Here is a 52,596-nt window from a genome sequence, read left to right on the forward strand (position 1 = left end):
TTTGAATATATATTTAAAATCGTGTAAAATCACACAAAACGAAGGCTTAGGTCATATATCAGTATCTTAATAAATCACATATTATGGTGATGTGTCCATTCTTGAGGGCAACATGTTGACATCACATTGCCAAACTCACTTGTGTACACAAAAACTTATGTATAGAATGTCAAAAATTCAGTAGCAATGTCATTAATTTGAAACAAGGACTGCATTGAACCTCCTGAACGGTTTTTATTGCTTCCTCCTGTGCCATTGTAAATTGGCTCATAACCTGCCCAGTAACCACTATAGACAGTGACAGACAGGGAGCGAGTTATTCAAAACCTTGCTTATCATTCACAGACTCGGTAAAAGCAATTGCACAAAAACAAGAAAAGAGCGACATTTGAGGTGGCATCCCACCGAACTGAGTAGATATAGGGTTTAATTAATCTAATACTGGGGCATGGGCTCTTTTTTTAGTGAGGGAGTGGGAGATGAAAGACACTATGCTGAGCCTCAGTGGCCTAGCCTCAGTATAAAGACAACGACATGCAATGTCCCTGTATGTAGCACACACACATTGTGCCAGACACATTTGAAAACAACACATAAACAACCTCAACAAAGAGCTATATTTTTCAGAATAAAAGATTGGGGACATTTTACTGCACTTTATTGTGTTAACAGTTAACAGCTAAACATAGATGAGCTAAGATTTACATCAGAGTATTATAATATTTCCTTCTCTTTTAGTTCTTGTAGTGTGATTGTGGTGACATCTTTATGATGAACATAATTATATGTTTGATTTTGTTTGTGTCTGTCTGTTCATATATAGATTGTAAATTACCGATCATCACTTTTAGGAACACACACAACACACTCACAAACACAGACAAGAACATATGCCAGTGGGAGTTTAGGTCAGACGTGTCAGGAAGAAGATGTGTGCAGCAAGGGCCAGCTGTTACATGAAAAGTGAAAACACAAGGCCTGCACTATAGTCAGATATATTTATCCTTACAGATTGAGCCCAGATTTTCTGTCCCTTTACACAAGACATATTACGCAAGTAGGAAGCAATAAGTAAGAAGTGAGCAGGTTTCTGTCATTTTCAAAATTTTCTCAAATGTATTGATAACACACATCAAGACAATTTCATGATTTTTTAAACAGCTTCAGTCTGGAGAGTTTAACAGTGCGGTCAATAGATTTTGGCCATGCAGACTTATTTAAACTGGTGTATGGCAACCCGGTGCATTCTTTAAAACCATTCACTAACTGTGCTAAAAAATACCCAGAACCTCAAACTCGGTGTGGCATTGATTTGTCTTTTATCTATTTTAAAGAACAATCTGATGTTATTTTTATAGCATTTCCTTTCTTTTTGTCTTCCAAAACTGATGTAAAACTGACAATCTTCTGTGCACCTGTGACACCTTTGGAATCTAGAAGATCATGTGCTGGAAAACTGCATTGTTGCTCATTCAGTGTAGTTTCTGCATCTTATATACTTAAACGCACTACATGTTGGCTAAATTGACAAATTGTGAATCTAAAAATACATACTTTCTCAAAAGTTTGGGTCAGTAATTTCATTATTTGTTTTATATTTCAGAATATTACTGTTTGGTACTGTATTTTGATCTAATAAATACAGCCTTGGTGAATAAAGAGACCTTTGAAAACAGTAAAAAAAAACTTTCTGACTCCAAACTATTGAACGTTATAGACAATATATCATAAATTTAATTTAGTTAGCAAAGTAAACCTGTGTTTATGTGCATGTGTGTGTGTGTGTTTGTGTATGTGCATGTTGATGTTCATCATGTATCCCACATGACAGCGTGTGGCAGGATGGAGGATGCGAGTGTTAAAATGTGCCTCTTCCTGCAGTGGCCAGCACGAGCTCAGCACCTGTTTATTCCCTCAGGGGCTTCGGTTCCCAGACAGCTGGTTTAGGGTGTGTGGGGGTTTGTAGTTTGTGGGAGTAGGGGGCAGATGGGATCTAGAAGAGTGAAGAGGGGGATTTGGGGCTTTATGTGTTGTGTGTGTGTGTGTGTGTGTGTGTCTGTGTTCGCATGCATTCGTCTGAAGAATTGCTCACACAAAGGGCAAGGCTGCATGAATGAGTAATGGCCCTATACAATCTGATGGCTGATGAGGGTATTGTGCATATTTGGACTCAAGAGACCCTGGGGAGCTACAAGATGGTAAAGAGATTCAAGAGGGGCGAACTATGTCCCAGTGGAGGACATGTGTTAGAGTGATAAGATGAAACTTAGGTCTAATCAACAATGTTTAAAACAATATGTGTGTGTGTGTTGTGTGTGTGTGTGTGTGTGTGTGTGTGTGTGTGTGTGTGTGTGTTGTTTATGTGGTTAACGAGGACACAATTTGTATAATGACATAGGTATGACACAGGTATTACAATGAGGAGGTGGTTTATGAGGACATTTTTAGTGTCCCCGTAATTCAAAACGCTTATAAATCATACAGAATTAGTTATTTGAAAATCCAAAAATGCACAAAGTTTCCTGTGAGGGTTAGGTTTAGGTTTAGGGTTGGGGTAGGGCCATAGAAAATACAGTTTGTACAGAATAAAACCCATTACGCCTATGGAGAGTCCCCATAAACCACATATACCAAAATGTGTGTGTGTGTGTGTGTGTGTGTGTGTGTGTGTGTGTGTGTTTACGAGAGTACCTGAGAGGTTTGCAACTCCACAGGGTGTGATTAAGGCAGGTTTTATGGCAGACATAAGTAGGGTGTTACGTTGAGAGCCATCACACCATGACAGCATGAAGATTCCAGGCAGTAGAGCGCACAACAACCCAAGTTTTTTGCTATTTTAAATCCATCAATCTGTCCAGACTCACACAGATCCACACACAACAGGATACGCCTACACAACACACACACACACACACACATACACACACACACACACACACACACACACACACACACACACACACACACACACACACACACACACACACACACACACACACACTCTCCATAAACCCTTTAACTTTGGAGAAAAGCCACTCCTCAGTCACTGTCACATAGTCACATAGACTCATATTCTGAAGTTTCATATTGTACACAAAGAATGAAGGTCATACCTCTACAAACTCAGACTCATCGTGCTACATTCATTTTGATCTGAAAATTAAAGTGATGTTGTTATGCTTGATTTTTTTTAATTTCTCCAAAGCACAAAACAGCTAAAGTCATAAAGACCCAAACTATATATAATTATGGTACCTGTGTGTGTGCACGAAAAACTAAAATCCTACTGTATATCAACACTTCTTGCATCCATTAAAATACAGCACTTCCATCCCTTTTCATGTTAATAATTAGTAAATTAAAATTAAATTAAATTAAAATTCTTAAGCATTCAGTGTGACAAAAATTCACTGTTGCAATAAAAAGATAAACAAGAAAACCCAAACATATGATTGGCTGAGTTATTTTGCATGCTGTAGTCACTCTGATTGTCTGAAAAAATACACTGATAATCTCTGAGGGCTGTGATAAATCTGGTCACCACTGAGTCAACACCAGCCCACACTCCAGTGTCACGTAATATGACGCTCTAGATTTGTATTATTGAAGGAGTGTGCTGCGTTGCAAAACCACCAGTGACTCACCATGTGTATGTTTCAGTTTTATTTATCTGAATGAGTAACAGGGACTAAAAGAGTGCAGACCCAGCATGGAGGGCATATATTTTGTGGTTGATATGGGTCCAGAGATCTCCACACCCATGTGAGGATTACCATGATTCACGTGCTGATGCGTGCACAAGGCTGGAGATCTGACTCCTCTATTGTGCTGAGTGTGATGCATACTGGTCTTAGCACCAATGAGTCAAAGCGAATAGCCAACTGTGTGTTGGAAATACAGAGGGTGGAATGACATGGATCAGCAAGTGCTGACTAAGATCCAACAGAGACCATAAATGGTGTTGAAGAACCTAATTCATATAGATAACCCAGTTTTATCTTGGGGGTATGCAACCAGACAAATAAAGGTCTTTTTTTTTAGCTTGCCCCCTAACTATTTTAACAACAACTCAGCAGGTTTAAAAAAATCTATACTTAATTGCCCCCAAACTGCATTCAGCAGGGCCAGCTGGTTATTTGAGGATTCACTAGCAGACCAGCGGGCACCTGGTGGCCAAGATGTTATGAATACTAGGTAACAATATGTTTTGGAATGCATCGTGATTTCTTGGACCACCAACCTTCATGTGGCGCATATATATAGTGTATATCAGCCATTAATACGTTTATTTATTTTAGATTGGCCTATTAGAGTAAATCTGAGTGATGGACAAATCCAGCAACATTACATTCTGAGCAGTGTTGAGGCTGGGCTGGGCTGTGGGAGTGGATGCAGGACCCGGCTCAGGTCTGCTGCTGTTGGGGTGGGGTCTGAGAAGCAGGGGCTCCGGAGGGGCTTGAAGCAGCTTTACAAGCGCCCTTTAATCCACACTTAAATACTGTTGTGTGCACTGCAAATACTCTTAAGAGGAAATAACAGACTTTAAAAATATTACTTGAGCAAACATGGGGTCTGAACGGTCTTGTCTCTTTAGCTGTTGCCTCACACATGGAGAGGGATAACACAGCCCATTACAGAAGAGCTTGATCGTGGAATTCTCTTTAATTAGGCTCTCTATTTAGAGTAGCAAAAGCCAACATGCAATTCACTCCTAAAACTTTCCACTTGTTAGAATAATAATGTACACTTACTGTAATTTACTTACAAATGTATATAAAGAGAGACATGCATCTCATAACTCATAACAATCACATTTTATGTGTTTTATAAAGTGGACTAAAAACAGCTGATAAAAGCATCACAATAATGCAAGGAAGCAACATTATGGATAGAAGATTAATATTTCGCTAGAACCAATGATATGAAGCTAAAAACATCTTAATGATGAGTTTATTTCTTTCAAATACGCAGCCCATCACAAGATGTTAATTAATCAACTGGAGACATGTGGATTACTTGTGGATTATTGGGATGTTTTTATCAGCTGTTTTGACTCTCATTCTGACGGCACCCATTCACTGCAGAGGATTCACCAGTGATGTTATGCTAAATTTCTCCAAATCTTTTTCAATAAAGAAACCAACTCATCTACATATTGGATTGCCCGAGGGTGACTAAATTACAGCAACTTTGATTTTTTTGGGAGAGCTATTCCTTTAAACTGGTTTGATCAGTTGATGGCAGGTTTATTGGTGGTCCAAGACAGTCTGCTAGTTTGGACTAATGCTAATGACCAGCTAGAAGCCTAGCTAGCTACCTTCTTCTAAAACATTGGATTTTTCAGCAAGGAAGGCAAGACATGAAAATTGCTGACAGACTATTTGATTAGACTATTTTGAATAGTTCAGCTATCTTTCACACATCTTATGCAAAAAAATTCATCATGGTTAGGCAGCGTTTGAAACCATAGAAACATTTCCAGGGTCTGCTAGTATAATTTTGGCGATTAAACAATACAGCACAGTTATAAATCACTAACGGATCACACAGCTATTTGGGCTGAGTTCCAACCCCTCATGAATGGAAGCAGAAACAGCAAAGGAAAACATCTGAGGTTGCTTGGCTCCAGTGAGCATTCACATCTAATGTGTCTTCCAGGAAAATATTGACTAGCTGCATGGCCAGTAGCCAAAACATGATGCCAGAGGATTGTCCTGCTCCTTCCAAAATGTTCTTACCGACTTGTAGTTAGTTCAGAAGTCACTAGGTGGCAGCAAGTGCAGATAATTGATGACAGAATAAGTTTTTACACCCACCTCACCCCTTTTCCCCAAAAGACATATGTCTGAAAATAAGAAAATAATAATATATGCAAAATCTAAAATCTAAGATATGTCATGTAACTAACTATGAAAAATATATTACAATTAAAAATAACATGATAAGAACCTAATATGATGTTATATTTTTGAGGTGTTAAGACTTGAATAATCTGGAGACACTTATTTAGGTAGTTGTGATACTTTATCCCCGAGGGACTTTATGACAGGCCTGAAATACTGCTTCAATAACACCACAGGATGAGACAGAGGAAGAGAGAGCCATTTTAGGAAGGAATGCCCCCCGCTCTGGTTTCACTAAGCGAGAAAGTGTGAAAGAAAGAGAGAGATGATGATGATGATTTCTAAGAATGAACTTAAAAAAAAACTAAATTGGTTTGTTTACTTGCGTATGTACTTACGTTGAAACTTATTCAACGTAATAAAAAATAAAAAAAATAATTAAAATGCCTTGTGAATAAATGCCCTTTACTTGATGCGAACTCATACAACAGAAAGTGTATTATAATGTGTGATGTATATTAGTCTGTGTTTTACACATCCTGAAAAAAAATAGAAAATCTCAACTCCTGATAGCATGTGCTGGTCTGCTCGCCTATACATTACCTTTCCTATCATCATAAGTTTGGCATAGTGTGGATAGATGCTTGTGTCTGCCTAAATAATTGAATAACTGTCTGTCCTCATATGGCTGAATGTCATCTATACATATATATATATATATATATATATATATCCAGTATATGTGCTGGATTACATGAGCGAAAACTATTTTATATAAGTTAATAAATGCCATAAATGATTTTGAATGCAATCAATCCATGTGGTTTCTCATGTATTCATGTGTATATATGGTATATATATTAGTGTGGAGAATGTTTGCTAGCAACAAGCATGTTTAGCTGACGCAATTGAAAGTAAAACTGATGAGAAAATGTCTGACTGTGTACGGATGCCCAGTCTAGTGGAGCCAGTCCGTCTGCCGGCCGACTGCCCTCCTGGAGACTGGAGAACATCCGATCCTTCTGTGGAGAGAGAGAGAGAGAGAGAGAGAGAAAAGGTGAGAAAATATAGAGAAAGAGAATGGTGGTGGTGGGGGGGGGGGTTCTGGCTGTGAGTGTTTTACAATATCACATTTGCCACCTTATAATTTAAAGATATATTTATATTTGCAAGATATACAAATCTAATTAAACATCCTGAAATTATGATATGCATGACAGAAATTGGCAAATACAGTCAGGCACTTTCTAGCTGACAACCCATAGAAAATAATAGAATAGACTAGACTAGACTAGACTAGACTAGACTAGACTAGACTAAACTAGACTAGACTAGAATAGAATGGAATAGAATTGAAATTTAACACTTAACATTCACATATAAATATATATTAAACATTTTAGTTAATAAAATGAGAATGTGCACTGAAAAGAATTAGTATAGGATTTACATTGAAACAATTTTCCCTCAGAAATTGCTAGTGTAGATTTCACAAATAATTATAAACAAACAGCACACTGTACACAAAACTATCAAGGAAATAAACATAATATTTTGAAAGTCTGAAAAAGTATTTTATTTCTTTATTTGTTGTAAAATGTGCTCCTATAATCTTTTTAATTTGCATTTGTTTTTACAGTGTATTAGTGATTAAGGAAAAGCTGTCAACAAATTCTGAAATCTAATAGTCACTCACTGATACACACTCACACACACACACATAAACAAACACAAAGAAAAAGGCCACTATGTGCCCATCAGGAATGAAATGAAGAATGGATTATCTTCGTTATATATCAGTGTGGCCAGTCTGATAAACACTGGAGCTGAGCAGCAGAACTGTGTCTGGCTCCATGGGGACCGTATTGATTTCTCTGCTGCAGAGCTATTGACAGGAAATGCTGGACAGTCCACAGTGCCTCAGTCTTTCATAAAGTACACTATTTATTTATAAAAACCCTGCAAGCCTATAAAAATATAATAATTCAAAATAATATGATGAAGCAAAGACAAATATTTTTCCTAAGCAAGCAAAAAGACAACCACCTCTATAGACTTAACCAACAATTTGGGGTATTTCAAACTGCTTCTGAGATTCAAACGAGAGGAGGACATAGACGAAGAGAGAGAGGATTTTCAAAAGAAGTAAAAAGGTAGGAAAATGGTTTTGGCAGTGCTTCAGGATCTGGGTCTAGCAGTGTTGTGTCTGAAGGATGTTTAAGGAGCAGGCCGTCCTGAGCCAGCCTTCCAGTCTCACTATAATTACTACAGTGGCTGACAGACATAGTGCTTAAAGAAACCAAACAGAGACGGGATTAAGAATAAACAGCAATACGCCTACAAGCCAAACTCTACACACAGAAATGTATATATCACAGACACATCACATACGTTTATGGACTTTAAATAATCTAAGAGTTATAGGGACTGCTGAATGATTTAAACAAAGGAAAAGGGGTGAAAGAAAGTAAATTTAGATAATTTCCTGATGACAGAACGATTTATGATGCTGTCTACTTTTATTTCACCCACCATGCTACATATTTGAATAAAGAATAAGAAACAGAGACATCTGGGGAAAAAGAATCAGCTGATATGTAATTAAATGGTTTATGTGACATCATAATGGCGCCTCTGCATTTGCTGGTTTAATCTGCTTTAGTTCTTTTCCTCAAAGCTCTATTGTTCCATAGAGATTTCATTAAGTTGATCCTTTCAAGCCTTAGTCAGGAAGGCTTTTTGAATCCATGCATTCAATAAGCAATAACTTTACAAACTTTGCAATGGTGATTTGATAATCACGCATTCATTAATTTGAGTAGATTACCTTAAATTCACCCCAAAATGATTATATCTTTTCATAAAAGGTGGTGTTTGTCATGTACAAATGAAATCCAGAGTCGCTCAAACTGGTGGCTGCTGCACTCACTGTTAGTCTAACAACAGAAGTTTTGAAATTCATGAGATACAAAAGTTAATTATATTAGAATATTCTCAAAGAAAGGCAATTGTTTGATTTTACAGCGTGTCGTTGCTCAATCAGTGTATAGATCATTCTCTGGGAATATCAGTTCTGTTTACATATGCAAATGGCAAATATTAGAGTTAATTCTTTGCAGGTTGCACGTGTGATCTGGTGCGGTTGAAACCAAATCAGAGCAGCACTGGCTGAGCCAAAATCACCACACACTCAGAATCTAGTTCACCGTGAGGTCAGCCCACCATGGAGTTAAAAACACCATGGCCAGAAACCTCACGCAGAAACACAGCTGAGAGCCAGAGATCCTGCTTCGAGAATGTGACAAATGAGATCAATTAGAGATCCATGCATAAAGGAGAACAGACAATATTATTGCCATTTTATGCAGAATCACGTTAACTGTTGAGAAACCCTGAGAATGCAATGTTGATTTAAAAAGCTGAATCTATTCAAATCCTGACGGAAAGCAGACAAACAAGCTAAATGCAAATGCTTTTGGCTTTTTTACTTTTCCGTTTCCCTGCACAGACACAAATGTTCAAAGGTGCTTTTTTCCTCTTCTGTCTCCACAGTCATAATATGGTGTTCACAGAGCTGAAGAACGTGTCTGGAGCCGGGCGCCCATGGCAGTGTGGCGCAGGGATAATGTCTATGTTGCTTTCTGGGAGTCCTGGTTTAAAAAGGATGAGGTGGGGCCAGGCAGACTGCTGAGTAAGCTAGCCGCTACGCGGTCGCCCTCTAGAACAAACAACGGCACGAAAAGAAAGCCTCCCTGAACCCCAATCCATTGCAACAGTGGAAACAGAGAGCTGTGACACTTAATGTGATGTGTGAGCAAAGTAATGGTCACTTTGAACTTTCAAAAATGGAATAAAAACATTTCATTCTCCTTAAAAACTAGCAGAGGGTTTTTTTAGATGGTTTGAAGAATACATGGCCCGCTCTAATGACGATTTAAGTAGTTAAACTTTGGAGCCATTTGAAAATATCCTTGGATAACAACCTTGATTCATATTTCACAGAGGACTTTTTGATATGCCATAACATTTCTATAGTTTTATTCATGAAGTCGGTCAAACATCAAACTTCTGTCATCAAAGACAAAAGACTCATGACTGTAATCTTAGCATTGATAATAAAGATAAAATTAAAATAGAGGTCAAATTTTTGCTTGTTTCTTGATATTGTGAACAGCCATCAAAAACAGACATAAAACGTCAAATGATCAATGTTAACGACTCGTGAACAAAATGTGAACATGAATTAGTAAACAGATAATTTATAAATATGCCTTTAGTGAGTTTTGTCTCCATCTGTAGTTAACAGGAAAAATTAAGGGGGGGGGTTGTCATCTTACCTGTACATCTGGTATCTGAACCAGCGATGCAAGTCATTCATGATTTAATCGTTGTTCCGAGTCAGTTCTTTCAAACGCGATTGCTTTCAGTCTATTGGCATTTGTTTGGACCAAACATGTGCTCGATGGATGTCTTTGACTGTTGCTTTTTGCCATCTTTAGTCTTTAAAGCATTTTTAATGTGCATACAGTATATTGATTTTTGAATCTTTTTAGTGTTGTTTTTGAGGGGGAAAAACTTTATTTCTGTGCAAACCCTCAAATGAAATCCTGCAGGCACCCATACAGTATATAAAATCAATGTACGATAATACAAGAATCAACATAAATTAAAAAAATGGCACATTGTAACACACAGAACTCTGAAGAGCATTTCTGGTTTTTATTTACTCTGTCCATCCATAGACATTGCATCATACATAAATAATTATGTTGTAAAAATGACTCAGTATTTACAAGTATTTCCATATAATATGTTTATATAAAACTTTATATTAAATTTAGATAGATTACTTTTGGGATTGTGGCAGCGGGTGTCTGAACGTTTGTGCAGGGTATGGTAAGAGCGATATATATGTCTGCATTTGTTGATATGTATGCGTTATCTGTGATTGTTCAGTAAAATCTCTAACCAGCATGGGCATGATGTAATAAACTGTCTTGAGTAGCATGGTCCCCAGCCCTTGGCAAAACTGATCCTCACACTGTTCGGGTCATATGGCCCTTCCATGTGCATCAAATCACTGGGAGGTTGAATTTGGCACGATCTCTCATAGTCAAAAACTTTTATGGAGTAGCCTGGCATGACTCTCCTCACAGTCAAACTCAGGTGGGGGTGATGTTCCAGAGTGGGGGAATTCACAAATATAGGGTGCTGACTGCGGTTGTAGGCCCATACTCCATCGGGCTCTTTGCTGAGGAGGATGCCGTGTCCGATCTTGCCACGTGTGCGCTGGACGGAGGTGGAACGCAGAGAGGGGGGGAGCAGGCCCAAGCACAAGCCTGTACCCTGAGGTAGGTCATAGAAGATGCTAAGAGAGGCGTCATGAACTGGGTACAGACGGCCCACGCGTGTACGAAGCTCCCAGTATGCCACGTTACACCAGTGATTCTGACCCATGGAGGAGGAAGACATATTGACATCTGTGAAAGAAAAAAAAAAACAGTAAAACATAAGAAACTTGAATTTAAAAAATATGCACTAACCAAAGTATGCAAAACACATAAAACAAATATTTAGATAATTATACTTTTTCAAATAAAAGAGCTTCTACAGTAATTTTTCCATTTAGTTGGAAAAATGATTGAAATCTATTTGTTGTAAAATCATACAAATTGTTTCAGTAATTTATTTATCTTTAATAATGACTGATATAAAGACAAAAACATAATAATTATAAATTGTCATTGTTAATATTACTATAATACTGGATAGAAATCTTTTTAGCAATGTCGCTATAATCTGGCATGTTTATATTTTGATGATATACTAACGTGCATTGTCCTTATTAAATAAACGAATTAATCTAATAAATTAATAAACATTTTTCCAAATAAATACAATTAATATTAAAATGTTATTCATTTCAAAATGTTCTAAATATTTCATTTCTTTTCTTTTTTGAACTAGTTTGTGGATGATTAGTTTAAAAAAAAACTGGAAATATATAATTGTTATTATTGTGGTTGTTGTTGATATTACTATAAAGCTGGATAACAATGAATACAGCAATGTTCCTATAATCTGGGATATTTACCTTTTTTATGCAGATTTTCATTAATGTGCATTGTCCCTATTAAATTAAAGAATTAAATAACACTTATTTAATATAACTATTTTTTGTGTGTAAAGTGACATGAGGTTTGGTGTTTCTGAAAGCCACTTTCTACAGTAATGTGTTGTCATGACAAGTAAAGTCAATGTTTTGACCACTCTCACCTCTTCACTTCACCTCTCTTATTCTTTTTGATGGTACAGAGTACATATTATTCTTTAAATCTCCAATCCTATCAGGAGAGGATTCGAAACTGAAGAAGCAACGACCCCCACTAACAGGCCCAAATCTGTCATCTCTGACTCTAACACCCCCCGCTCCTGCCTCAGCATTCCTCTCTCCCTGCTCGGGGCCGACTGGGGCCCCCTCTCCCCCTCCGAGGGCCAGCATTCAGCTCTCTGACCACTCAGTGAAGGCTCGCGACCCCCTGACCCCCCAGCCGCCAGCCTATCCAGTCTGATTAACTCAAACACAGACTGATGGCATTATTTTGCTTCACAGGCTCTATTGAGGGAGAAGATCTAAAGTCCTGGGCCTGTGACCTCATTCTGCTCAGTCTCAACCCTCTGCAGTCCAAACAGACAGAAGAGGACACACTGTTGATGAAGTAAATTTTGTTACTGAAATACATGATCATTATCTCCGCTCACTCAGTATGTGCCCACAAACTTTCTTCCTGGATTTGAAATACATACAATGGAAAAACTGTACAAAATAGGAAAACAATGCAAAAGACCTATCAGAAGTCATCTTTTCATCTGCTTTTCATAGAGTGCCTCATTGTTTAATTTTCATATTTAACCTAATCCGATCGTATGCAAAGACAACCAAATCACATATCTGCAGCCTAGTTTAATCCTGTAAGAAATGCCAATGTTATGACAACGTTTAGGAACTTTCAACCTCTCCTTTAGTGAGTTGTTCTGTTTTGCATGCGCAGTTGTTAGTCCCTGCAATAGCATTCTTGGCGCTTGTGTGCCTAGCCTAAACCAACACCACAAAATGAGAGGGGGAAGGAGAGGAAGGAGTCTTGTCTGTCCTGCTGTGCCAAATATTATATCTCCCTCCACATATTAGACCCTTCCACAGGGCCAGTGAATGGTGGGGGGAGCTTAGAGGGGTGATAATGGAAATGCCACCATGAGAACTGCCAGAGAACACTGCTACAGTAGTATTTTCACAACTCAAGAACAATAGCAGCAGTCATTCTTTCTTTATTCTAAAATAACAGTTCACTATCATCATCATCATCATGAACAATAATTGTGTTTCTTTAAATCCATACAGGTGAATGTCAGTGGGGTCCAATGTTGTTTTGGATATTGGATATTGTACAGACACTGCAGTCAAAACATAACTCATTTGTGCTTTAAAAAAAGAAGACAGTAAGTCATACAGGGCTGGAATGACATGAAGGTGATTAAATGATGATAGAATTCTCATTTCGGATGAACAATCCCATATCCTTCATTTTTAGTGACATAATACATGGCAATTAGGCAAACATACACACTTCCTTATACTGAAGGACAAATCTTTTTGCCAGTCATTTGTTTGCTCATTCCTCTGGATGATGAATTTGTGGTTGACTGCATATTGATCCCTATCTAAGATGAAGCTAACAGCTTGTGCCAGAATGAAAAAGCAAAATGATTTCTCCCTGTCACAATACTGAGGAGAAACTGAGAGTAATATGCAGACAGACGCATGCAATCGTGTATAAATGCAATTACAATAAATCAGCCGAAAACCTAACAATCTAAAAAGCCTTAATATACATGTCCCTTAAAAAACAGGGGCAAAATAATTTTCCAACAACTTCTAGAGTCGGTTCTTTGTCAACATCTGTAAAGAATCTCTGCAGAGACAGGCAGGATTTCATTAGTTAAATTGCGTGTTGGCCTGCGCTCTGTCAGGAAGAGGGGAAGCCACAGTCAAGCCTGTAATTTAAACCTTATTTTAAAATGCAACTGGCTGCTGTGCCAGGGCTTGCATTGCAAAACTCAGCAGGAAGCGAAAACATGAAAATAATGGAGGAAAGAACATATGTGACACACCAAAAGAGGATCTCGTTCCTTGTCTTCAGAGCTCTATATTCTGGGTAATAATAACACGGCACAGTGCTGATAAGAGCTCAGGAGGCCCTGAGTCCCCCAGTGAGCATCCTGACAAAACTGCCCATTGTTGCCCATAATCTAATTTTGACTCAGCGCTGAAAAGTTGCTGGATGACGTCTAAGAAGTTTCAAGAACCATCAAATAAGCACTGCGAGTTTATGTTCAGATGTGAATGTCTGTATGTATGATAGAGAGAGGAATGCTTAGCTGAATAAATGCTAAAAAAATATAGCATGGCTAAGCTAACTATTTGAAAACATTCAGTTGCAACCACAAGTCTGAACCAAAGCATCACATTCAGTATACACACTAACATATAACATATGTTAGTATATATATAAACAGTATAAATATTAACATATATATATATATATATATATATATATATATATATATATATATATATAAACAAGAGACTGGAGTTGTTAAGATGTTTATTTATTTTTTTGAAAGAAGTTTCTTATGCCAACCAAGCCTTTTTTTTAATCAAAACTACAGTAAAAACATAACTACTGTGAAATATCATTACAACTGGAAACTGTTTTTATATACTTAAAATGATTTCTAAGCATTTAAAGTTTAATATATTTAAATGTATTCTTGTGATGGCAAAGTTTAATTTTCAGCAGTATTAAATTTAGTGCTTATTATTATTATTACTATTATTAATACTGAAAATGGTTGTGCTGGATAATATTTTTGTGGAAACTGATTTATTTTTCTTCGGATTCGAAGAAACAGCATTTATTTGAAAGAAATCTTATGCAACATTTTAAGTGTAGCTTAAGTATAAGCCATTTGATATTCAAGTTGAATAAAGGCAGGAGTTACTGAACACACTTTACCCCCTTTTAAATGCATTCATTTACTTAAGACTTGCACACCAACCTGAATAGTCCTGTGACATGCCACCAAGTGAACGTGTGGCTTCCATTTCTACGTAAGGCATCACTGGGAGGGAAGAATCTGCAAAATGACAAGATCAAAATATATGTATTTCTCCATTTTACTGCTGTTAAAATACATGATACACAGGGTTAAAACAACATACTTTATTTCAAGGAATATTTGGTTATTAAATGAACCAAAAAAGACAAAATGACTTACTCAGTGGCTTATGTTCTTGTAAGGGGGAGACATGGGAGTAGGGAGGAGGAGGTGTGTCTGAAAATAGAGAGAACTGAGTTAGATTTTTCTTTTAACTAAGCATCCCTCTAAAAGGGAGCACATCTCTGACTTTTCAAGGCTGTAAGACCAGACCTTAACCTAGAGATATAATACCGTGACAGCATTTGGCACAGCATTTCTACAGCAAATGAGAATGTTCCCGGCTGGAATTGAAATTACAGGTGAAGAAGAGCATCCATCAAAAAGACAAATGGATGTGTCGTTATGTGCCAAGAATGCATGGAATCCAATTAAAAGTGACCTGTTCTGAATCACATTATTACAGCTGGTGGAAACACTGCAATTTTGCTAATGCAGAGAATGAAATCTTCATGAAAAACACTTAATATATCAAAACGGTTAACCACTGAATATTAGTGTTGGTGCTAATGGACTGTATTGTCATTTTGTATCCATGTCAAGGGCTCTTGTAGGACTATAGTGCAATTCATACTGCTTTAGACATTTATTTTTGATGTTGTGCAGTCACTAAACCAGCATGTTGCATTTTTTAAAGTGTGTATTTTTTCTTGACCCTCTTCAATTTTTCAATAATTCAGTTCTTTATCTACAACAGTTCATTTAAACACAATGTTAGGGTAGTGTTTTTGTGAATAGGGAGGGAGCAGAGAAATTGAGAATCCCAGAGGGATTCTAGTTGGGAATTCCGCTTCCTGAACAGGAGTATCACTGTCCCAACTCCCCTCTCTATCCAAAACCCCTCTAGAAGCATCAAAAAGACCAACCTGGATTGGTTGGGAGACCAACTAAGACCAGCAAACAAGTTCTGCTTTTTTCAGCAGGGATGAAAACACACTTCAAACGAACAGCACAGTCATTAAACCCTTGACTAAAAACATTTAGAGGTTTCCTTACCATCCTTGACTGGTCCGCAGACACGGCTGTAGTGATGGGGGTTGCAGCAGAGGGTCTGGCTGTCCTCTGTCCTGAAGCTCTGACAGTGACAGAGCGGTTTGAGGACAGAGGAGAGCTGCAGGTCCGGCCAGCGGAAGAGTCGACACAGCAGGTACTGTGGAGACACCAGCTGACCTCCAATTCGCACTTCAGTCTGTGAAACCAGAACACATTCACTTGGCATCCCGCCTTGAGACTCCACAACTTCCAGTAAAACATCCAGAGACTTCTCCTTCAACTTTTTGAGAAACGCATAAGTGCACTTCTTGAGTTCTTGCTCGGTCGCGGCACCATTTGTTCGTTCCCTGCCACTCAGACTGCTGTAGTTGTTGTGGTCCCTATGTTCTAGGCGACAGGCAAGTCTGTTTTTGCCTCTGGGGAGGTTTCTAAACAAACAGCATGTTACCGTCCTGCACTCGCTCCCCTCGTTGAGGGGTCCATCATGATCAATAAGGATCCCCGGTTCCTCTACGCGTTTGCTGCACGAGCCCGCATAGTTTCCCTGTGCGTATTCCGTTCTGGGGATTTTCTCCGGGTTGCTGTCACTCCAGTTATCCGGACCACCATCGCAACTTTCGTTACCTGCTGTGACCAAACGGCTTCTCCAGAGTCGCCGAACCAGACCCGTGCGTCTCGTCCTGAACATACGACAACTTAAACAGTTTGCATCCGTTTTTCCAATGTTTGGTCAGAACCGCTGAGACTCCAAACGCTCGTGCGCTCGCTGTCCGACATCAATGATCTGTGCTCACATGCACAGCCAAGCAGAGCCTGAGCAAAGCCCAACATTAGACTCCACTGCTACAATATATCAGCACTGTAGCAAATGGATGGCTAGAATAATGATAGGGCACTACATGAGGAGCGGTGCATCCAGTCTGTAAACATTCCCCAACAATATGAGAAACTTCTTGTTGAACAACACGAAATGCACGACATGCAGAAAAATAACTTTGATAATCTCCGAAAAAGAACCTTTTTTTTTCAAGCAAACCTTCTTCAGCAGTTTAATGACGCTGAACACATGAATGGATTTCACTATAATCCTTATTCAGGTTCCACGCGCTCCTCGCGGAAGAAAATGATTGTGTTGCGACGGCAAAGTGGTCGATACGGGTGGATAAGCGGACGTAGGATGTCTTGATGCTTCGTTCCGTGTTTCGAGCGAGGCTAATGGGATTCTTCGATGGTCTTTCGCCGTTTCACCCTCTTTCTTCGTCAGAAACACACACACACGGGGCCCCTGAGGAGAGCGGTGGAGCCATTGGTTGATTCCCATCATGTGCTCGTCTAGACACTTTGGCGGCTGCGAGCCGCGCTGATTGTTGCGCAAACACAGTATCAAGTTTCCGAACTCTTAAAGGAGCAACATGTACCTGTGCGTGTGTTAATTAAATAATATCACAATATTAACAACAACAAAAATCAATGCATTATAAATTCATTTAGCTTTTTTTTATATAAATTTTATAAAAATACTAGTACTACTACAACACTACAATTTAACTGTTGTGCAATGTTTGCACTATTATATATATATATATATATATATATATATATATATATGAAGAGTTCAGATGCAAAAGCCTCTAAGTGCCATCTGAAATGTTCATCTTAAATTTGGATTTTTATTAAGCTATGCATAGGTTGAGTCATATATATATATATATATATATATATATATATATATATATATATATATATATATACCCCTCTTTGCTTTGGTGAATTACATAGCATTCATAAAAAACCCTTGCTGCAAATTGTCAGCATCAAGAGCAAACTGCATAGTGGTCTTCCGTTCAGTGACAGAATCCTTGGGCTTTCTCCCTTCACTTATCATTGGGTGATAACTGTTGTAGTCTGGCGTCAGGCTAATAAGTCCAGCTACTCCCATCAAGTCTCTTAGATAGTCTATCAGCAGAAGTCTGGAGCAGAGACAGAGACCAGCACCAAACCACCCCAAAAATAACCCCAGTCCATCCAGTCCGGACAGACATGGTCTTGTTGATGGGGTCTAGCAAGACCCAACAGGAATAGCATGTCAACAAGCCCCTTATTCCTAATGGACCTTAGGGAAAGAGGCGAGACAGTGGGAGACAGAAAAAGACAGTGCTCACACATCCCTTAAGGCCTTTCCTCAGGTCCATACATACTGGATGGCGCTAATTCCATGAATACTGCCAAAATGCTCTAGAGACAAAAACAAATACATTCAGATGACACAAGTACAACTAATATAGGCTGAAGCGAGTTGAGCTGAGATTGCATAAGCTGATGAAAACATCTCCAATTGAATGCATGATTAGACAATGTAAATAAGCTGTGTGGTAAGGACCTGATTTGCTGGTGTGGCCTATGGTAGCAGGAAGTCGTAGCCACAGACAGACATTAGTGTAATCTGTCTCCTGTGGAAGGTTCTGGTGGTCAAAACAGAGTTTCGGCAAGGAAAACCTCATTTATGGTGAAGACAAGGAGACAGCCAGAGACCTAAATGAATGTCTGCTGTGTAAATGTGATGCTTCTACGTGGCAGGGATGTGTGCATATGAAAAAAATATCTGAATATCTTTAACAAAAGCAGAATCCTCTACTCCTCTGGAAATTGTATTATTATACAGTACTTATACTGTAAGGAAATATTTACTTTAAATATATTTTCTGTAGCTGACAATATTAACTAACATTAACGATGAACAATACATCTATTACAGCAGTTATTCATCTTTGTTTATAATACATATTACAGCTGTTCATTATTAGCTCGGTCCATAAAAGTTAATTTACATAAACCATATACATTTTAAAGACGACTACTAAATGTCTGTTTTATGTGTGTTATTCACTGTTGTCAACACTGCTTTAGATGAATGTAAGTAATCTAAATGAACAGATGAATCTAAATAAAGTAATTAAACATGAGTTATCTATTTAATTTGTCCTTTAGTATTGTTGATAAACCGAGGAACATTTCTGTTGGATAAAAAGCAAACACATAAGCAACTATACCTCAACATGTAAATGTAATATTGAAAAGATAAATTACAGAGGAGACTGCCTCTTGTCTGGATGTTACAGGGACAGATGAGACACACGTGTGTTATCCACTGCAGAGTGACTGATGAAGGAATGCTGCCATCGAAGGCTCTCAGTAAGTACACTACAGACATCAATAAAACATCTTTTAAATCTTAATTATGTTACAGTTTATTTGTATTACTGTAATTTCAAAGAGAGCTATCACATCACTTTTCTGATTCTTGATTTCTGTGCATTTGCTGCAGATCTTTTGTGGTGGAGCAGTACCTGCAAGGAAAGATGACGCCAGCATTTGTGGGGGAAAAAATGAGAAAACCTGAATCAAAAATATAAAGTAAGATCATTTTGTTACTTCTAATACAGAAATCAAAAGACATTGTGCTATTAAAATGACTGATGATAGGTTTGGGTGAACTGACCAATTAAACCCCCCAATAGAAATGGTATGAAATGAAGGCAAGCACTTATATTATAGTAGTACCTTAAAGAAAAACTTTTAAGAAATAAGCAACTTTATTGTGCGTTTGTGCCCAAGACATAAAAAAGATTTACAAAAATCACATTTACCTTTCTGCATTTGGCAGATGCTTTCATGCAAAGTGCACAGTGCTCTTATTACAGGGACCCCCCAACTGCCCTGCAGCAACCTGGAGAAAAGAGCCTTGCTCGAGGACACACTGGTTGACAGTGAAAGAAGAAATGTAACAATGACAAAAATATGAAAATGCCTGGAGAGCAGACACATGAATGTTTGGAGCAGACACCGCAGCACCTAGACTGTCCCACACATGTTCTTTCACTCTTGTTCAAGATTGTGTGGTTCAGGGGCATCATCATGGTCATCCTCATCCTCTCTGTGCACTCAGGCAAGGATAGCCTCGATGTCCCTTTCCCATCCATGATCAGATTCAGTCTGACTGCAGCAATGAGGGACGTGGTGGACGTCAGAGACAGGTGAAGGAGGGCATGGTGGGCAGCTGCTTTATCAGAATAAAGCTGAAGAATTGGCACAGCTGTGTTGAGATGAAGTAGGATGTGGGTTCACCACCTGTATGTACATCATTGTTAGACATTTTTTAATAAAGCTTTGTTCCTTGTGTTTCTTTGACGTGTATTTATTTATTATCATGGTTACTTTTATTTATTTTTTACTCATTTATTCATGTTTCCTGTTGCTGTCAGTGAATAAAATATAGTTGTTTGATTAACTTATACATTAATTCATTACTTGACTAAAAATTGAGATGTATTCACCTTGGCTGCATTTGTCTAATGTGTAGTCCTGCATGTCATATGACAAAACAAATACAAATTTTCTTGTTTTACTAAAATAAATCAAGATTTTGAATCACTAATTATTAAAGATATATATGTATATATATACACACACACACACACACACACACAAACACACACACACATAACATAGTATATATAATACATGGTATAGTTATTTATTGGTCAGCATTTATCATTGTTATTGTTCATAATTGTTTGTGTGGGCTAGTAATTCATTCTGGGGTAATCTTAATGTAGCAGGACGAGTGAAGCCCTTCCTGCTAGCATTTGTTTTGCTGATTGTTCATTGCTTGTCCTATCATTGGGCAGTGAGCAAAGGTATTAATTCGGGAGTGAGGTAGCATGGCATCACGAGTCCCGCCCCTACCATCCTGCAGGGAATGGCCAGTGCAAACGGTTCAGTAGAACCTTACACAACCTTTTGGGCACTCTGCTTCCTTCGAGTAAGCGGGATTGGGCATTATGTCTGCCACAGGTACTATTTAGCTTCAATACCACTGCCCATCAATCAACTGGCGAGTCGCCATACTATTTGATGCTTGGTCAAGAGCCTCGTTTGCCAGTTGATTTTTTATTAGGTAGAGTTGAGGAGATGACTGCAGGAAGTGTGCATGAGTGGGTTATCGAGCATCAAACCCGATTAGCTTTTGAAGGAGCACGGGAGCACCTTAGAGTCACTGCAGAGCGCCGTAAGGCACAACATGATTCACGTCCGGCATACACCACTGGGGGAGGGTCAACCAGTATATCTCCGGCATGTCGGGGTGAGAGGTCGAACAAAGATCTGTGACCTGTGGAGCCCAGTCGTGTATCAGGTGGTGAAGGCCCCTAAAAAAGGAAGTTCAGTTTATTCTATTGCCCCTGTGGATGCTTTGGATAAGGTGAGGCAGGTGCACCGCTCCATGTTGAAGGCTCGAATACAGGACATTCCTGGCCATGTACCCTCTCATAGACCAGTAGTCAAAGTGGTGTCACCTTTGAGTGAGGAGGGTTCGGAGGAGTCTGAGCATGGGGATTTGTGGGTTGTGATTTCAGAAACTTCTCCAGCTGCAGATGAGTCAGCCTCTTGAAAAGGAGGTTGCCCAACTGCCAGAAAATTTGTCCGAGGGTGGAGTAGTACCCAAAGTCTGGGCGAGCTACAGCTGGTCAACATCCCAATATGGGCTGCAAGAGGGGTGGGTAATGAAGATGAGCTGTTGATGGGGACATTTAGGACCTTTTCGGTATTGTTTAGGCCTTGGAACTGAGAAGGTAATGTTTATCCATCGTCGGAGCGACAATGCAGAAGCGGGAGGTAGATTGTAGCCCTTCCTGCTTGCATTTGGTTGGCTGATTGTTCATTGCTTGTCCTATCATTGGGCAGATAAATTTGTGGGTGAGGTTCCATGGCATCACGAGTCCCGCCCCTTGCTTCCTGTGTTACATTTAGTTGTTCCCCAGAATGGCATTTTGAATGAAACTCTGTGGCTAGCATTTAGCATTTTGTTTGATTACTTTTTGTTGTCGTAATCACAATAATTGATTTATCTCTCTGTATTATAGCTATTTTGGGGGATGTTTTTAATTTGTGGCTGGACAACTCTCCTTATTATTATCCGTCTGTGATAGGGCTGCTGTCTTCAAGTGTATAACCTGATTTCTGTTTGTTACAGGAGCTGAGTGCTTAAGGCAGGAGTATGATTCCTGGTGTTGGTGTTTCTGTCAGGAGTACTGGTTGGAGTGTTTGTGTGTGTGAATGTGTCACAGGTGTAAGTGAAAGGTGGTTTGCTGTGTAGGCCGATTGTGGCCTTCTGTCCTGCTGTCGAGCCTCGGTTCCTATACCTTGAACTTTGGATGTCCTTGATGACCCAGGTTGCCCATTGTTTGATTTTCTTCAAGTTTGTAATTGAGTCAGTTATGTGAACCATTTCATTCAGCGACTGTTTTCTACCTTGTGTGATTTAAAACCCCTTTTTTTAAATGTAATAAAAATTATTTTTGTATATCTGCATCTCCTTCCAATGACTCGTGAGATGACCTGTGTTGCCTAAAAAAGGAGGAAATTTATTAAATAGATGTCCCTGGGCTAGACCCAGGGTGGCGTAGTCGTGCTAAACTTTTGTCCCTTTACCACTTCTGCCACATTCATTTCTAAGTAGTAATACTTAATTGTTGCCAGTATAAAATAATCAGTCTTCTCCAAAAGCAAGATCTTTGAGGAGCTGATAGATTACTCCTTTGTGCAAACACCAAGGAAAGCATTCTAGGTAGGAAAGTCTTGTTACTGATGCTATGAGCTATGCATCTGCTCTGCTTATCTTCTTTTTTAATATTATTACTGCAGAACTTATAATCACATACAAGCTCAGGGAGAGATGGTTGTACCTTTAACAATGAACAATCATAATGACAAAAAAAACAGAAAACATAACTATAATAGGTTTGCGCACATCACAGTAGGAGATTATATGAGATTATATACACAGAAAAAAAGCTTAAATATCTTTAAATAATCATAATATTCATATAATCAGTGCATCCAAAAAAAAAACTGCATTTGTTGTTGTTTTTGTTATAAGCCTGAGGAATGGGAGTTAAATTCAGCAAGAAAAAGAGGAAAACAAAGGAGATTTAAGCCAGTTTTACATTAAATAAAGAGATACCGATTTTGTGTTATCATAATAAAAAATAATATATTTAAGGGTTAAACTGTGGGTCATATTAGTAGAGTTAAAAATATAAAAACTTAAATCCACTAAAAATGAATTGGTTATATAAGGTAACAATACCTTTTAGTGTTACCTTATATAACCAATTCATTTTTAGTGGATTTAAGTTTTTATATTTTTAACAGCTGTTTCTTTCAACAAGAACACAAAATGAGCAAATTTCATCAATGTAAAAATATTTACATATACATGAATTAAACCTGTCAATCTTATCTTTTAAGGTGTTGCGCTTATAATGTCAAAGATCACATGACGTCAACATGGCCAATGATGTATAGATGAACCTCATACTTAAGGAGATTTAGCTGTACAGTATGTACTCTTTTAGCGCTCGTTAAGTAAGTACTTATTGAAATTAAGTACCAACTCATTGAGGATGCCTTTTCGGAAACAAACATTCATTTGCTTTGCTTCTGAATAAGTCTGTTTTTGAATGTATCAGTTTAGTGAATTATTCAAATGACTCACTCCTAAAGACATAACTGACATAATGATGTAACCTGTAGAAACACAACTGAAAAAACAAACCGGAACTAACTGTTATTATATAAACTCAGGCTGTCATTTTTTCTTTTTTTACTTTTTATTATTTTAATTTAAAATACAATGTATGCATATATATATATATATATATATATATATATATATATATATATATATATATATATATATATATATATATAAAATTGATAAAAACGTACAGTCTCTAGACCAGCACATTCTGTTCTTTACCAGGAGCTCTATGATCTACACTGAAAAGATCTGTTTTAAGCATGTAACATCACAAAGGGAGCAAGTCTTCATTTACCCAGATTCATTAAAAGAACACCAAAACAACAACCCACCATATACAATTTAATTCTTGTAGCTAAACAATATATCAGAAGAGTACGTAATTCAAAGATTGTTTCCTCTTTGATTGAACAACAGTCTCTGCATTGCTGTTTAAAGCTGACCCCTTCCATTCACTTTGTGTGCTTTTAAAGCATGCCTGTTGTTCTGCAAGCAAAAAGAGAATATCTGAGAACCTGAGGAAGGAAGTAGACTAAAAACAGAGGAAAGGGAGAGAACCTCAGCGAGACCTGGCCACTCTGTTGCTGTAGCTGATTGTAGTCAAGTCTAGTCTTAGAGCGCCTGGCGCCAACAGAGCAGGCCATAAACTTCTAGACGATATAGAGAGATAGAGCTCAGACTCTTACTTGTGCAAGCAAACAAAGAGTTTACTTCACTTAGCGTGCAATTCCCTTTACATTTGGTCTAGCACAGTCGATGCAAATGAAGTTATCTTGTGCCTCGTCATTTCAAAACTATTATCTTCAAAGTGGCACACAAGACTAAATGATTACAATAACACAGGTAAAAACGTGTACAACTGTGGACCTCTGCTGAGATTCAAGTACGCATCAGGGGGAAAAAGAAAGAAAAACAGAGACAAAGATGCACAAACACAGACAGAGCGATATGGAGATTACAAATGTTTGTGTTCATCAGTAAACCTGCATAACCAGAGACAGGCGTGTCCCGTCAGCAATAATAGACTTTGCGTGCATCTGTGCCAACCGGTATTTACGTCAGTGGTTACAAAGACTAGGCTACATCTAATCTCCAGGAGAGAGACAGAGAGAGAGAAAGAGGACGGAAAAGGGAAGAGAGACCATTCCAGGGGCCAGCAAGTCTCCTCGGGGTGAGCTGAATTAAGTAAGAGATTGAGAAAAAGAAATAGAGAGAGCAAGGGGTGGAGAGGCAGAGAGGAGAGAGTAAATCAATGGAGGAGATTCGAGACAGGAAGACTATGGCGTCAGTACAGGCTGGAGATAAGGGCTTCTGTTCCATACACAAACACACTTGTTCTCCCAGGCCGAACAGCTACACATACTTTGTCTCACTTTCAACTGACAAGACACGCACAGGTCCTCTCTGCTGGTGCTTTTCATTAGGCACTGCTATAGGGAGTTTCTGCTCCTTGTGCCCCCTTGACTTCCCACTTTTCTTTAAAGGGATACTCCACCCTAAAATACAAATGTTGTCATTAATCACTTGCCCCATGTTGTTACAAACCCATAAAGGCTTCGTTCGTCTTTGGAACACAATTTAAGATATTTTGGATGAGAATTGGGAGGCTTGAGACTGTCCCATAGACTGCCAAGTAAGTCACACTGTCACGGTCCAGAAAAGCATTAAAAGCATAGTCAGAATCGTCCATCATTATAAAGTGAACAGAATACTTTTTGTAAGCAAAGAGAACAAAAATAACGACTTCATTCAACAATTCTTTTGTCAACAGTCTCCTCTGTGTCTCTCCACATCACTCAAGCTGCCTACGCTCTTCTGTGTCAGCACAGCCACAAGGATGTGCTGTTTCTATGTGCATTTATGCTTTGATTTGAAAGAAAACAGCGCATCCTTGTGGAATACAAAAAGTTTTCTCGTTGCTTCATAGATGGCAGATGGACTATTCTGACGATGCTTTTTATATTTTTCTGGATCTTGACACTGTTATTTACTTGGCAGTCTATGGGACAGTCTCTAGCATCCCGGTTTTTCATCCAAAATATCTTAAATTGTGTTCCAAAAACGAACGAAGCATTTACAGGTTTGGAACGACATGGGAGTAAGTGACAAAACTTTCATTTTGGGTAGGAGTATCCCTTTAAGTTATTGTATGTCAGACTTTTTACTTATTCACTCTAAACACAAAGTTATTCTGTTCAGTTTTATTCAAAACATGACATTATTCAATTATAAATGTTTTGCTCTTCTCATTTCCCTGCCTCTAAAACTCTCTTAATGTGAAGTTCAACTTCGGTCCAGTAACAATAGATTGGCTGAACTCACATGTATTTTGTCCTTGAATAAGCAAGATCCACAACACTATAAGATGAGGAAACACAGACCTGACTGAGAAACGTGTGAGTCTGGCCAGAGGTCAGAGGATCTTTTCCTCAAAGATAAGCAAGAGAGACAGAGTTTGTACAGACTTAAGAGAAAAGCTACTTCTTTCAGGAAGAACCCTCTGCTTTGAAAGTAATGTTGAGTATGAGTTTACCAAGAATGTGTGTATGTTTTCGTGTATGTTTTTGGCTCTGATTTGGACACAGGAGCAGGAAAAACAGAGGAACTGAAATCCTCTACAAATAAGATAAGTTTTTTCCCCACTGCTTTCGGTCATTTCTGTATTCTGCTCCTCTTGTGACTTAAATGTTATTGTATGATCACTGCCAACTTCATTATGTAAGCTAAATTACTCAAAAACTACTTTCAAGGCTGCATTCTAAGGCGCTATTTTAGTACCCCTTAAACCGCTGTAGTGTCTTTGGACTGAACATTGATCTGTGAGTAAACTGATCCTGTGTAGCTCGCTTTTTGTGTACAGTATCACAGCACACAACATCCTGAATGCTTCACAGAACAACACTGTGTTACTATGATTATTATTGCAAAAATAATTTTAACCTTAGTATTTGTTGGTTTCCAGTAAAACTATCTAGACATCTTTACAAACCAATTGTTTTCAAGTGTTCTCATTAGATTTATGCTTAACAGCAAAAAAAGTACTGCCCCCCCCCCCCCCCAAAAAAAACAATCTATATTATAACAACATAAAGAAAGTGTATTTGAGAGATTGTTAGGATTAAATAAACATGGTCTTCCTAAATGTTTATTGGGAACTAATTTTAACACATAAGGTTATTATTATCCTAAAATATCATATAACAACATTATGCAAACAGTCCATAATATGCTTTAACCAAGTTGGGAATAAAAGGAGAGCCAGAGAAAAAGACTACTTTGCATTCGTTCTCTCCTAAAGAAGTTCTCCACTCCTTTATTTACCAGAATATTTCTATACACATTCTATATTATTTTTCTAAGTAACAAGTTCTCTGTGACTGAAGATTTCCATCTCCATTTGAGAACGCTTAAAGTAAAGACAAAGAGAAAGTTACTTCATGTAAGGAATATGTATTCTGGGTAATGAATTCGTGCAATTTGTGTGTCTGTGTGTACCTGCATGTTTGTGGAAGGACTGGGCAGGATGTTTTTATGGCATGATTCATTCAACTGTTTCTAAATCTCTCCCTGATTACTGTATATTGAATTCCCAGCATTTGGCAAGTCAACGACTCTCCCACTAATTCTTGAGGACAAAATGTAAGCCCTCCGTGAGAAAAGGAGAGAGGGAGAGGATGTGTTTTTTAAGAACGTGGTTTATATCGCAATTAATTGCATTTGATTCTTCTCCTAACTTTAAAGCGAGTGGCTCTGCAGTTCAGATCAGCCCTCAATTTCCTGTCCTTGCCTGGCTCTGAGCAGAGAGAGAAAATTTGAGGCAGAAACGTGTGAAATAATATGATATAATATTGATATAATATTAATATATATCATATATTAATATACTATATGATATAATAATATAATATATATTATAATAATATAATTTATATAATAATAATATAATATATATCCTGTCAAACTTACTGGCAAAGGGCATCTCAAGAAACGCACTCCAGTGGTTTGAGTCTTACCTATCAGATAGGTCCTTCAAAGTATCTTGGAGAGGTAAGGTGTCCAAGTTGCAACATCTAACTACTGGGGTGCCTCAGGGCTCAGTTCTTGGACCGCTTCTCTTCTCTGTCTACATGGCATCATTAGGTTCTGTCATTCAGAAACATTGCTTTTCATACCACTGTTATGTCTGCTAACTTCTGCTAACTGAGACTTGTTATAGCACTTATATATCATTGCTCTCTTGTTGATTTTGATAGCTTCCATTGTACTCATTGGTAAGCCGCTTTGGATAAAAGCGTCTGCTAAATGACTAAATGCAATTGTTAATACAAAAGAGAGATTTGCAGATTTCTTTGTGAGTGTTACAAGTTCCAGCATCAAAAGTTGAACATTTAACTTAAAAATGTACTTCATGTTACAACATCTAAATTAACAAATTTTATTCAAGTTAAAGCAATGATACGCCAATGAATATACCAATGTAATACTTATTATGGGTCAAATCAAGCAGAAGTAATTGATAAACAACAACTATACTTTCACTGTTAACACTTTACAGTTGATCCATCTTCGTATTAAGGAAGAACATGCACAAAACAACTGTTTTTGAAGTTGCCAGATTTAGGGCCTCACAAATCAACCAATCACAACAGAGAACAGGCTGCCCAGCATAACGTTTATTTATTCATTTATGAATTAATTAATAAATGGATGAATAAGAAAATAATTATTATGTTCATTAATATTGGTGGGTGTTCATAATGGGCATTATATTTCCTGGTCAATACAGACATAAACTCAAACACAAGGTTTGCGTTCTGCTACAGCTCACATAACTAAACAAATCCTTCTCTATGAACTATTTTCCTTCAAGCATTTCTGTTTTATCATTTCATGTTTTTCCTTTGCCTGTATCCGTGACATAGAGCAGTAGCCTATCATATATTTATCATCCATGTGAGATAAGAAAAGACATACATCAGGTGGCCCAGGGAGGAGTGTGACAGATAAAGCTTTATCAGTAAGTTCAGGACTGTTTTTATATGAAATCCAAATGTGATCTATCTTAAAAGAAATCTTGGTCCAGACAGACGGGCCAGTTTTATTATCTCTAGAGTAAATGGTTTTGGACCGTCACACATCTAGGACAAAATCTATTAACTTAAAGATGAAAGAAGCTGTTATGTTCACATGCATGAACTACTGTATGTTTCACTCCTCCTCTTCTCTAACATGGACACATACACAAGCAAAAAATAACATACATATGCTCATAGAAAAATATTCTCCACAAATTACTAAGATTTTTTATTTTTATGAAGTTATGAAACAATTTCTGTTTCTATAAAATGGTGGCACTGGCAAATCTTAAGTCACTTCAAGTGCCTGAGGTGAACTGTGCTTGTTTTTATTACCTAAGCCCTTGAATGGCACACCACACACACACTTACACGCTCTAGATTACAGCTTCATGGTCCCTCTCACATAGCTGGGATCGGCAATAACATGTGAATGCAGACCAGCACTTATTTAAGCATCCACATTTATATGCCCATAATGGGGTCATTATAAGCATTTCTGGAGCAGGCCAGAGACTGTCTGAAGCTCTCTTTCTGAAAGGCTATGCTATGCTATGCTATGTAGGAGAATGAGGCATTGCTAACGCAAAACCCTATCTAATCAATTTAATGAAATTAATGCATGAATTAAATACGTTTTCATAATCTGTTAATGTAGGGTTTATTAATCATATTATAATTTACTATGCGTTGGACGAATGTGTAGCACTATCATAAAATTTTACAAAATGCCAAAACAGCTTTCACAACATATCACACAGACGCAAAACCTGGGTGTGAAATAAGTGGGCTATGGAGGGTTTTGCAATGACTTGGTAGTGCATATCTGCAGCCAGGCAAGAGGGCTGTGGCATGCCTGTGTTTGATAGGAACAGGGGCTCAGTGGGTGGCCCAGGACTCTGGTAACGGAGTAGGCCTACTGTGTCTTTAAAAACTCCTTGCTGTTTTGGGGGCTTTTTCTTCAGCTCTGCCTCCATGCTGAAGGGAAGGACTGAAATGTAAACATCCAAACAGGCTTGGGCCCTTTTAAAAGTCTGTTTTCCAGCCTCCACTTTTAATTGGAAACAGACAGTGGCCTTGAATGCAAGAGGTGGGGTTAAAGCTCAGACGCTACACCGACAGGCTGCAATCCCACTCACAATTTTTGATGTGATGTCTCACTCCTTCAAACAAATTACATTTTATATAGCTCATTATATCTGTATCAGTGATTACTAGAATATGAGTGGGTTTTGTTAAAGGTGACATAATACGTATGGATAAGACATATTTACTTGAGTTAATAAAAATAAAAAGATCTATTTGTTTTGAACAAAAAAAATAAAGGTTTTCCATGTATAATCCTGCAGTTTACTTTTTACTTTTTTAAGTGTTTAATGTCTGCAATCATTTTTAGATCATGAGTGATTAGGCTTCGTGTCATGTGTGGGAAGCATGACCAATAAGGCAAACGCTTTTTGGAACGACATGTAAACATGAGTCCAATATGTCTGCACCCTTGTTGTCAATATCAATAAGTCAATAAGAGCAACGGCTGTCAGACGGTTATGTGCATAGTAAAAGTGCATATTATGTAGTATGTCATTTGGGGCACAATGTTGAAATGCATCATCACGGCCTGAAATATCTGAAATATTCCTGAAGGACATCTAATAAATCATGGCACAATTTCAAAGTTCTGTCAATTATTATATATTTTTAATCTGTATGGCAGGAATTGTGTTGTTTAGGAAATTACTTGGCTTTAAATCCTTTAAATACCTCTCAGCTCATACACACACACACACTTTTCTCAAAGAGCCATTACTGATGAGCGAGAGTGAAGTGAGGGAGTCAGAGTTGTTAGTGCTGGCTGAATGGAGGTGAGTGCACGGGATGCTTAATTGGTCCAGTGTGCATGTGTGCGAGCAGTGGTGTTAATTATGGTTCACAGGTGGCCTGTCCAAGCTTAGAGTTCATACCAGGGCCTTGGACAAAAGATAAAAGGTTCTAAAGCTCTTTGTTATTGACTGTGGTCAAAGCTTCTGGCTGTCCCTGTTTCCACCTAGACATGAGTTCATAAGTCTCTATCCTAAAAAGCCAAACAAGAGCCTTGATGCAAAGAACACAAACTGATGTTAAGATGCCAGCATTGGCACAGGGCAGCATTTACTTTCAGAATAGTAACAAGTATCAGGAAACTGTTATGCTTTTCAAGCTTTTTCTGCTTTCGAGCTCTCAGTAAAACATTCGATTAAAGAAAGTGCATGAAGATTATTAAAACTGCTGAGTAGAACTAGCTCTTGTAATTGTGCCAACAGTTTAGTACAGCCTCTTAAAAACGAGCTTCAGAATGTGTTCAAATGTCCAATTTTCTCATCAAAGCGATTAAGGAAATGTTAGTAACAAAAATACCCCAGTTAAACCTTTCTTGGCGCCTCATATCAGATATTGTTATCAGATAATGGAGAAATTCCTTCAAACATAGATATGCCATTAGCATGAGCATGCAGTCTCCCGGGGCATTTCCCTTCTTTGTTGACTGTAGGACCAAAAACATGTTGAAACGAGATGCCACGCTGCAAAGCGGCATGTAGCATCAAGATTTTCCTGATAATCATACTGAAATAGCTTGTCAGACATGAAAGAGTTTGCGTTTAAGCCTCGCAGGGTATTTTCTGGTGAGATCATCTTTCTGTAACATAGACCAAGCAAAATGGCTGAGAGCAAGAACATTTTGCATTGATGGAGTGATAGCTATCCTGCAAATGAGTCAAAACACACAGGATATATAGTATGACATATGCTAGGATACCTACAACATTAGGCCTACATTATCTTCAATTTAGTAGTGCTTACCTAAAAATATTAATAAATATATCAGTTTGGGGGGGGGGGGGGGCAACACTGGCAGCATCAGAATATTTTTTGAAATGCACTCATATTTTGAATGATATTTCCTCATTTTGTATTAAACTCAATGATTCAACTGAGCCTCTTTGGTGTCAATGTACTTTTCCACAAGGGTCTAAAGCAAGTTGGAGGAGTTTCCCAGAGTTTTCACTGTAACACTGCTGAAGATCGAGGGTCACACTTGGATAGAGGCTGTTTCATGAGGAAGTAACTAGGGATTTAAATTCTCGGTGATACTGTGTGAACGAAACCAAACCAGACTGAGATAATAACTGCCACTAAGGTGTGCAGCACTCTGAGGTGTGTTTGTTTGGCCCTCTGTCACGTAGTACTGAAATTATGTAACACGAAGACTGTGAAGTTTGGCTCATGGATTACAGCAAAGACAATCACTGAAAGAACAGGAAAAGAGGGCAAACAGCTTTTGCAGTACAACCAATGTGTGGTATGTTTAAAAATGTAAATGTACATACCATAAAAACACATTGAGAGAAAGAGGGATTCAAATTCTAATTGTTAAAACATGACTTGCGTGTTGCCGTGTGGATGTATATATGTTTTTTTTTTTTTGTGGGATTGAACTCAAGCAAGAGGAATGCTGTGTATGGGTGGTCAGAAAGTTTACCATTTCATCTGTGACCAACTGGCTTACTGGAAAGAAACATAGGACCCTTCCCATTCAACTGGCCATGCCACCTTCAAGGTCAGACTATGACTGACTGTTTGTGTGTGTGGCAGAGAGGGAAAAAAAGTTTTGTGATGGACTTCCTGCCCTGAGCGCCATGCTGTGTATGCATTCTTATTTGTTTTGTTTAAATCACAGGCTTTTATTGTAAGAGCAAAACAGCTGTATTTGCCTATAATTTTCTATTGCTTACACACAGGCCCGTCGCAACAAGGCAGGCAAACCAAGCAATTGCTTGGGGCCCCGAGCTGACCTGGGGCCCCAAGACAACGACTGGTTAAGAATAAAATGCAACGACACTGTGTGAGCGCCCCTTTGATCGTCAATGCAGTAACATGTAATGACACTGTTATCGGGATCCCCCTCAAGGGGGCCCCTCTCAGTTTTCGCTGACAGCAGGCCAACCAAGTCAAGTGATCTCTGCTTTTTTTTTTTTTTTTTTTTTCTCGAACGGAAGGAATATGGTTACTGTAATATGTTTTTTTTTTTGTTTTTTTTTTTTTTTTACGGGATAAGGAAAACGCAGATCAGAAATCGCAGACTGCAAGGAGTCAGCAGTGTTTTGATTTGAGGGCTCAGGCAAACATAAAGAGAACGTCGTGGCGTGTTTCGATTGCAAGAATCGCGGAATCCAGTCATAAAACAGAATTTACAGTTTAACGCAGAATGACACGTAATTTGCCAAATTTTGAATGAATGAATTAAAATTAGGTCATTGCGCTTACATCAAACCACGATACGGACTAATATCTGTACATATTAAGCAGGAACAGTCTGTTTAAATATGAATCCTGCATGTTCTGCGTGTCTCTGTTAATGAAAGGAACACGTCCTTGAAGACGCACTGAAGCGCGCGTGACGCTCGCGGTGATTTCAGTCTCGCGTCTGATGTCTCACTAAATGAGAATGTGAACGCATGAACAACATCTACATAACTGCTCTTAACAAAAACTTTAGTTTGCTTAATTTTCAATGATTAAAAGATAAATTAATGTTTGGTGTTTAATGTGCGTCTCAGAAAATGCTTTATTTAAAAACCCACCTGAATGGCACTTAAATGCACTTAATTCATCTGTCAACTTTATTGTCATTGTTCAAAGTACAAGTAGTACAGACAGAGAAACAATTATTAATAATTAAATGTTGTTTTTTTTATGTATGCATTGCATTCTATGCATTTAAAAAAAACAAATCTAAAAAAGGAAACTTAGTTGTTCATTTAAGGCACCCCTGAGCTGGTAATAGTGACCTCTTTTAATATGCTAACAGTGAAATGGTAAAACGTACTTCACAGGTAATTTCAGATTTTTGTTTCAATTATTTCCCAGCTACACCATCAACTTCATCCTCAACATCGTCATTGTCGGGGGGCCTCTATGTCCATTTTGCTTGGGGCCCCCAAATTCCTTTAAACGGCCCTGCTTACACATACACTGCTATTCAAAGGTTTGAAGTTGGTAGAAGTTGGTAGTCTCTTATACACACCAAGACTGCATTTATTTGATCAGAAATACAGTAAAACAGTAATATTGTGAAATATTATTACAGTTTAAAATAACTTTCTTCTATTTTAATATTTGAACTGTAATTTATACCATGATCATTTTTTTTCAGGATCCTTTAATAAATAGAAAGTTCAAAATAAAAGCCTTTACTTGAAATAGCAATATTTTGTGAGACCAACAAAACGGAAGTTCATATTCGTATATCTCAGCATTATTTCAAGTTGTTTTCTGCCATTCACTTAGGTAAGATATCATTTTACAAATGTAACTATATTTATTGTATTATATTATTTCACTAGAGTCCTGTCTCACTGTAAATAATTAGATTTTTTATTTGATTTTAATTTTTTATAACTCCAAATCCCAGGGCAACATTTTCATGTACCACGATAGTATAAGTGCAACAGTAACTGCAGCAACAGCAGTGATAACAGTGATAAAATCAGCACTAATAGCTGTAATACTAGTTTTACAGAATAAATAAACTGCCAGTGGTTAACATAATGGTTGTCAAACATTTGTTTATAATCACAGAAACCTCTTTTCACTCTTGGCTCTCTCATTCCCTGTACTTCCTTCTCTGTGAGACATGATCCTAAACCAGTGTGCGTTCTTTCTACCCCTCTGCTGTGTCTACTCTGGTGAGTACCTCCAGGCTGCTGTGGGGACCGACCGTGAGAGAGATCGGCACGACATGGCCACAGCAACTGCTACTCCCACGACCCACAGAAATACCTCACCGGCCTTTAGAGAGCACGACAGCGTGACTGTCAGTCCAACACAGAGCTCAAGCCAGCGTGAATTCCTCAGCGTTTGCTCAAATATACACAGATGAGCTCCACAGCTGCTCTTTAAAGGATTCGGATCATAGAAGAGAGGGCAAAGCTGTGAGATCACAGCTCCTATTAGCATCCCGTGTCTAATGATGCATCCCATCAGGGCAGGATGAAACAGTGCTGTAATATCCTGGGAACAATCCTGGAGCTGTGCTAAAAGACTATCTTAAGATGGTGGTGGCTGTGACATGCCAGGTAACATTATACCAGACGGTCTGACGTTGCAGAAACGCCAATGCGCGTGATGTGTTTCACCACTAGAGGACAACACAACACTCATTCTTGCATCTGAAACTCTCCCGAACCGTTGGGAGAACTTTTCATCTTTAAGATACCTGATGAATTATGTAGTTCCTGTTCGATAACTTAAGCACAAACAACACTATTTGTCTTTTTCATCAGTTTATTACTAAAATAGTGCCTCTGTTTCACTCACAGCTGGTGTACTGTTTGTCCAAAGAGCTGACAGATGTGGAGATTTTTCTAGCTGAAGCAGACACGGCGAATTGAGCCAATGGTGCTGTTTTGGGCACCCCAGTCCGAGAAGCTGTTGTAGTCCTTCTTCTCCAGGATGTAATGGGCTCCTCTGTAGTTAGGCTCCTGGTACACCACCCAGCTGTGGTCAGGAGAGAGAGGTGGGAAATGTGACTGATGTATTTTTGCTAAAATATGCACACAACACTGAATAAATAGCTCAGTATTTTAACCTAAGTGAAACTGTACTCACGTTCCGCCCGTTACTCTGATGGAGGACACTCTGTTAAGGCTGTAACGGCTCATCAGGTTGGGGATGTCATCATGAAGCTCTGTCTTCTTGCCTGAGAAACCTGCCCGCTCAAACAGCTGCGCACGAGGAGGGTTATTGTCCTAGACCACGAAATACAGGTAAACAAACAATTTTTGCGTTCATGATTTTGGACCATTATATGTTTTTTTTTCTTTTTTTTTTTACAACCAGTGGAAATTCCATTTGTAAAATGTGTGTCTCACTTGTTTCACAGCACGAACAGAGGAGATGTGGTCCCCCTGAGCACACCACCTATCAGTGCAGTTGTACTCCCCCCTGTCAAACATGTCCCACAGGTACTGACGTCCTCGGAAGTTCTCATGTTCATATGCCACCCATCTACACAAGAGCACATATCACAGTTGAAATGCAAAACATACCTAAATGGGCTTTATTTGGCAAAATGGAATTACATTTAACAAAACAAAAATGTTTTAATTTAGCTATAAAAATATTGACTGACTCAAAATGTGGAGTAATCAGTAATCCTGCATTTATAAATGTTAATATAAGGTCTCGTGATACAAAACTACCATGTACTCACGCTCCACTCTCCACCTGGACAGAGTTGCATCTGTCAGGAAAATTTTTTTCACTCAACTTCTGACAGTCAGAGGTCAGGTCCAGTCGCCGACCTGCGAAGTTCCTCTGCTCAAAAAGGGTCACCTGGAAAACACACAAACTAATGTTAAAAAAAACAACACATGCACATTCATTTACTAAGCACAATATGATGATGAATAATTGTGGGACAATACGGAAACCCTGAAGTAAAAATCGAACTAATTTTTCAGCAAATTTTCCTTTATTTTTTATTTTTCTTTTTCTTTTACACCACTAAAACAGCATAAGAAGAAATAAACAGAGTAGCAAACAGAACATTCCCTACTGACAGCATCAAACTCAATGCTGAGTCACTATGAAGGAATAAACTATTTAAAAAGAAACTCTTACCCTCCCACTGGACCCGTAGAAGGCACGTTGGAGCACAGACCCCAGCTTGCTAGGGGAAAAAGTCAAATACTCTTAGCACATTTTCAAACATAAACATCAACAATCAAACTATTTCTATCAAATCTGAAAGAAGTGAACTTTTTGATATTCTTTATAAATGGTTTCTTTTCTTTCCAAATGTTTATGATATAACATTTAAATTAAAGTTACATTTTATTTGTTCCATAGCAAGGCAAATGTATGTTTGTGTAAATGTATGTGTGGAACAATTCAGTTTTCCATTTAAAGCATAGCAGTATGTTATTTCAGGGCTGTCGAAATGGTATGGTTGGAACTATATATTTACTACAGTATCTTTCGCAAATCTGTAATGATTCATGGATGCTGGTCTGCCTTTTTCTGCAGTGATTAATACAGTCCTCTTGGGAGGTGCAGATCTGATTGAAACTCGAAAATTTGGTGTCCAAACACACCGCAAACATACCTGTTTTTTTTGGCTAGCCCGGGGACCTCAGTAAAGATGTTTATGTCAGCTCGTGGTGGCCACTAAGACGGTCCTTAAATACAGCAGGTACATAGAAACAGGGAGTGCTAGAAGGCTCATATTCTTTCTGCTGCTCTCTCTGTAGTCTGTCTGTGTATTGATATGCTAAACACACACAGCATGCTATGTTTTGTAAAAGCCTTAAGTTATTTGTGCATACAGAAACTCAAATGCACACATGTAAAGGCTTAAAGACACATCAGTAGAACATGCAAGAGAACACATGTAAACATGATAAACCAACATACATTCTCCTTCATACACACCTAAACACACGACACAGGAACATTTAGTAAAAGAGTGCAGTGTCAACACTTTCTGAAATGATTCAACATTCTTTTCAGTACATGTTTTACTTGTATTCATGTTACCAGCAAGTAACCACACTTATGTATTGTAGCGATCGATCCAACCATGATTTTCTATAATATTGATCTATATTTATTATCCTAGTTCAGTTGGAATTGGATTCTACTTTTATATATTACATTCTGCACTCTATAAAATAACATGCATTATAAAAAAATTACAAACTCATCACCTAACAGCTAAACAACCAATTCTTATTTTATTAGTTTTTGCTGACTTATTTATTAACATACATCCTTTATTAAAAAACAGAATTGTTTCAGAAATGCTGGTTGAAATCCAAACATTTTCCCCTTTTTCATAGCATACATTTGTATTTCCCCCTTGAGGCGCCAAAATGCAAGTTTATCACCCACACCAGCATCAACTTTTGCTTACAGAGTCAAATGTTCGGTTCTATAAAAGGTGTCAGGAGCAGCACTTTTCCCCTCTCAACCCACTGAATTTGAATAGTGGGTATTTGAGCCTGTGTGTGGCTCCTGAATGGAGCTCGGATCTACTCGACGCTTCGCTGCTGTTTTGTGCTCACGGGCACACAGGCACTGGCCAGCTTTGTGAGGGTGAATGAGGTTTAATGAGCGTTTTAATCATCATCTCATCCTCTCTCCTTCAGATACAAACTTATATCTCCTCTCTTCTGGATAAAACCTACTGAGATGTCTTTCGTATTAGCAGCTCTTGACAAACTGACTTACTTTTTGTCACTGATAGCCTTTTGTGTCAGTTTGTCTTATAGCTGGCTGAAATGAGAGTAAATTCGTCTGATCTTATTCGGGTTTGGGCAGTTACGGCTGATTGCACATGGACTGTGACAGCTTTGGGATGCATCATTGATATGCCTCAGCTTTGAATGCTTTGAAAGCTGACCACTCTGAGGAAGGTTTTTTTTTTTTTTGGAAAAACTGACCTGAAGTGTCTCAATATATGCATATTTAAGAATTGAGGATGCTACAGTGTGCTGAGGATATGCCACATTCTTCTTTTGGCAATGCACATTTTTGAAAGTGAAGACTTTGACTGGACCAAGAACAAAGTGGGATCATTTCAGTATGGCACATTTCCTTCAGGTAAAGCATTACTCATGACAGTAAATAACACTTTTACAAACAACAGCAAATAGAAGTGCGTTCTTTAACAGCAAATATTAAAATATAAAGAATAATATATTGATTCAGTAATATATAAGCTGATATATAATGTAGAATATACAAAATATGTAAAGTATAAAACAAGTAAATAACACTGTAAATAATAAACCTGTCTTACTCAGTCACTCAAAAATGAAAAACTGTCATCTCACCCTCAAGCTGTCACAAACCTGTATGAATTTATTTTCTTCTGCTGAACACAAAATAAAATATTTCAAAGAATGTCAGTAGCATTTGATATTATTTTAGATAAATTATTCATTTTCAGGATTCTATATAATTAATGCATTTACAAACACATATACACAAGAGTTTTATATATATATATATATATATAGCAAAGTGTGTATGCATAAATTTTCAGGATTATCTTGGGGCGCTGGCAGCTCGTCATATCAAACAGAAGGAGCATGGGATGTGTTTTCTCACAAAAGAGAGAAAATTCACCTGAATGACAATGGTGACTCTTCCTGTGAAGGCTATTATAAAATAAGGTGCTATGATTTCTTGATCAGAAATGCGTAATGGTGTATGTACATAGATGCTTTGGTTCTAAGACAATTTTTTAAATGTATGTTTTAGGATGATATTGCATTGATGAAAGACCTGAAGCTGAACCACTATCTCTTTTCCATCTCCTGGCCAAGGATTCTGCCCAGCGGCATTAAAAGTCATTCAAATTATTTCTGCCAAATATATATAAATAATATATATAAAGTAATTACCAAACGTTTTTCTGATTGCTTTTTTTTTTTAGATGACTACATCAATGAGAAAGGGATAGAGCACTATGATAACCTAATTAATATGCTTCTGGAGAACAGAATGACACCAATTGTGACGCTCTACCTCAGGTAAAACAAAATCGCCACACAGGCAGACAATGACTGCGTCTGAAATCACATACTGTACCTACTGTCCAGTAGATTCTACATTTGGTTTAAAACTGACTTCATGACCTTATTATTATGTTCTACATAGAATGAATATGAGAAGTATGAATGAAATTTGGACATACTACATCCACCCATGTTGTCCCTGTCACTTCTTCACTCCTCTCCCGTGGCATCATAGGATATTAAAGTGTCCACTGGATGCACAAATTAGAATCTAGTCAGAAGTAGTAGGTTATTCAGGATCTTGTCACCTACTTTTTATGAATTCAAGTAGTATGAATTCAGATATACTGATCTTGTGTAGAGTTTTTACCTATTTACCAGATGCAGCAAATTCTCTTTCAAAAGTATTATAAGTATATAAGTATGTTGGAGTACATATAATGTATACATGTATATATGTTTAAAAAGAGTCTCTAAAAATTGATCTAACTTTAAAAAAAATAATATCTGTGCCTTTGCAGGTTCTGGAGGAGAAATATGGAGGTTGGCAAAATGCCAGTATGGTCAACTTCTTCAACGTTTTTGCCAACCTGTGCTTTGACAGATTTGGCAATAGAGTCAAACACTGGATCACCTTCAACAATCCTTGGGTGAGGATTGTAAAAGTAGCATCAACTATTACAATTCTGGCTTCATTTACAATTCTAAAAATTCATATTCATGCAGTTCTTTTGCTAGAAATTCCACAATAATGAATGCAATCTCACAGTTACTTTGACGTACATGAGAATAATCAGTTTATTATCTGGTTCAAAGTCCACTCTTACACCCTTCCATATTCCCAGTCTGTTGCAGTGGAGGGCTATGAGACTGGAGAACATGCTCCTGGTCTGAAGATGAGGGGTATCGGTGCCTATAATGCTGCCCACAACATCATTAAGGTGATTAAATCCACTGCAGTCCACTGTGGTCTAATGACTATAATAATTGAGCTACAGAAACAATCATTACGCTAAATTAGCAATGCAATGTTCTTATTATGGGCAGTGGAGAAAAAAAATGCAAATAAGTACGCATTTAGGGATAAAAAAAAAAAAAAACTATTCCAAAAATATAATTGACTATTTAAATTACTGTTTCTGATAAAAATTCACAGGCAGTGAAATGAAGCTCTTTTTTATCCTCTGCTGCACTGACAGGCTCATGCTAAGATCTCGCACACATACGATGCCCAGTGGCATAACAAACAGAAAGGTAGACAAATTTCAGATATTGAAATCCACTTTTACCCTTTCAAGGCACAAAGGTCCAAACTGGAAGTGTTTCTACCATTTTAGGAATGGTGGGCATCTCCCTGTCAGCTGACTGGGGAGAACCAGTGGACATCAGCAATCAGCGCGATATAGAAGCTGCTGAAAGATATGTCCAGTTCTACTTGAGCTAGTTTGCCACAACACTTTTCTATGGAGACTATCCTCAAATAATGAAAGACTACATAGGCAAGCAAACCATAAATAAATAATATATATATATATATATATATATATATATATAGGTATATAGGCTTATTTAGCTGATGATAATTTACAATTATTACATAAGTTTTTCTGTGATTCATTTCTGCAGGTAGGAAGAGTGCCCAGCAGGGCCTGAGTAGCTCTCGTCTGCCTACTATCAGCCCTCATGAGAAAAGTTTTGTCGAAGGCACTTGTGACTTCCTGGGCATCAGTCACTTCACTACGTGCTATATCACACAAAAGAACTTGCCTTCCAACCGTGGAAACAGCTACTTCACTGACCGTGACCTGGCTGAGCTGGTAGACCCACAGTGGCCTGATCCTGGATCAGAGTGGCTCTACTCTGTGCCATGAGGCTTCCACCGTCTGCTTAGCTTCGTAAAGGTATATTTCTGTAAAAAACTGCAACAACTACTTCCAGAATATGGGCAGTAGTCTGACTAGGAATGGCACATTGTCCCTTTGTGACTCAAATCTTTTTATTCTTAGACACAGTATGGACACCCCACTATATACGTGACAGGAAATGGTGTATCAGAGAAGATGATGTGCACGGAGCTGTGTGATGACTGGAGACTGTAGTACTTGAGGGATTACATCGATGAAATGCTCAAAGGTCAGAATCAATATAGAAATTTATGCTTTCTATGTTTAAATGGTTTTACCAGGGGTTCTCAACAAGGAGGCCAGAACAAGCTTATCTATCTATCTATCTATCTATCTATCTATCTATCTATCTATCTATCTATCTATATATATATATATATATGACTGTTTCTATCTATCTATCTATCTGACTGTTTCTATCTATCTATCTATCTATCTGACTGTTTCTATCTATCTATCTATCTATCTATCTATCTATCTATCTATCTATCTATCTATCTATCTATATATCTATCTGACTGTTTCTATCTATCTATCTATCTATCTATCTATCTATCTATCTGACTGTTTCTATCTATCTATCTATCTATCTATCTATCTATCTATATATATATATGACTGTTTCTATCTATCTATCTATCTGACTGTTTCTATCTATCTATCTATCTATCTGACTGTTTCTATCTATCTATCTATCTGACTGTTTCTATCTATCTATCTATCTATCTATCTATCTATCTATCTATCTATCTATCTATCTATCTATCTATCTATCTGACTGTTTCTATCTATCTATCTATCTATCTGACTGTTTCTATCTATCTATCTATCTATCTATCTATATATCTATCTGACTGTTTCTATCTATCTATCTATCTATCTATCTATCTATCTATCTATCTATCTATCTGACTGTTTCTATCTATCTATCTATCTATCTATCTATCTGACTGTTTCTATCTATCTATCTATCTATCTATCTATCTATCTATCCATCCTTCGGATGAGACGTTAAACCTAGGTCCTGACTCTCTGTGGTCATTAAAAATCCCAGGATGTCTTTCGAAAAGAGTAGAGGTGTGACCTCGGCATCCTGGCTCAATTTGCCCATTGGCCTCTGACCATCATGGCCTCCTAACAATCCCCATATCTGCTGATTGGCTTCATCACTCTGTCTCCTCTCCATCAGTAAGCTGGTGTGTGGTGAGAGTTCTGGTGCACTATGGCTGCCGTCCCATCATCCAGGTGGATGCTGCACACTGGTGGTGGATGAGGAGATACCCCCTGTCTATGTAAAGCGCTTTGAGTGTCTAGAAAAGCGCTATATAAATGTAAGGAATTATTAATTATTAATTATCTATCTATCTATCTATCCATCTATATATCTATCTATCTATCTATCTATACACACACACACACACTCAGTGGCCACTTTATTAGGTACACCTGTTGATTTCAGAGTTCAGAGGAGAATGAGCAGACTGATTAGAGATGATAGAAACCAAGGTATGCTGAATACCATCTCTGGTGGGCTACAGCAGCAGAAGACCACGCTGGGTCCCGCTCCTGTCAGCTAAGAACAGGAAACAAAGGCTACAATTCACACAGACCCACCAAAACTGGACAATAGAACATTGGGAAAACGTTGGTCTGACTCTCGATTTCTGTTGCAACATTCAGATGGTAGAGTTAGAATTTGGCATAAATTTTAAATGCCACAGCCTACCTGAGTATTGTTGCTGACCATGCCCATCACTTTATGCCAGTTTACATTTTCCGATGGTTACTTCCAGCAGGACAATGCACCATGTCACAAAGCTCAAATAATCTCTGACTGGTTTCTTGAACATGACAATGAATTGATTTTACTCAAATGACCTCCACAGTCACCATATCTCAATCCAATCGAGCACCTTTGAGATGTGGTGGAACGGGATATTTGCATCATGGATGTGCAGCCGACAAATCTGCAGTAAGTGAATGATGCTATCATGTCAATATGGCCCAAAATCTCTGTTTCCAACACATTATTGAATCTATGCCACAAATAATTAATGCAGTTCTGAAGGCAAAAAGGGGTTCCCAACCCAGTACTAGCAAGGTGTACCTAATAAAGTGGCCAGTGTGTGTATGTGTAAACAGTACAGACCAAAAGTTTGGTCTTTATTTTAATGAATATGAACATTGTAGATTCACACTGAAGGCATCAAAACTATGAATTAACACATGTGGAATTATATATGGAATTATATACATAACAAAAAGTGTGAAACAACTGAAAATATGTCATATTGTAGGTTCTTCAAAGTAGCCACCTTTTGCTTTGATTACTGCTTTGCACACTCTTGGCATTCTCTTGATGAGCTTCAAGAGGTAGTCACCTGAAATGGTCTTCCAACAGTCTTGAAGGAGTTCCCCGAGAGATGCTTAGCACTTGTTGGCCTTTTGCCTTCTGTCTGCGGTCCAGCTCACCCCTAAACCATCTGGATTGGGTTCAGGTCCGGTGACTGTGGAGGCCGGTCATCTGGCGCAGCACCCCATCACTCTCCTTCTTGGTCAAATAGCTCTTGATGCCTTCAGCGTGACTCTACAATTTTATAGTCATCAAAATAAAGAAAACTCTTTGAATGAGAAGGTGTGTCCAAACTTTTAGTCTGTACTGTATATCAGTATATAAAATGTCATTAAGATGCCATAAATACAAAAAGGAATCATAATGAAATTATCAAATTGAACTCATAGTTATTTTCTCCCCTCAAATACATTTTTATAAATAAAAAAAACTGAATCTTATAGAATCATGTTTGATTCATTTCAACACTCTCTGTTTCTGTTAATAAAAACATTTGAAAACAGTCATCATTGTCATATAAATGCATATAAATGTCATTGAATTATCAGAGGAAATCTCTTAACCATTATAATGGTTATGAATGGACTATGAATATTGAGTTGGCAAATGGGAGGGATTTTAATCAAAAACTTTGAGAACTAATGTCTTAGAACAGACAGGATAAATTGAGCAATTCCAACTGATTCATAAAAAAATTCTGAACATGCAAATCAAAATTTATGGAAACTTGATTACAGACTGACTGATATTTATAAAAATTAAAAAGGCTTCCTTCCAAGCACAAAAGTTCTAGCTCCAAATCATAATTCTCTTCATACGTTGATAAATAAAGTCTATATAACCACTTAAAAGAACCTTTTTGTTTGCTTGTTTTTTTCATTCAGCGGTTAAAGATGGAGTGAATGTGAAAGGCTACACAGCTTGGTCATTGCTTGACAAGTTTGAATGGGAGGAGGGCTAGTCCGAAAGATTTGGCCTGTACTATGTGGACTTTGTACGTGGAAATAACTTTTTATTTCATCTTTTGCGTCAAAGAGTACAAGACGAGTCTAATTATTTTAGTGCAATCTGTGATAAATATATATGATGTCTTTATAATATGTCCCAGTTTACATCTTATGAATTTAAGTTGGATAATGTTTACCACAGATTTAAAGCTGGAAAAGAAAGGCACTGGAAACATGCACCTCAAGCAACCAGCTCCTTGCGGCAGGTTAGTGTAACTGTTGCTGACTTCTCTCCCATGATGAGCAGCACAGGCAGAAGTGATCTAGCTGGGACGAAGAAAAGGAAATTCTGTCACAAATGACATTTTCTATTTATAGCCAAGCATAAAATTATATGGTAACTTTCTAACAGGAATTATCTTTTGTTTGCCCTTTCAGCTAGAAGAAAATCCAAGGAAAATAAGGAACATGCAGATATGCCAAAGGTTTGGCCTGTGCATGATGAAGTTTAGGTTCAGAGCTCAGGATGTCATGTTTCATGTTTTCTGTTCAGTGCTAGTGCTATTTTCAAATACCTTTATGTTTTCACTGAATGCATCTTTTATTAGTTGTCACTGACTCACCTTTATTTTTTTCTCCAGATCCACATATCAGCCACATGAAGATGGTCACAGAGATTGACGTCCCCACCGTGTGCACGCTCTGCATTCTCCTCACTGCAGTCTTTCTCATGTTCCTGCTTAGAGCACAATTATTAAAACAGACTGCTTCACATTTACACAACTATATATATTTTTTCACATCGCATGTGTCAGAAAATTTCTTTTTTATTAATTATTATTAATAATGATGACATGCTGAGACTTGTTTACAATGTAACGTTACATACATTACAGAATAAGAACCACATGTATGAGAACTGTGCTTCTTAATAAAGTTTGAAAGCCTGCGTTATATCTGTTTTGTTATATTAATGCGTCTACCTCGGTAACGCTAGCAAAACTGTCCGTTATATTTTGTCGCGCTCCGCGCCGGTAGACGTCGCTGTTCTCATCCGCCATGCGGACAGCGACGCGACTGAACCACTGACGCTCGCCGTAGCGGGGATTTGATTGGCTGAGCGGAAAGCCGCGGTAGAAACTTTAGCTCTGTGCTGTTGATGATCTCTCGTGCTGTGGTTGGTGTTGAAGTTTCGTCTTTTGACAACACATATTCAGTAAGTTCGATGGACCGCATTGATATTCAGCTTTTCACTAAAATTACAGTGTCATCGGTTGAGTTTAACGTCCAGACATGGGTGAAACAGAGGGGCGATGTGCGGGATTGACACAGTCTGGCGCCAAACTGCTGTGACAGTACCAATACAACTCTCCTTTACGATTAATATCCGTTCAATTCGACAACTAAACTATGATTGTATGGGTGCTAATACTAGGGTGAACTCCCATAATTAAATTATGTGAATTTTGTACCGTTTATGTACTTTCCCGACAATTATGAGGCAATGACATTGTTTGGACGAATACAGCGTGCAACGGGTAACGTTAACGTAACTTACGCGACCTTCTTCTGAAACATGCAAAAATGTGTTTCTTTTTAGCATTGAAGTTATTGTTCAACAGTTTAAGAGACTAAAACGCTTATCTGCGACAGTACAAAGACATGAATAAAATAAATGCTGAGGCAATTTATGATTGACTTCTGTTTGTAAACAAGTCGCTTTACAGAAGAAAGATAGCAGGTTGTTTTTTAAAACTGTAATTTAACGTTACATTAAAATATTATTAATGCCAAATAATTTACAAAGTACCGGATTTATTTGAAATATTATAAATACATTTATTTTTATCATTTAAAAAATATATTTTAATAAGATTTTAATATGAAATGTTGTTTAATATTTGACCGCGGATCCCGGGAAAACCTAGAGTTTAGACGACGATGATAACTGCTGTTTGTGTATTTTGTCACTGATCATATGGATACTGTTAAACTGTAGGTATTCGTGTTCAGAAACAGCCAGGGAACTTAATTTATGTCAACAGCACTGAAAGTAGAATGAAATTGTATTTATGTTGTAGGATTGATTAAATGCTCCTGTCCCTACAGGATCCCATGCACAATGCTTGATCCGTTTGACATCCCAGATTATGAGCACACAGAGGATGAGAGGTTCCCTCCTCTCCCCCCTCCATCATCGCCTGGTCAGAGAGACATCGAGGAGGATCCTTTTGGCAATGGAGAAGGTCTGTTTTTCAAAAATCTTGAGCTGTGAGCTGTTCCAATTCCTCGTCCTGCTGTCTCATGCTGCTTAATCAGTGCTGTTTATACTGTACATAGAAGAATCTTCTGTGGAGTTATATCTCACATTGGGATCAAACCCTTACTGTTTCATGTTTAGGTGAGGAGGAAGGAGAAGTGTCAAAACTCGCAGAAGTGCCAGTGGCAAAAAGACGAACAGTGCAGAGGCCTCGGCCTAAACTGGATGCAAACAGGTACAGGACCAGATGGTAGTTAATTGATAATGAATAAAATAATAATTAGTTTGTTTTAGCGGACAGACTATGATTGAGTTAACGTCCTATTTTACCTGCGTACATACAGTTTACTCCCATAAAGCAATATATACTATACAGCAATTATTGGCTGCATGATTGTTTATATTAACTATATTATTGCACAGTTGTGTATATAAAGTTGGATATATATATAATATCCAAATTTATCTATCTGCATACTAGGGTTATGCAGAACAATTAATCGATCGTCGATTAATCCTTGACCAGAGACGCAATCGATTAAAGCTATCGATGGTCAATTAACCAGTTTAATTTTGGGTTGAGTGCAGCCAATGGCCAAAACATGTGCGAGCGGCTGTGATGGAATATAAATGCATCATCATTCATTCTTAATGTACAACTTAAGCTTTTAATGTGATTGAAACTTTAAAAGTACATTAAAATAGAAACCACACAAAGTTCTTCAACATCCTTGTCTTGCCGGTGACTGTGTGCTGCTGCAATAGACACATTTTACTGCATTAAGGTTAACGATTAATCTATTAATTGATGATTAAACAACGATCGAGCATGGAAATGTTTGAAAATTTACATCCCTACTGCATTCATATAGTACATGCAAGAAAAGTGGTATATTATCTATATTATCACCCAGCTCTTTATATAGCTCTAATATGCTATATAGCATGTTTAAACTGCTGTATTACTTGCTTCGTCACAATTTAAATTTTTATTACCAAGTAATTACGATATTATAAACATTAGCCTCATGATTATAACTGCTTTGAAACAGTGTTTATTGTGAGAAGTGCTATAAATAAATTTGACTCGTCTTGAGTCTTCTCCAGTGTGTAAAGTTCACCTCTTCCATCTCTTCTCTCCTTTAGGTTGATTTCTGAGAAGGGTCTTCCAGCTTTGCGTACTTTATTTGATGATGTTAAGTTCAAAGGCAAAGGGCACGAGGTAATGGCTCATTTTTTACTTTTTGTGCGAAATATTGAAATACTCCTGAATTCATTTTTATTTGATTATAGATTCTGTTGTTCCAGCATTTATGTATATAAATGAATCGATGTGATCTATAAATATAGTTGTCAGTGCTCACCCTCTTCATTCATTTCTGATCCAGGCAGAGAATCTGAAGCTCCTCTTGAAGAAAATGGAGAACTGGGCCCATCGCCTGTATCCTAAAATGCAGTTTGAGGAGTTCATTGATAAAGTGGAGAGTCTGGGAAATAAAAAAGAAGTTCAGGTAAGATGTCTGACATGAAAAATAAAATAAAAAATTCTTGAGGAATATTCAAGATAAAATAGGTTGTTTTAAGGTTACTTAAATTAAAAGTTGTTATATTTTTCAGAGCGTTCTCTATGTTAAAATTGATGGCTTTCAACTACACTGTAATGTTGAACGGCTATAATTTATGGCTAAAATTGAGGTGGACATGCATTTAATAGACATCAATAGCAGTATTGGTCTCAAAAGTACTGGCCTTGGTTAATAATAAGCTACTTATTAAAGAAATGCCATTAAACATATTTAAACTAGTACACCACTAGTACATTTGGAACTAATCAGGTAGCCCTGTCAAAGGCTGTTGCGCCATGTATCAGTTTTTTTTCTTGATGACCACCATGATTGCCATGTTTTTAACGTTAAATTTGTGCTTTAAGAACAGAACATAGGAATTAAAGCACATTAAACCTCATTACCTCATTAAAAAAACTCTCAGTTTGTGATATTGTACATCCTTCGTGGAAGTTGTCTGCATGTCTTCGTTAACACTGTCCTTTGTTTCTCCATTAGACCTGTCTGAAACGAATTCGATTGGACATGCCAATAACACATGAGGACTACGTTGGGTAATGATATGTTTCAACTTTTGACTGTCTTACAGTACTATTGAATGCAGCAGGTACAAATTAATCGACTTTCTACTTCCCTTCAGAGGAGGGTGAGGGTCGAGTACTGGAAGAGTCTGATCCAGCTGGAGAGGAAGGTTTCCCTGAAGATCCGTTTGTTCCATTCTACTCCTGCTCCAGCCTCTCTCACTGAGGAACAGCAGCGGCGCATAGAGCTCAACCAAACGGCTGGCTCTGGAGAGGAGACTTGCCAAGCAGAAACAGTTAGGTGTGTGGAGTCATTAAATCACCATCATCTGAGTGTTGTTGTTTTTTTGTGGTGTGTTATGATTCGAATGAAAGTTCTCTCTAGTCCTGGGTCCACTGTCATGCATATAGATTCAGCTGCTTCTATCTAATTTTTTATCACTATTTGATACACTCTTCTCCCCCCAGAATCCTCTCAGAATTCCATCCAGGATGCAGATGAACCATCAACCAGTATTTCAGGACAGTACCTCAGTCAAGAGAGTCAGGCCACTCTGGAGCAGAGCACCTCAGCACAAACGCCACTCAAACAGAAGTCAGCTGCTCCTCACAATTCCCCTTTATATGATAATGAGTGTGCTAGTCCACTTCCGAATGGCATAGTTGATGATGATGATAGCAATTGAACCAATCCTCCCCTTTTGTACCAAGAGGACTAAGAATAAATTAAGAGTTTTTTGGGAAGGGCAACTTAAATCAGTTGGGGTTTTTCCACAATTAACCTTTATAAATTCTTCCCAGTCATATGCCGAACATCTTTTGCAGCTCATTGGCATTTTTTGAAACGCCAACCTAGGGCTTGGTCACCACTAATGATCTTATACACACATTAATCTAGTTTCAGCGTGCTTGCATTTTGTCATATCTTTTATCCTCTGTGAGGATTTTGAAATGTATTTGCTCATATTCAAAAGATTTCTTATCATTTTACTCTCAGGTTCACAGTAAGATCAGTGTGAACCTGAGAATAAAATCACCACTTTCTGATTATTGGCTAGATATTATTATAATGTCCTAATGTTAGCACACAATACTAGAGGACAAAGAGAGCTTTTAAGGTTGACCCATTCCCTATTTTTTTTTTTTTTTGAAAATGTCAGTTTGTCATCACCTTCTAATGTTTCCTGTCAGTTACGTTTATCCCTGTTCTTTTATTTCAGTGTCAATTTTTCTGAATAAAAATGTAGAAAACCATTACGTGACATTATTTGTGTAGATGTAATATTTTTGAAGAACACAACTTTTACAATCTGATGAATCAATGTGAAACCGGGCCTAAGCATCAAATACTAATTGACTAAGGATCACACACTGCCATACTTGTAGGTCGATTCAGAACACAAAATAAATATGCACCTTGTTAGGAGGCAAATGGGAAATTAAAATGTAACAGTTTTAGTTTTTTTGCTCAGACTAATTCTGTGAAACTCTTTAATTTTAAATTGGGGCAAAAGTTTGTGTAGAGTATTCCTGCCTTAAGTGGAGATGAGTAAGTGTCTTGCACATTGAGTTCTGTAGCATCATAGAATAAAAAAAAATGTGGATCATAAACACATTACATAAAATAAATGTTATTTCTAAAAATATTAATAAAAGCAATAACAGTGCAGACATCTGTGAAATCTATAAGCTTTCTTCAAATATTTCTTACAAACTTTTTTATTCCTTTTTTTTTTTTATTTTTTAAGTTGACTCATGATGTCAGAGGATGTAACAGACACATATCTATGACAGTCCAAATAAAGGTGCCACAAACAATGTGACTTTTGCTGTTTGCTGAGAATGTACTTACTGTAACATGGTCAAAGCAGTAAAATGTATGAGATCCAGTGCCGGTACAAGTGCTGATCTTGTCAGGATATCTCTGCAATATCCCACTCGCACCTTCCATCTCCATCGACACTGACCACCTGACCCTCTCGATTCTCCCTTCAAACCATACCTGTGTGAATATATAAGTGTTACACCAGCTCAAAATCAATCATCATGTCCACATTATATGCAGGAGCTATTTTTAGAATATAGGATCTATTAACTTTCTATTCATCAAAGCCAGACAGCACAACTGTTTTCAACACTGGTAATAATAAGAAATGCTTCTTTAGAACCAAATCAGCATATTGGAATGATTTCTGAAGGATCATGTGACACTGAAGACTGGAGTAAAGACTGCTGAAAATTCTACTTTCCACAGAAGTAAATTACATTTTAAAATGTATTAAAATAGAAAGCATTATTTTAAATTTATACTATACAATATTACTGTTTTAATGTATTTTTTTATTAAAAAAGCAGCCTTGGTGAACATAAGAGTGTGCATAGTAGTGTACACTTCTCATTTTCTTTGGTCCAAACACTAAATAATATTCCATAAGAAGGTCATCAAAGTGCATTAGTCATTGGCTGGGTGGTCATGATGTTTCTCATTATCATGTTCACCAGGGGTTCCTGAGGATCCTCAGCCAGAGCTCTGTTTGACCTAGTTTAAGCAACGCAGACACGCATAATTATACATGCATGTATCTATCTATCTCTGATCATACTGATAATATGATAATTCTATTGTATTTATTTATTTTGGTTCTGTCTTTATTTAGACACACAATACTGTTATTCAGTACTTTCATTCAGCAAGAATGAATTTAACTAACCAAAAGTAAGAGTTAAGGCGTTTAAAATGTAAAAAAATATTTCTCTTTTCAAATAAACGCAGGATGATTTAGTGGTCTTTTGGCATCTCCCTGTGGCCCTGTGTGGTATCACATCTTCATTTGCAATAATTTGTATTAAAAACAAAAATATTTTTAAACAAATATTTTTTTCCTTGCATGGCTTTGGTTGTTGCACTATATACATATATTGTAAGTTATAAAAATTAAAAGTTTTTTATACTATTGCAAATAAGTACAAAATAATGGTGTGGAGGGGTATAGGCAGGCACCATTATGTCAGTTGTGTATTAAGTGTCAAAGGGAGACCCAAAGACTGTGAAAACCCCTGCTCTATAGTCTATTAATCTCAAAGTTAACAATTAATAAAAATAAAGTTTAATACTGGACAGCCAGGACCTTGTACGCCATTTGTCCTGAGACTGGCCCTTGTCTCTGGGGCAGTAGCAGTATTGCTGAAACTCATTGGCAGTCAGCACACAATCATGGCGAGGGTCCTTCAGTAAAGCACGCAGTCTGTTAATAGTGCCTGTGCAAGACAAAACAAAATGCAACTATGAAAGCAACTTGTAGAACTTACCCTTCCAATTTTCCTGAAGGAATTTTCCTATTTTATTCACACCCAATACTAGAAATGATACTAGGCTTAATTAATAATAAGTAAATCTGATGTCAAAAATTATATTTGAGGGGTTGACCCGCATCCACGGGTGTGCTGAACAGTCTGGTAGGCTATCTGGCTATCTTTTTTTTTTTTTTAATGATACATTTAATTGATGAAAAAAAGTCAAAAAGGGGCAAGATTGTCAGAATTTAACCACGTGATTTTTTTTCTTTAATCATGTACTGCATTGCGGTGCACTTCAGATTAAAATTATTTTGACAAAGGTGTGTTATTCAAGTTGTGACATCCGCAACCTTGCAGTATTTAACAATGTTTTACTTATATTCTACAAACTTATAACAATTCA

At 37.7% G+C, this 52,596-nt stretch overlaps 1 protein-coding gene, 1 long non-coding RNA gene and 1 pseudogene across 2 annotated transcripts; 2 read left to right on the forward strand and 1 right to left on the reverse strand.

Moving 5' to 3' along the window:
- Positions 1–10,542: 10,542 nt before the first annotated feature.
- On the reverse strand, positions 10,543–17,436 carry LOC113097374 (mothers against decapentaplegic homolog 6-like). The gene is made up of 4 exons (XM_026262620.1): positions 16,116–17,436; positions 15,180–15,236; positions 14,961–15,038; positions 10,543–11,323 (listed from the first exon to the last, which is right to left on the reverse strand). Exons 1-4 carry the CDS (start codon positions 16,798–16,800, stop codon positions 10,782–10,784), a joined length of 1,362 nt encoding a protein of 453 aa, XP_026118405.1. The 5' UTR covers positions 16,801–17,436; the 3' UTR covers positions 10,543–10,781.
- A 14,294-nt stretch (positions 17,437–31,730) lies between these two features.
- Positions 31,731–49,790, forward strand: LOC113097375 (TIMELESS-interacting protein-like; annotated as a pseudogene).
- On the forward strand, positions 42,524–45,177 carry LOC113097376 (uncharacterized). Its single transcript, XR_003288835.1, has 4 exons — positions 42,524–42,581; positions 44,488–44,597; positions 44,753–44,816; positions 44,989–45,177. It is a non-coding gene; the product is annotated as an uncharacterized LOC113097376 (long non-coding RNA).
- Positions 49,791–52,596: the final 2,806 nt, after the last annotated feature.

Source organism: Carassius auratus, unplaced genomic scaffold (assembly GCF_003368295.1).
Source record: "Carassius auratus strain Wakin unplaced genomic scaffold, ASM336829v1 scaf_tig00216207, whole genome shotgun sequence".
Lineage (NCBI taxonomy): Eukaryota > Metazoa > Chordata > Actinopteri > Cypriniformes > Cyprinidae > Carassius > Carassius auratus.

What these genes read in the sequence shown, in the direction of transcription:
- LOC113097374 (XM_026262620.1), bottom strand. Translation starts at nt 16,800, where the DNA reads ATGTTCAGGACGAGACGCACGGGTCTGGTTCGGCGACTCTGGAGAAGC. An exon ending in CTGCGGACCAGTCAAGGATG is followed by an intron (nt 15,237 to 16,115) that starts GTAAGGAAACCT and finishes CTCTATTTTCAG; the next exon opens with ACACACCTCCTCCTCCCTAC. An exon ending in ACAAGAACATAAGCCACTGA is followed by an intron (nt 15,039 to 15,179) that starts GTAAGTCATTTT and finishes GTCATTTTGCAG; the next exon opens with ATTCTTCCCTCCCAGTGATG.